General features: G+C 48.3%; 1 protein-coding gene, 1 non-coding gene and 2 pseudogenes across 7 annotated transcripts; 3 read left to right on the forward strand and 1 right to left on the reverse strand.

Moving 5' to 3' along the window:
• Positions 1-528: 528 nt before the first annotated feature.
• Positions 529-15,871, reverse strand: ZNF596 (zinc finger protein 596). 6 transcript variants are annotated; one of them, XM_075997307.1, is made up of 8 exons: positions 15,790-15,870; positions 12,924-13,035; positions 6,142-6,225; positions 4,356-4,482; positions 3,568-3,666; positions 2,638-2,717; positions 2,064-2,177; positions 1,290-1,428 (listed from the first exon to the last, which is right to left on the reverse strand). In XM_075997307.1, exons 3-8 carry the CDS (start codon positions 6,151-6,153, stop codon positions 1,420-1,422), a joined length of 441 nt encoding a protein of 146 aa, XP_075853422.1. In that variant the 5' UTR covers positions 6,154-6,225; positions 12,924-13,035; positions 15,790-15,870; the 3' UTR covers positions 1,290-1,419. The 6 variants fall into 6 exon arrangements, with proteins under 6 accessions (XP_075853420.1, XP_075853421.1, XP_075853417.1 ...); XM_075997305.1 differs by having other exon boundaries at positions 529-2,177; positions 3,568-3,663; positions 15,790-15,871; XM_075997306.1 differs by having other exon boundaries at positions 529-2,174; positions 15,790-15,871.
• Positions 15,872-28,756: 12,885 nt separating this feature from the next.
• On the forward strand, positions 28,757-28,875 carry LOC142864217 (uncharacterized; annotated as a pseudogene).
• A 7,254-nt stretch (positions 28,876-36,129) lies between these two features.
• On the forward strand, positions 36,130-36,248 carry LOC142864218 (uncharacterized; annotated as a pseudogene).
• Positions 36,249-38,366: 2,118 nt separating this feature from the next.
• Positions 38,367-38,485, forward strand: LOC142864158 (5S ribosomal RNA). Its single transcript, XR_012914743.1, has one exon. It is a non-coding gene; the product is annotated as a 5S ribosomal RNA (ribosomal RNA).
• The last annotated feature ends 32,869 nt before the right edge of the window (positions 38,486-71,354 follow it).

Below are 71,354 nucleotides of genomic sequence, written 5' to 3' on the forward strand. Positions count from 1 at the left end.
ACACTACTTCCATTTTTGCCAGTAATAATCAAATTTAATCTCATTTCTTATTACTTCTTAGTTAGTTCTGCATTCAATATTCCTAGGTCACTTCAGAATTGTACATTTTATCCTACATATTTTCAATAACAAGTCTGTCCAAAATTCTGAATTTTTTGCTTAAGCATATGCTCAATGGCTTTTTTAGAATTTTCTTCCCAGTCTGACTTTTCAGACATGAAATCTGTCTGAAGCTTTTTCCATTTTCCTGTAAAGATTGTTTTCTCCTCAGTGGAAAAATTTTGGTATTGACTAAGGAATGAGTAACTAACTAATGGCTTTCCCTCACTCATGACATTTACAGTGTTTTATACCATGTGAATCCTGACCTATCCTACAAGTGTTGCTCTATTAGTAAAAACAAAGTTCTCATGATTTTTCACTGGGTAACTTCTCCATTATGAATATCTGACTTGTTCAAGACACCTTATCCACCTAGGATAGTATATTTTCACTTATTTCCTATTTTATTATTTATATTATGCTGACTTCTTTTGCACACCAAAAGTGGTGATTAGCTAAATGAGAATGCATAGAAATTACAGACACAGGGTTTATCTCCTGTGGATTTTACTCACTTGTTTAAAGCATAAATTATAAATTAAGGGATTTTCACATTGATAACATGCATAGAATCTCTCTTGTGTGATTTCTCCCTTTTGTTTAACAGTTAGGACTGTGGATTAAGATTGTTCCATATTCAATTGATTTATACTTTGATTCTCTCATGTTGTATATGGGTAGTTCAGTGTCTAAAGTTTGTGCCATATAGACAAATACATATGGATTCTCACCATTTTGAATTAATTCAGGTTGAGTGTAGTAATGATAAATAAAAGTTTTTCCACACTGATTATAAACATAATGTTTCTTCAATGTGTTAGTCCTCTGGTGTATTTAGGGGTTGAAGCTATGAATGATAAATCTTACACATTTATTACAATTTTAGTGTGAATTCTCTCATGTTGTCTAAGGTTAAAACATTTACTAAAAGCTTTCCCACAAATAGGACATACATATGGCTTCTCTCCAGTGTGAACCCTCTTATGAAGCCTAAAGTTATAACTTCTATTGAAGGCTTTACCACATATATTGCATTCATATGGTTTCTCTCCAGTGTGAGTTCTTTCATGTCGTCTAAGGACAGAAGAGTGATTGAAGGCTTTTCGACATAAATGGCATTCATATGGTTTCTCTCCAGTGTGAGTTCTCTCATGTCGTCTAAGGTCAGAAGATTCAGTGAACGCTTTCCCACATACATGACATTCATATGGTTTCTCTCCAGTGTGAGTTCTCTCATGTCGTTTAAGCACAGAAGATTCAGTGAAGGCTTTCCCACATAGATGACATCCATGTGGTTTCTCTCCATTGTGAGTTCTCTCATGTTGTCTAAGGTGAGAACAATGAGAGAAAGCTTTTCCACATAGATGACATTCATATGGCTTCTCCCCATTGTGAATTCTCTCATGTTGTCTAAGGTAAGAACCTTTACTAAAGGCCTTCCCACATAGATGACATCCATAGGGTTTCTCTCCAAAGTGAGTTCTCTCATGTTTTCTAAGATCAGAGCAATAAGTAAAGGCTTTCCCACATAGATGACATCCATGTGCTTTCTCTCTAGTATGAATTATCTCATGTCGCCTAAGGTTAGAACTTTTACTAAAGGCTTTCCCACATAAATGACATCCATATGGTTTCTCTCCAGTGTGTGTTCTCTCATGTTTTCTAAGGTCAGAGCAATGAGTAAAGGCTTTTCCACACAGATGACACCCATGTGGTTTCTCTCCAGTGTGAATCATCTCATGTCGTCTAAGATTAGAACTTTTACTGAAGGTTTTACCACACACATCACATTCAAATGTTATGTCTCCAGTGTGAGTCTTACTGTGTTGTCTAAGGGAAGAGCTCTGATTAAAGGCATAACCACATAGATGACTTTCATAGGATTTATATCTAGTGTGAATTTCCTTATATTGATTAAAGGATAACCAGTCACTGAAGGATTTCCCAAATTTTTTCCTTACACAGTGTTTCTTTCCCATGTGACTTATCATATTTTGAGTCAATGCTAGACGATCAATGAAATCTTCTCTCAGATTATTACATTCAAAAGGATCTTCTTGAGTATGAAGTCCCTGCTTTTGGGAAGCAAATGAAAGATATTAGAGGATTGTCCACATTCTTTCCTTACTTCCTTGATTTCTCTACATGTTAATTCTAGAGTAATCATTCAGTAGTAGACTCCAGTTACAACTGTTCTTGTATAGTTACATAAATATAGTATATTACCTAATTGCATGCATAGAGATTTTCTCTTTTGTAGCATCCCAGCTGAAGAGCCATCTCACAGATTTTTAAGACTTTATTATGTTTCAAAGTATAGGCACATAGTCATGTTTATATAATTTTCCTGTTATAAGACCTCATATTATGGTTTTATATCAAGTTAATTCCTTCCCTAAATTCAAACGAACCAAAACCTTCTGCTGGGACAGCCCTTGATCCCAACTTTAACTACAGTAAACTATACCAAATTCCACCCTTATCCCATTTCTAGGTTTCTATTTTTAAGAACAGATTCACACCAATACAGCTTACCATTTTGCTGATGGTGGATGTGTCCTTCTGATAGATATGTTGTATGGATGTCCTTTCTTGTTTAAAGTCACCTTCTCTACCTGAAATAATTGAAAAAAACAATTGCCAGATTGGCATTTAGGGGAATGAATATGTTAAAGAGTCCCCAAACCCATCTGAGTATATTTCAAATACTGACAAACAGGGAAAGAATGTTAAATAAAGGATATTCTAAAGAGTAAAGTAAGGGCGGGCGCGGTGGCTCACGCCTGTAATCCTAGCTCTCTGGGAGGCCGATGCGGGCGGATTGCTCAAGGTCAGGAGTTCGAAACCAGCCTGAGCAAGAGCGAGACCCCGTCTCTACTATAAATAGAAAGAAATTAATTGGCCTATATATATATATAAAATTAGCCGGGCATGGTGGCGCATGCCTGTAGTACCAGCTACTTGGGAGGCTGAGGCAGAAGGATTGCTTGAGCCCAGGAGTTTGAGGTTGCTGTGAGCTAGGCTGACGTCACGGCACTCACTCTAGCCTGGGCAACAAGCGAGACTCTGTCTCAAAAAAAAAAAAAAAAAAGAGTAAAGTATAGGACATTGACAACTGACATTTTCAGGATATGAAAAAATAAACTAAAGATGGTAAGTTGGGGAAGCAAGGAAAATTTTCAAAGAAGAGGACCATGACAAGGGTCATTATGTGAAAGCTTAACTCCAATAAGTACACAGAAATCCCCTTTACTAAAGCCAAAGACAATGACAGAGAGACACTTGAATAGAAACTGATGCCTGCAAGGCACAATAACATCTCATTAATTTTTCCTTTACACCTTTGCCTACATTTCAGAAAATATCACTAATTTAAGAAATCTTCACTTGATAACTCTTAGGGCCTACTCACTCACTGACCATGCTCCTCTTCCTTCTACTGAAGCACTGCTTCTTGGCGCTCACCTGGATTCTGGCCTTGCAGAACATTTATTCCTTCTCTTGAAAGTTCCTCTCCTGGCTCCAAATGGGAAAGCACACCTGATGTGCAGAACTGTTTGCCTGCTTGTGGGGAAAAGATGCATGGATTTTAAGTTCTATGTTGATAACCATGTATGGTGATCAAGTACAGGGCATAATATGGAGGAAGGCTAAGGTAGCCATTGAAGGTCAGCCCAGGAAGAGTACCTTGAAGACACTGACAGTCCTTCATGAGCAAAGGGATAGCTCTTGAACTTGTTCCCAAAGATGTTGAAGACCTATAATTGCTAACGGTCACGACTACAAAGATAGGTTGCAGGGTCCTCAGTATTTTCAATCAGTTGGAAATTACAAGTTTTCGTGGTATTTGAATATTATATCCAGAAAGAATCCAGTAAACATAAGCTCTATCAGAACAACCTAGGTTCTGTGTGAAATAGTCTCTACAACAGAATAGTTATTTTTAAAATAAATACATTTATTTATCCATTCAAAGACAGCGAATTGCCACCACTGTTCTGAGTTTTGGGGATTGAACAGCAAGAATAACATGGAATTGTGGTCAAAAAGGTTACATTCCAGTTGAGATGATAAAATAAGTGAAAAGTAAAAAAATAAATTGCTGGCAGGTAGTTGTGAGAGTTATGAAGGGATAAAAGCAGAGGTTGAAGAGATAGGTGGGAAAGCTGTTCTAGATACTTGTGGAATTAATTAATCAATGAAAGAATGAATGAATGTAAACATACATACATCATAAATATTAAAAGACTCACCAATAGAGACCAGATGACTAATATTTTCTAACATCACGTCTCTGTACAGCTTCCTCTGGGATATGTCCAGCAAGGTCCACTCTTCCTGTGTGAAGTCTACAACCACATCCTCGAAGGTCATGGATTCCTAAAACATTATGAACACTCTGCTCCAAAAAGGGCTATCTCTGCCAATGTTCAGTAGCGCACAGTTGAAGTGACAGTACTAAGAAGTGGGGGTGATATGAATAGAAAGTGCAAATAGTGTTTGGGGTTCCAGTCACATTGTTCTCAATCTGACCTGGGAATCTGGCTTTCAGATATGTTCATACATGAAATTTCATATAAAGAAATATCACATGAAGTGTGACATAATATAACCTGGAGATTTCCCAATAAATTTGTAATTATAATTACCAGATACTAATCATAAAATTTGTACCTTGAAACTCATAACTAAAATTGTCCTCACCATCAACTTCACCAAAATCTATAGACTCATCACAAGGCAAGCAGTATCCACAATCTGTCACATTTTAATCATGACTATAATTAGATATTCCCCTACAGGACCTCAATTTCCTCATCAGTGAAATGAAGACCTGTTATGGGTTCTGAAGGATCCAAAGAGCTAATGTGTAAAGTGCTTCACATGTGTCAAACAATTTTTGGATATAAGTCACGGGTATGTTATTCATTAAATGACTGAGTTCACTGAAGGATTCTGTAGACTGTCCAACTTTTACACAGAAGGTAGAATCAGTAGATGCAGCCTCTCATCTCTACACAACTCTGGTGTTCACAGATAAGGATAAATGGTTCAGCAGCACAAGCCAGGAGCTCTAAGACCTCTGTCCTGAAGTACAGTCTCATCTAACCCTTCCCCTGGTCTCAGGACTCCTTTCTCAATTTCTTCTGTGACCAACAAACACCAGCTATCATCCTCTCTTTTGTTTCTTCATCTTGTCTCTATGTTCAGGGGTAAAAATAAAAAAATATTTTAAAAAGCCTCTGTTGTTCTGGTCTCTCCACTTCAGAAATTTCCCCAGATCCTTAAATTTACTCCATTTCCTATACTCCTACACCTACATGCACAGCCAAAATGAAGGAAACAATACTCCCTATATACTGCTTCCAGTTATTAAATTTGAACAAAGGCTAATTTGGGGACAAAAGTAATAGGAAGAATTAGTTTTCTTTTTTTAGAAGTTTTCCAATAAGTGTAAATATTCTACCCAACCTTTAAAGATTTTTAAAATAGGGAATATAAGTGAATGATCTTCTCTGGCCTAAACCTATCTGCTTTCACTTCAATGCTATAGAGCCCTCCTTCAGTGCCTGACAACTGGATTGACTGACCTCACCTGGGAAAACATCTGCCTTTCTGCGGACTGTAACCTTTTGCTCTCATTCATCTTCATCACAGCACTCATCACACTCCTAAGCCCATTCCTGCCAATAACATGGTTAACGAGTGAATTCTTTCCCCAACAAGGCCTTAGGCTGGATGAGAGAAACAAAACCTCTCACATCTCTTCTGTAACATATAGCCTTAGTAGAGCCTGGAACACAGTGTAATGTTGAAGGAGATTACTTCTTCATGAGACTTTGAGCCAGTATGACAATTCCAGAGACCTAAGGAGTCTTTTTTTTTTTTTTTTTTTTTTGAGACCTGAGGAATCTTAAGTGGAGCTCAGATCCTTGAATTGTTCTGAGTGCACTTAAAACATCCATACTAATAGGAGAAAACTGTCTATAGGCTAGCAACAGCGGTACAATTTCAGTAGAAAAAGGGATTCCCACTCACCTGGGACTGCATTGTACTAGCTCAGCCAACAAGTGTCTTCCCCTGGGTTTTCACTCACGCACTCCAAGTACTCACGAGGAAAATCTGAGGAAGGTGAAAGAAACCAATGACACTCCAGTTTTGTCCAGTCTCCAGACTTACCTGTCCCCAAACCCCAATTTGTCACTTAAAAGCAGCCCCAGTCCAATCAACAGGGACATACAGTGTGCTCTAAGAGAAACAGGGGCTGCCTCTCCTCTTTCTTCCAGGGTCAGAAGACTATGATTATTGTTGCTAATAAAGAAGATATAAATACCTTGATTTTAGAGATAAGAATGTGAAAATCATTGAGTTTTATATGAGTCTTAATAAGCCCATGGAATTGTGAAGTTTTAAATTCCCTCCACAATTCCAAGTCACAAGGACCTGGATTAACTTAGACTTCAGTCTGTCCCCATGTCATTGGCTATAACAGAATGTATTCATGGTGCTCTTTTGCCACATGCTGCACATAAACGGTGGTCTCCACCTCCAGGAAACACTGTAGAATTTGAGAATTATTTCTGGTTTGTACACTTGCAGTCTTTCTCTAGCATCCATCCCAGCCCTCTGGAGCCTCACTCCATACCCCCTCTTCCCTGCCCCTGGCCCTCTGGATACACTTTTTCTGAATCATTCTGTCTCCTCCAGATGGGGTTTCTAGCAATATCACTCCCTCAACCCTGACTTATAGATTTGTTCTGCAAGAATTTATCAACTAAACAACTTCAGATTCCATCTTAAAAGAAATGCTAAAGGTAGTTCTTCAAGTTGAAATGAAAGGATACTAACTATAAATTAATTTTAGATCAGAAGATAATTATTTGACTTATGGGATTTGGGGACAGGCCATCTCAGAGTAGGTTAGATTATTGCAAACATGCAATCTCTCTGGATTTATAATTCAATACTAATGGTTAAAGAGAAACTTGCCTTATCATAGCACTCAGGGGTTAGTGTAATTAGTAATTACACTAGTGTAAAAAAAACTAGTGTAATTTATTTTTTGCAATTACACCAGTGAGGAAAATAGGCAAAAAACAAACAAACAAACAAACAAACAAACCATTTATAATGATAAAATACAGGGATGACATCAAGAGACTGCAGAGTTACAATTAAGGAAACAAGGAAGGGAAAGGGAGGCTAACATGTATTGGGGATCACCAAAGAGCTCTATGAAGAACATTTAAACTGATGCTGACGGAAGTCTGTAGGGAGAAGTTACATATGTGGGTGGGGTAGAAATGAAGGACGATGATATTAGTCACTGTAGAGGTAACAGCAAGGATTGTGATTCTGAGAGGGCATGCAAAACTTTTTGGTCTATGTATTGTTGTTACTTTCTGGTCTGAGAGATTTTAAAGACTAGATTTAGAGGATGGGGACCACTTATCCTTCCAACATGGAATAAATTATTTAATTGATCACCTCATTATAAAACAAATTCTTAAGTTGTTTGGTTAACAGCTAATAACATGAGGACAGAGGTAAAGTCAGAGTTTAACTAAAGTCAGAGTTAAGGAAATGGTATTGCTTGAAACCCCATGTGCTGAAGCCAAGATGTTTGAGGACAATACTATCACCTACAAATGCAAGGAATGTGTACCTCTACTGACAGCAGAGAAACCACACTAGAGAGAAACTATGACTGTAATAAATACAAAGTAGCTTTCAGGGAATATACACACTGCAGAGAAATAATACAAATGTCTCCAATGTGGGAAAGGAGTTATTGTTCTAACCTTAGACAATATGAGAGAATGTACACTGGAGATAAACCCTATGTGGGCAAGAACTCAGTGATGATTTATTCTTTAAATGACATGAGCAAATTTACAGTGGAGAGAAACTATATGAATGTCAAATATATGGGAAAGCCTTTGTTCAAAACTTAACTTAGACATCACGAGAGAACTCAAAATGAAGAGAAACCATTTGGATATCATATATGTGGGAATGCCTATACTAACTGCCCTAACCTTAAACACCACAAGAAGATTCACACGGGAGAGAAGCAACATGAATGTCATCTATGTGTGAAAGCCTTTGTTCAAAGTGCTCCTGTTAATGTGAGATAATTTACACTGAAATCTACCTATCAGCTCCACGAACATAGAATGTCCCATTTCCTGAAGATCGTTATGGAGCTTTCCCCAATATAAGCACGCATAGCCAGCCCAAGCCTCCTCAGAATTTTGTACATCAGTTCAGGAGCCTGGGACCACCACTTCCAACAACTGAGGCTTGAGTAGGGCTTTCTAGGCCTGCCTGAACATCTGGAAATGTTCAACATCCACTCAGTTGCCCAGGACAAGCTGGTGCAACCTGACACAGCAACTGCAGCATTTTGTCCTCCAGGGAGCCTGGCAACCGCTCAATCAGGTCCACGAGCCCAGTGCTGGTCTGGGAACACTGGGGATGACTTCCTTCAACAGCTCTGTGGTGACAAGTATGAACCAAAGTGTCTGCATCTCCAGAAATCTTGGCAGGACAGCAGAAGGGAAGCCAGGTGGTGAGGACTGTCTCAGTCCTCGGGGTTCTATGTATGTTGTAGGTGGGGCTTTTGGGCGCTGGATGTGGATCTGGAGGCTTGCCTTTCTTTCAAGGATTTCCTATAAGTCAGCCAGGTGGCCAAAGTCATGAATTTGGGGGGTTTTGTGCACAGGGGAGTCCCTACAACAGGTTCCCTTCTCCTCTACCTCACAGGTCTCTCTTTGGTGAGCTGGCAAAGGACATTCTAAGTTAGCCCATGCCCTCCTGCAGGTTGGTCTTCTTTTCTCTCCTGCTGCTTGTGTTTGCCTTACGAGTATGTTTCATTGTGCAAATCTAAGACTCCAACTCCACAGTACTCCATGAGGCCCAGTATCAGTCACCATGTTACTCATCTGGAAAAGTCTGTCCTCTAATCTCCCATCTCCTTAGGTGTATTATTGTTCTTATTAGCAACAATACTAATATCATTATGATAATATTGATACTATGCTATTATTTAATATCATTTTAGGTATTACATTTACTATTAAGGATGATTTTTGTGGTTGCTCTGTACACAGAGATTATCCAATTTACTGAAGGTCACTACGGAGGGTTCCCCAACATACATACACATACTCTCCCAGACTCCTGCTATACTGTGTAATATCCTTCAGTTGTATGGGCCTTCTGAATAATTCCAAGGCCTTCTTCAGAGTCAAACACCCACCAGGCAGGCATTACAACCTCAGAGATGATACCCTGGCTTGCCTGAACCTCCCCCAAAACAATCCACATGTCCCATTAAATTTCTATCAACTTCTGGCACTAGTCTTTGCAGAGTAGGCTTCCTTGGCCCAACAGGACCACTACAAAATTTTTTCTAAGTCTACTCAAAGGCCCACAAACTACTCTTACCTTCCCAGAAATGCTGGATAAGGTGTCCCCAGCCATGCCAGCCTCCTCAGAATTCTCTACCTTGGTTCAGCAGTGTGGGAATCACCACTGCAGACAATGGAGGTGTAACAAGGGCATCCAAGGCCCCTGTGATCCCCTAATTATGTTTAAATCACTATAGGTGCCAAGAAAGATGGATGTGGATCTAGAGGCCTACAGGTTGTTTTTCTTTTCCATGCAGAGGGTGTCCCACCTTCATGAGCAATCTCAGAATTTTCTAAGTCTTCCAAGGAGCCCAGAAATAGCTTGTGCTGGCCTGGGTCACCCCTGCCAATAGGAGATACTAAGCATGAGATTCACCAACAGCCACAGCTGAGTTATGCCAACTGAGATGTCCACATCTCAAGGAGCTAAGGAGTGCAAATGGCAGAGGCCAGCCAGGCCATGGGGGTTACAATAGTGCTGGGACTTAATGTACATTTTCAGTGAGTCTGCTACATGCTGGGTTTGGATCTGGAGTCAAGTCTATAGCCTAGCAAAAATTAAATACCAAAATATGATATTCACAAATATGTACATAGCTAATAATATATGTTGGAAATACACATAATTAGAAATACAGGAATTCAAAGAGAAAGTGCTAATTCCTTAAATTTGATGGGGGGGATTTAATAACAATGTGCTCTAAGATCATTATATCTGTAATGCAATAACAAGAGTAGGCATACTAAGGACTTATTATATATAACTAGTAAATATAAATTGAACCTTTATCCAAATTATAAAGACTCTTTTTTCCACTTTAGAATACCAGTGGGTATATGTCAAATATGACTGTGTAGTTGACCCAGAGAAAGTATCAGCTGATTTCCAAAAATAGCACATAAAATAGGTCACAGGTACTTTTGATTTCATCGCATATTAAAATCAAAATGAAAATATGCAATAATCTTGTAGTCCAAACAAATCAAACAAACTGACAAAGACATTTTAACACTGACTGCCACATTAGAAAAAAAATGTTTTTCCTTGGGGCCATGGTGTTTTATTATGAAAATAGAATAGAAACTTTGAAAACAATAGTATCCTTTCTAATTTAATGAAAATTTTGTTTCTTTTTTATTATTTTCTGTGCATGGGTTATATGTAACTTGAAAAATAGTTCTTGTGGTTCCCAAGATGAAGAGATGTGTGAGTTACATATACTTTACAAGGCCCCGGGCTCAAAACTAGAGTGAGTTAAATACAAGTCACATGGCAGTTAATGTGTTTAACAATAGGGTCCAGTAAAATCAAAAAGGTGTTCCAATTAGAGTCATGATAACCATGAAGATCGAAGGTAGTCAAAACCATGGAATTATGGCTACAACTGTATTCTTGAAGAAATGTAAAACTTTAAAAAAGGAAAAGGGAACAGGAGTTATTTGACTTTTCAAATTGTTACAAATTAAGTAGATATTTATAAAAGTTGAAAAAATAAAAGGATTAAATGAACAAAGAATGAAATAAACAAATGGATTTGACAGAAATGAAAAGTTTTGAGAATAAAATTATGAAAAAAACCCACTGGCAATAAAAACAGACCATCTACTTATTTCAAAGCAATGATTTAAAATGTAAGAAATGGGAAGAATCCTATTCTCATTAATTTCAATATGCAGGATAAGGTAACTTCCAAGAAAATGTAAACTGGAAATAAACATTCATTCCTGAATAAGGAGAACAATCTGATTAGCCTATTTTAGCATATAAATTAAATATCAGAGTCTATCTCTAAAAGGGATTTGTGAGATTTCTTCAACATGTTAAATCACTTGCAGTTCCTCTGTAATGTAAATTCTTCTAGATGAGAAAAATAAGCCTGTCCTCATGAGTTTCAACAATCTTCATTTAGTATATCGGCAAAAATTATTAATATAATTTTAGCCAGTTAGCTATTTATTTTGGTCACTTGGCCATCACACGTACGGTTAAATAATAACAGAACATTGTAAAGTGGAGTTTACTGCAATAATGAAAGGATGATTCAATACTAAAAAACCTATTACTTTCATTTAGTAATTTTACAGATTAAAAAAAAGTAGATCACATCAATAGATCCTTGAAACAATGTTTTTAAATAATTTAAGTCTTTAAAAATAATTTAAAATCTTTAAAAATCATGTCGAATGGGGGATGGATAATTCTTGTTAATCAAGAAAATTCCAATAAACAAATTTTGCGGTAAACAACAGATGTATTTCCACTAAAGGTAAGGATGAAAAAAAGGGGCTAGCTAGGGCTGCTGCCATTCACCACCACACAGAATGCCTGAGTCCAGACCAAGACAAGAGAAAAAATGAGAGAATACAAAAAATGGAGTCAAAGAGTTGAAACTTTATTCTCAGATGATATGACTGAAAACTCAAAAGAGTAGGAGAATCTATTCTGATTATTAATACTAATAAGAATATTTTAAAAGTGGGAAAAAGTATTCCGAATTTACTAAAATCAGTATCTCCTGCTTAGTGGCAATAATTCATAAACTAATCAAACACACGAAAATCAGTCTTTATTCACAACAGCAAGACATTATGACTCTCATTTGAAATAAAGTTGCAGTCCCATGTAAAGAAACTTAGAAACTTATTGGGCACATAAAAATGACATGAAGAAAGCCTGACAAACCAAATCTTAGATTGGAGGACACAGTGACATCAAACTTCAGTGACTGCTGACATTCAATGTGACCTAAACTTAAAAGTCACATGTGATACTTCACTTAAAAAAATGAGAAGTAGTCTAAAAGACAATGTTGTATTTTAATTTTGGGTTAGGATACAACCAAAATGAAAAAGATGGAGACACGATAAATTTCATTTAAACCTATATGATTTGAAAATTTAAAATAAGTCAAATATTCAAAACACAATATTAAACATATAATATCAGGACTGAGTGAAACACATCATTTTGTCATATAAAATAGGTCATGCCTTCCTAAGGAAAATAAAAAATCAAAGGGCATGAAGGAAGGAGTTTGTTTTCAATGCAAAAACATACCAAAGTGTGTGTGTATGCAAGTGTGTGTATGATTAAACTACAATATAAAATGTGTCTAAAATACATCAAAAGTAGAAAAATTCAATTTGCATATTTATATCTATAAAAAATAAACTTTATTCAGTCTCACAAGTAATTTGTGAAATGGAAATAAATACAATGAGTTGTCATTGTCATCCAAATCTACCAAAAATATACATATAGTACTAAGTCCTGGTTAAAGGAGTAGGGAACTTCACATGTTGGTGGTAGATAAGGATATCTATGCAGCTTTGGGGGTACATCTTGCTAGAATATATTACAATATGAAATGTGCTACTCCTTGACCCAGCAATCAAAATTCAACTTACCCAAAGTTGATGAACCCTCAGACATCTGCAGGGCAGTCAGTGTGCTAAGAGACAGCCAATGCAACATTCTTTACAAATCCATGAACATCAAGGTCTCCTTGGAATGAATGTGCTATGAACAATTCACAAAACTTTCTACTGTTAGACATTTAGGTTGATTCCATTTTTTAAAAAGCAATTATGGAATAAAACACACTCTATAATGTAGATGAAATACCACCTTAATCTGCTATGGCTATCAGTTTCTAAATGTTCCTTCTATCTCAAATCAATACTTTGAGGCCAGATCCACACTGATTCACTTTGTTAAGCTTGAAATGCATCATATCATCAGGTAGAACAAATTTCCCCTCATCAACCTTCTTTTCCAGGAGTTGTTATATTATTTAATAACTCACTACTGATGTGTGTGGTTTCTTTAATCCTGGTCCACAACTATCTGGCAGTGCACTCAGATGTAGCCCCTAAATAATCCCTACTGTCCAACCTCACCGACACAATGGGGCCCACTCCTCATGTCTAATCCATGTTGGGGTGTGAAGCCCTTCTCATACAACCGTACAAATGGAACTTCACCAATTCTATGTCACTGGTTCACAGTACGATGGTATTGGCATGAAAATGGAAGGGGGTTAAGGGAAGGCTATGGGTGAATTAGGAAATGTGTTAGGCAGGATACTTGAGAGTGAGAGATTAGCACATTCTACAAACACCATTCTAGGAAGAACAGAACAGATCAATGAATAATGACTTTTTCCAGTGAAAATGCCATTCCGGTGTCTCATTTTCCTTGTCTGATCTTGTTTCTTAGTCTTAAGAAGTCATTCCTGAGTATTAGGAATACACCTTTCAGGGCTGCCAATCAACATGCCCTCTGCCATAACCAGTCACACACATGGACAGAATGCAACATGTGAAAAAGTCTTCTGCTTTCCACAGAACCATCAGGGATTCCAGACAATAAACTCCTGTACCTTTTCTCATAATGCCTTCTCACCCTAGTGAAGCCCACATTCTACTCAGCAGCTGCATATATATGACCTGGGCTGACCCTTGCAGTCAGAGCCCACAGTCTGCTAGTACCTGCTAAACACAAGGTTACCAGATAAGAATGGGCAAGGCTTTTCCTTTCTCCATTCCCTGAGCTCCCCGGGTTCTCTCCTGTCCCTGGATCCTGAATACCAAAATTGCATCCCCCTTCCTTCTCCAAGCTCCCTTCCCAGAAGGCAGCGCCACCTCCTCAGTGGAGAGGTACTTTTATTCTATGCTTAAACTTAAAAGAATCTTGCTCTCCTCCCTACGGAACTGCCTTGTATCAGTATATGTGTGTTTTGGGTCAGGTGGAAAGGTGAAATGGAAAAGCTAGCAGAGAGTAGCCAGCACTGGCCTCACAGGAATGAAAAGCCTGCATGAAAGCGGCAGAGTTTGCCCTATCATCCCTGCACCTAAAGATACCAGATCGTATGCCATACACCTGAACAAAAGCAACTTGTCTTTCATGGTTTTAATCATATTCATGAAAAGCATTTAGTTTCTCTTTTCCAGAACATTACATTAAGCCAACAAAAATATGAATATTTAAAGACCTAATTGTTGGCACTGGAAAACATAAAGAAAGCTCAGCTTTGGTAATATTTCTGAGCAATTTATTCATTATGAATATATGGGATCTGCTAGAACTAAGTTCCAGGACAATCCAGCCCATCCTTTAATATTTGCAGAAAACAAAACCAAAAAAAACTTGAAGAGATCATATACGTAGTTGGAAACTTTAGCCTACAGCCTATCTAATTAAAAGATCAGATAAGGGAAGAAAGGAAGCTATTGAATATTAGACTTTTTAAACTTCGTTTTGACTGTTAAGATAAAAATATCATCAATACCCTTACCAAATACACACTAAGTTAGTATAAAAGTATTTACTAAACAACAAAAAATATTTTCAATGTATAATTAAGACTAGAGCAGTGTTGAGGCTTCATGATCTGAACTTAACACAATAAATCTAAAAAGTAAAATAAATTTGGGAATTAGAAAATCACCTAATGAATTTGGGAATTACCCTTCTGTTGCCCTCTGCTACTGGTAGTCAAGACCTCCTCTTCCTCCACCTCTCTGCTGATCTCTCATTTTTCTCTATTTTCATTTATCCCACCGCTTCTTATCCAGGTTACTCTCCTTAACTCTATTTTTCCACATTCCTCACACCCACCCACTTCCCTTCTTCTAAACTACCCTCCCTTTTCCTTCCTCGCTAGCTGGCTCTTTTTCTCCTCACCCCTCCCCACCTTGACATCCACAGGAATGCAACTGGGACCGTAAACAGAGCCCCTGGGAGGGGACTGTGAGGGACACGGGGTGTCACAGGACAGAGCCAGTCCTCCCTCAGCCTGGGGCTCAGGGGCTTCCCTGAGGCGGTGACCGGGAAGGGGAGGTCTTGGGAGCCGCAGAATCCAGCCCAAGGGGCCAGGGACGGGAACGGGACTCAGGGGAGGACTGGCGTCTGCAGAAACCCAGGACTGGACTGAGGGACCGCGGGGGGAGGCTGGGGGCGAAGGGCGACAGTCCGCGTCCCGAGAGGGGACCAGACGCAGCGCGGGACGCGACGGGGGACGGTAAAGAGTGAGGGCGTGGAGTCTGTGTGAGGACGACCCCCGGGCGTCTTAACAGTAACCGGAATGGGACACAGACGCGGCCACAGAGGCGGGCAAAAGGCCTAGGAATGTCTCGGGCGCCGCCGGAATCTCAGCCGGCGACAGGGTGGGTACGGGCCTGAGACGTCCGCAGGCGATCCGACACCAAGTGTGGGGGACCGGGCGGGGAAGGGCCGCATTACTCTCTGACAGCGAGAGCAGAGCGCACTCACCGAAGTGGACCTCGCCCCGGGGAATCCTTCCGAGTCAACCGGAAACTAAGTGCGGAGGGGGCCGGAACTTCGGCCAAAGGGGGTGGGGCCGGTACGGGATGGGGCCTCGGCGTGGGGCGGGGCCTCGGACCGAGAGGTGGGGCCGCCGCGGGGCGGACACTCAGGCAAAGTGGTGAGGCCGCCGCGGGGCGGGGCCTCGGGCATAGTCGGAGTGGCAGTCGGCGTGGGGCGGGGCCTCGACCTGAGTGGTGGGGCCGCCGTGGGGCGGGGCCTGGGGCAGACAGAGGCGGGGCCAGGAGGGGTGGGAGGGGCGTCCCGCAGAGCGGAGCAGCGCGGCGGGCCCGGCAGGGCCCCTAGCAGAGGGGCGGGGCGGGGCGGGAACTCTGTGGTCACCCGTGAGGACGTGTAGGGATGGGTGGGGAGGGGCCTCGGGCGGAGCTGCGAGGCGGACCGGAAGGGGCCTGGGGAGCCCTGGTGAGGACTCAGGGGGGGCGGGGTGAGGCCAGGCAGCCAGAGTGGAAGGCTAGGCGGTGCCTCAGACACTGTGGCGGGGTCGTGCGGGGCAGGGCGGGAAGGGGCGGGGAGGCGGGGAGGGGTGGGGGGTGTGGTCAAAGTGGCTGGTGTACATTCTGTTGACAAATGTGTAATGACATGTGTCTACCATTATAGTATCATACAGAGCATTTTCAGTGCCCTGATAAGCTTGTCATTTGCCCATTTTAAAAATTGAATTGCTTATCTTTTTATTATTAAGTTGTAAGAGTTCTTTATGTATTCTGGATACTAGATTGTTATCAGATATATGAAATGCATAAATTTTCTCTCATACTTTGGATCTTTTCCCTTTTTTCATGATGTCCTTTCAAGCACAAAATTTTTTTAATTTTGATGATTTCCAGTTTATTTTTTCTCATTTTTATATTTTTGGTGTCCTATTTAGGAAACCAACGCTTAATCAAGGTCACAAGTTTTTACATCTATGTTTTCTTTAAAAAGTTATATAGTTTTAGTTCTTTCATCTACGTCTTTGATCCATTTTAAGTTTTTTTTATACAGTGTGAAGCTTGACTTCACTGTTTTGCACATGACTGTCCAGTTGTTTCAGTACTATTTGTTGAAAAGGCTATTCCTTCCCTATTTAATTGTTTTGGCACCTGTTTTAAGAAAATCCTGGAACAGTACAGAAAAACTGCCCCCAATCCCCCAAACTGAGATGTAGCTGAGAGACCAAAAAATGGCTCAAACAAGTCCAGTTTGGCGAGTTGGATAAGTTTATTAGAGCTTACTTAGACAAGGCGCTCACTCTTTGCGCGGGAGTTCTCTGGTTACTCACTCTTGGGCAGCACAAGAGTTCTTCAGAGAGTAAAACTACCCCTGGTGTCCCCTTAAATCTCCCAGTGAGTGATGCAGGGCTCTTACATTGTGTCATTGCATGTTCACATTGAAACAAATCAAGCATGTGCAGTACAATCATCAGGAGTCTTCATACAACCATTATGTTAATGATATTATAATTCTCCACTAGGCGGAGATTTTAGTATTACAATTAGCTAAAGGGTATTACAGATCAGCTAAAGCAGTTTTAAAGCAGTCAGGGCTTATACCAGTTGCCTCTGCCTCAGGAAAGTGCTAAGGCGTGTCCCTTGGGCCTCATTAACTATCTTTTGGCATTTGGTTAATCTATTTGTAACAGTTTTGTTGAGCACCCCAAGCTATCAGGGCGCAGTGTTCCTCTTTGGTGGAGAACTTGCATTTTCCCCTCAGCACCCTTGTCAAAGTCAATTGACCATAAATGTGAGGATTTATTTCTGGACTCTCAATTCTATTCCATTGATCTATATGTTTATACTTATGCCGGTACTACATTGTCTTAATTCCTGCAGCCTGGTTTTAAGTTTTGAAACTGGGAAGCATGAGTCCTCCAATGTTGTTTTCAAGATTGAGGATTCTGGGTATATAAGGAGTGATAATGCAATCCACTTAGATATCTCCTTAATTTCTGTGCATATGTTTTTCACTTAGTGATATGTCTTGAAGATCTTTCCAGACCAGTTTACATAGATTAGTTAACATTTAAACAAATTGTTACATAATATTACATTGGGTGGAAATAAAAAAATATATAAGCTAAAAGCTCAGCTTTGGTTAAAATAGAGTAAAAAGAATCATAGTTTCCAAATCTCAATGGTATTTAATACAAAATCTTGAGGGATAAAATAGAGGATGAAGCTATTTATCAGGTTTAATTTCCAAAAGGAAGGAAAATAAGGAGATAAAGTATTTCTTACATTTGGTAATACCAAGAATGTAATAGACAAGACTTGCAACCTTGCAATTGTATAATATTTGTTCAGGAGATTAAAAATTTTCACCAACCTTGTGATAATTAATCCATTAATATGATCTCACTCATCTCCTTACAATTAACACATTGAAATATACGTTTTGTGAATTCTTTTGCCAGGCAATGGAAAATAATCTAGATTCAGAATTGTGGATAGCCTTTCCTCCTTGCTGGTTGACCAAATTTTTAAAATTTGTGTCTCTACAAGATTTATTTTCCAAACAAAATACAAAATTTTATTCTTTAATACTAATGTAGAAGTACTATCATCTACTTAATCACTCTTATACTGATGAGCATTTAGGTTGATTTCTACATTTAATTATTACAACATCCTGCAACAAATATCTTTGTATGCATTTTTTTTTAAAGACCAAGTCTCACTATGTTGCTCAGGCTGGAGTGCAGTGGTGCGATCGTACCTCACTGCAGCCTTAAACTCCTGGACTCAAGCAATTCTCCTGCCTCAGCCTCCTGAGTAGCTAGAAACCACCATGTTCTCCTAATTTTTTATTTTTTTGTAGAAATGGGGTGTTGCAATGTTACCCAGGCTTGTCTCAAAATCCTGGCCTCAAGTGATCCTCCTGCCTCAGCCTCCCAAAAGTGCTGGGATTACAGGCATGAGCCACCATGCCTGGACTTATACACATTTTTATACCTATGTGCAGGTATGTGCAAATAGAGATGTCTAGAACTGGAATTTCTATGTCAAAGTATATGTACATTTTACATTTTGAAAGAGAAATTGCCTTCTTAAAAGGCTGTATATAGCCCAGGCAAGAGAGTGAGATGCTGTCTCAAAAAACAAAAAACAAAAACAAAAACAAAAAGGCTGTATATTTTGGTAGGTATATATATGAGAACTCTTTTATCCAGTAAAATCACCAATACTGCATTAAATATTACAGCTTTATTAACATATAATTCACATACCATCAAATCACCCATTTAAAGTGTAAAATTCCATGAGTTTTATTAATAGTTTATTCACAAAGATGTGCAGCCATTGTCAAAATCTAATTTTAGAACACTTTCTTCACTTCAAAGGAAACCTTGTACCCATTAGCAGGCAGTCATGCCACCTTACCTGGAATTCCCAGTCTCCTAGCATTAAGTAGTCACTAATCTACTTTCTGTCTCTGTAGGTTTGCCTATTCTGGACATTTCACATAAGCAGAATCATACAGCATATGGTTCCTTTGTGCCTGGCTTCTTTCACTTAGCATACGTTTTCAAGGTTCATTTACAATCTAGCTTGTATCAGTATTTCACTCCTTTTTATGGTTGAATAATGTTCCATTGAATGGCTATATCACCTTGTTTATCTATATATCTATTAATAGATGGACATTTGGGTTGTTTCCACTTTTCAACTGTTGTGAATAATGCTGCTATTGTATTTGTGGACAAGCATTGTGTGGACATATGTTTCTGTTTCTCTAGGAGTGGAATTTCTGGGTCACATGGTAACTCTATGTTTAACATTTTCAGAAACTGCCAAACTGTTTTCTGCAGTGGCTGCACCATTTTATCTTCCCACCAGCAAAGTATGAGTGTTTCAATTTCTCCATATCATTACCATCACATGCCTGTCGTTTTGATACCAGCCATCCTAGTGGGTGTGAGATGGTATCTCAATGTGATTTTGGTTTGCATTTCCCTAATGACTAATGATGGTGAGCATCTTTTCACCATGTACTAATAAGCCATTTGCATATCTTCTTTGGAGAAAGTATATTCTTTACCTACTTTTAAATTGAGCATTCTTTTTACTATTGTGTTAGTTCTTTCTATATTCTGGTTGCAAGTCCAGTATCAGATATATGGTTTGCAAATATTTTCTCCCATTATGTATGTGGTATTTTCACTCCCATTGCATTTCTATCAATCTTTTAATTATTGTCAATCTGATAGGCAGAAAGGGCTTCCCAAAGGTAGAATGTAGCGGCATTATAGCTCACTGCAACCTCAAATACTTGGGCTCAAGTGATCCTCCTGCCTTAGCCTCCTGAGTAGCTGGGATTACAGGCATGTACCACTATACCCAGGTAATTTTTGTATTTTTTGTAGAAATCGGGTCTTGCTATGTTGCTCGGGCTGGTCTTGAACTCCTGGCTTTAAAGGATCCTGCCACCTCAGCCTCCCAAAGTGCTAGGATTACAGGTGTGAGCTACTACACCTGGCTAGGGAATTTTATTTTTGAAAATATGAAATATATAAAATATCTTGATTTCTAGGGGCTTTCTGTGGAAATAAAAAATGTAGTCTGCAGTTTTCAAAACCAATTCATCATGATATTGAAGGTTGCAAATCTAAATGATGATCAATGTTAGCCCCATAGTGACCAAACAAACACAAAACAAAAAACTCAAAACACCAACCAAAACAAAACCAAAGCAAAAAACTAAATAAACAAAGAAAAAATCCAATAACAAATAAGCAAACAAAATCCAGGCAGAAAGTAGATGGCTTGTTAAGACCAAACTATAGTAACCCAAAAATCTTTGTGTAAGTGAAATAAATCCTGCACAAGGAGTTAGGATACTTGGACTTGGATTCTGGCTCTTACTAGGAGAGTGGTCCAAGGCCTACCTATTTACCTAAAGGTCTTTGAGGTGTCCTGTGTACAACGAGGTTTCCTGTCTTCCTTAAGAGCATTGTGTAAGGAGCAACAGAAGATGTTTATTTAAAAGCACTTTGAAAAGTATAAAGAACCAGTACCTATCTCATGGGTTTGTCGTGAAGATTAAATGAATTAACATTTACCTGATACCTAACATATACGAATTGCTCAATTTGTGTTAATTATTACAGTTATCCTGCATTTCACCTTTAAACCTGTAGTCATATTTTATACATCATCAAATGACATTTCACCTTGGAAAAATTAGAAGATATATACATATGAACATTAAATTCTACTTTACAAGAGCATAAATTAAAAACCATTTGACATTTGAAGTCACTTTCCTTCTATGGCATTTATCTTATACTTTGACATAAAGTAATACTATATGCAGAAGGTGTAAACATTTAGCATGGATTCTTATTAAAAGAGAAGCCTCTGTATGCATGGGAAATACTCATTTTCCTCATGAAAATGAGGAAATCTTCAAGAGGTGGCTTTGAGTTCAGTTTACATACTATCTTCATGCACAACAAAGAAAGAATGGGTGTTGTGGGGGGTCAGTAGTGGGGAGATAACCAGGAAAAGCAAGGTAAACGAGATTAAGATTTGTCCAGAATTAAGTGGTGCCTTGTCCATTGAAAAGACTCTCTCGTGACTTAGTCATCCTTCTTTTCTTGATATGAGAGGGAAATGTCTTTACAAATGGAGATAGGTTTCCTTTATAGATGGAAATTTCCCTTACAAAAAGGTAACTTTTATTGTTTTGAGAGCTTCTCTTGTGTCTGTAGTTTCTTAAAATAATCAGCTCAAAATAATCCTTATGCTGGGTTGGGCATGGTGGCTCATGCCTGAAATCCCAACACTTTGGGAGGCCAAGGCAGTAGGCTCACTTGAGGCCAGGCGTTCAAGACTAGCCTGGGCAAGAACCTGTCAGTACCAAAAAAAAAATTAGTTGGATGTTGTGGTGCATACCTGTAGTCCCAGCTACTTGGGAGGCTGAGGATTGCTCCAGCCTGGGAGTTCAAGGTGGCAGTGTGTTGTGATCGTGCCACTGCACCCCAGCCTTGGTGACTGTACAAGACCTTATCTCAGAAAAAGAGGTATATTTTGGGGTGGTCTATTGTGGTATTCTACAGTCATATTTTGGGGTGGCATATCCTGGTCTCCTACATTGTCTTCCAAAGGGACTGTACCATTATGCATTCTACCAGCAATGAATGAGAGTTTCTGTGTTTTCCTCCAGCAATGGATTGACATGTTTTTATAGTTAACAATTTTAAAAGGTGTACTGTGCTCATTGTTCTTGTAATGTGCTGTTTCTTAATGATATAGGATGTTGAACATCCTATGTTGTATGATCATTTGCCATCTGTGTATCTATGTTGAGGTATCTGTTCAGAGCTTTGCTCCTTTTTAATTGGTTTATTTGGCTTCTTATTGATTTTTAAATGTTCTTAGCATATTTTTAATGTAAATGCTTCTCTCGAATGTATTTACCAAATATTTCATATAAGCCTTATGCTTGTGTTTTTATTCTCTGAACATGGTCTTTCATAGAGTATGGAGTTTTAATATTATAACATCCATGGAATTAATTATTTTTTACTATGGATCAGCTTGTGATGTGTTAAAAGTCATCACCAAATCCAAGGTCGCCTAGGATTTTTTCTGGAATCTTTATAGTTTTGCATTTTATGTCAGAGGACTATTTTGAGTGATTTTTTTTGTGGAAGCTGTAAAGTTTATGTCTACATATATTTCACTACATATATTTTCCACTTAATTCTTCTCTCCCTCGCCCTTTTTATAAAAGACATAGGGTGGCAAGTCCCATCTCACTTTGAATTTCCAGACCCTGGCACTGAATACTCTCATCTAGGAATCTAACGGTTCTTCAGCATGGCCACGAGGGGGCGCTGGCCGCTGCCTGTGAGCACCGAGGGCTAAGGCTCTGCATCAGAGGTAAGGCCCCGCACTGTAAGTAAGACAGGGCGGGGCCGCGGGCAGCGTGGACATGGGCGGGGTCCAGGCGTCCCTGCATGAGGCGGGGTGCCTCCCGGCACAAGCACAAAAAGGCGTGGAACCACCACGCATGCCCGAGAAGTGGCGGTAAGGCTGCGAATGCAGAGAAGGTGGCGGGAAGGAAAGGGCTGGGTCACTGCGCACAGGTGAGGGCGCCAATGCATCCGCTCCTGAGAAAGGGTGGCAGCGCCGTATCCCCGTATGAGAAAGGGCGCCATGGCCGTGTCCCTACATGAGAAAGGGAGCAGCCACCCTGCATACGTGAAAATGGCTGCCAATGCTGTGCATGCACGGAAGTGGTCACCGCCGACAAGCATACGCAAAATGGCTGCAGCTATTGTCAGATATCCGGGGAAACGGCAGCCACCACATTGCCTGTGCCAAAATGGCTGTAGCCGCAGGTGTGGATGCAAGAAAATGACCACTGCCATAGGTAGGCATGAGTAAAAATGGCAGCCGGGGAGGCCCATGCACGAAAACGGGCACTGCCATCTTGAAGGATGCATAAAAATGGCAACCAGACAGGCTCATGCAAAAATATCTCCGCCATCACTGCCGTGCATTCGTTAAGATGGGCACCAGCATCTTCAGGCATGGGCAAAGAAGGCATCCACCACCACGCATGCCAGAAAATGGCAGCTGACAATAACGCACGCATGCAAAATGGCCTCTGCGAACTGCGCACATGTGCAAAACAGGCAGTGATGCACATGTGTAAATCTGGCTGCCACCATAGTGGCCCAAGCATAAACATGGCTGCCGCCATCTTCAGGCATGCGTGCAAAAGGCATCCGCCACAGTGCATGGCATAAAATGGCCACCACAAATTCTGCGCATGCGCAAAATGTCCGCTGAGAAATATGCACATGAGCAAACATGACAGGCAGTGATGCACATGCATAAATATGGCCGCCACCAAAGTGGCACAAGCGTAAACACGGCTGCCACCATCTTCAGGCATGCGTGCAAAAGGCATCCACCACCGCTCATGCCACAAAATGGCGAACACCAATACGTGCGTGTGCAAAATGGCCGCCCGACCTAAACACGTGCAAAAACGACAGACAGTGACACGCATGTGCCAATATGGCTGCCACCAGAGTCGCACAGGCAAAAACACAGCTGCCTCCATCTTCATTCATAGCTAAAACAAGCACCCCAACACCGCGCATGCTTGAAAATGGCAACCATCAATTCTGCGCATGCACAAAATGGCCGATGCGACTTACGCACATGCGGAAAATAACAGGCAGTGATCCCATGCACCAATATAGCTGCCACCACACTTACATTATCGTAAACATGACCTCCGCCATCTTCACGCATGCGTGAAAATGGCATCCACCAACGCACATGACCAAAATGGCTGCTGCGAACTACGCACATGTGCAAAAATGACAGACAGTGACACGCATGTACCAATATGGACCCCCCCAATGCCACACATGCACCAAAATGGCTGCTGCAACTGCCAAGATGACTGCCACAGCTATGAAAATGACACCCACAGACACCCATTTGTGTAAATGGCCGCTGCAGATGTGAAAATGGATGTCGTTGCAGAGCATGTGCCAAAATGGCCACCAAAACCAACAAAATGACGTTTGCAACCACAAAAACAACCCTGGATGACACGCATGCACCAAAATGGCAGCTGCAGCTAGTGTATTGGCGTCTGGACACGTGAATATGAACCCCACCGCTGCCCATGCACCAACATGGCTGCCACAGCCACCAAAATGGCCACCGCAACCAAGAAAATTACCTTCCCCTCTGTGCATTCAGCAGAATGGCCACCACAGGTGCCAAAATGGCCACTGCAGACACGAACATTGCCAGGGCCACTGCATGTGTGCCAAAATCACCACGGAAACCATGAAAAGGGACACTGCATCTCTAAAAAGAGCCCCCTATTGTGGCCCATTTATAGGACAGAGGATGAACACAAAACATAAAACACAAACGCAGAACACAAAGAACAATGCAGACACACGACAGATGGTTGACTCGAGTAATAATACACTGGGTCAGTTTTATTTTTATACTCTAAAAGATTAAAGTTAGTTCCTTGTATGTAAACACCCAGGTGTGGCAGCCATAGCAGTAAACTCCAGAAAGCGTTGCCTTAGCGAAGCAGATGTCCCCGACTCAGAATTTCGAGGTGGTTGCTCTAGGAACTAGGCATAGATAAAGGACAGAGATTAGCAAGGATGGGCAAGGTGAGCCACAGGGGGCATTTCTCATCCCCAGCTTCTCTTAGGGTGACCCACTAAGATCTTCAGCTGAACCCCGGTGACTGTGCCTGGCTTAGGTTGCCCCTCCCTTGAGGGGTGTTACCCGTCATTGACTAACCAGCCATCTTATGGGGTGTATGCAGCAATCACAGGAACAATATGTTTATCGTGTGGCCTCAAGACCCCCAATGCTGTGGGGTGGGGCTGCTCTTGCTACTCGCAGCTCAGGTCCTTTGTTATGCCTCTAGGCAACACCTTTGTTTATCACAGGGAGCCTGTCCAGAACAGATTACTTTCAATCGCTCTGGGCAGAACACGTACATTACTCACTAACGCTAATTCTTAAACCGGGAAAATATGTGTCAGTCCCCTACAGCCCCCGCCACTGTGCATGCACCAAAATGGCCAGCACACCGAGAAAAGTGGCACCCGCAGTCAAGAAAGCACAAAAATGGCCACGGCAATGATGAAACACCTCCTACCGCCCCACGTGTTCGAGAATGGCCACTGCTGCCAAGAAAATATCCACCACCACCACCACACATGTGGAAAAATGGTCGGTTAGGGATAGGTTTAGAGGTTGGGGCTAGGATTAGGGTTAGGGTTGGGGTTGGGGTTAGGGATAGGTTTGGGGCTAGGGCTGGTGCTGGTGCTGGGTTAGGGTTAGGGTTATGGTTGGGTTAAGGTTACGGGTTGGGGGTGGGGTGGGGTAGTGTAGGGTTAGGGTTAAGGTTAGCGTTGGTTTATGGCTAGGGTTAGGGGTAGGGGTTAAATATTAGGGGTTGAGGTTAGGGTCAGTGTTATGGTTAGGGGTAGGGGTTAGGGTTATGGTTAGGGTTACGGGTTAGGGGTTAGGGTTAAGGGTTATGGGTAGTTGTTAGATTTAAAATTTGGTTAGTGGTTAGGGTTATGGTTAGGGTTAGGTTTTTGGTTGGGGGTTGGGTTGTGGTTTGTGTAGGGTTAGGGTTCTTTTTCGGGTGGGCGTTGTGTTAGTGTTAGCCTTATGGTTAGGGCTTGGGGTTAGTGTTAGTGTCAGGGAGTCAGGATAAATAATGTTAAATTAGCGTTTCGTTCCGGGCTAGATTATTGGTATGGTTTTTAGCTGGGTTAGGCATTGTGTTAGGTAGCATTCAGAACTTCTTTACTGAAACATTATTCTTTTGTATGAATCTGACTAGAACATTTAAAGAGTGGTTCATTTCTCAGACAAAATTATGTTAATAATCATCCCACTTTCACACTTCTTTGGGTAGGTAACTGTAAATATATATCTTTCGAATATATTTATGATATAATTTATTGCAACTTATGGGTGTTTTCTAAGAAATGTTAGACACTGCTTCAGTTCTTAGAGAAAACAAGTGTGTAATTAAGGTACATTGTTGCTTGTTTGTTTAAGTCACTGTAAATAGTTAACTTTGGAAATTATTCATGAAATAACTTATCAGACCTTTTGCATGTTTCTCGGAAAGTCTACACACTGCTTCATTTCTCAGAGAAAACCAACTGTGATATCAATGCAATTTCTCACCTCTTTGTGTGAGTCCCTCTAAATGTTTGCATTTGGAACTGCTTTATGAAATATATATGATTACTTATGTGCAATCAAAGGAAACTAGAAACACGTTAACTTTAGAAAAAACAAGAGTATATTCAATGTACTTTTACGATAATGTTTGGCTTTTTTATGGTTTCGGCTCAGAGTTAGGGTTTCGTTCTAAGGTTAGGGTTAGTATTAGGCCTAGGATTCGGGTTTCCCCTTAGGCCTAGGGTTAAGGTTGGCGATGGGTATGGGGTCAGGGATCAGGTTTCGTTCAGAGGTTGGTTAAGCTTCGGGCTTTGGGATTGTGTTAAGGTTAGTGTTAATGTTGCATATGGAAATTCTTTTGAAAGAACATTATGTTTTTGTACGAATGTGACCTCAAAATATTAAAAATACTTCCGTTTTCTGAGAATGACAAGTTTGTAATGAACACACTTTGTGTAGGTAAATGTTAATATGTATCTTTGGTACATCTTTATGATATAACTTATAGGAACTTATAGATGTTGTCCTGTAAACTGTCCACACTGCTTCAGTTATAAGAGAAAAGCAAGTGTGTAATTATTGCACATTGTCACTTCTTTGTGTAAGTGCTTGTAAATATTTACCATTTTACTTATTTATTTAATAACATATAATACCATATGCAATTTTTCTAGGAAACTACACATTGCTTCCTTTCTCAGAGTAATGCAATTGTGTTATCATTGCAATTTCTCACTTCTTTGTTTAAATCACTCTGAACGTATATTTTAGAACTTCTTTGTTAAACTTTATAGTGTTACTTATGTACAAGTCACTGGAAACTAAAAACACTGATTCTCTTTTAGAGAAATGCATGCGTATTTTCCATGTACTTCTAGTATAGTGTTAGGGTTAGGTTTGGGTTTCTGGATAGGTATAGGGTTACGGTTAGGCTTTTCTCCTTAGGATTTGGTTTAGGGTTAGCGTTTCGTGATAGGGATTTGTTTATGGTTAGGATTTGGGGCAGGGCTACGGTTACAGTTAGGGTTTTGTGATAGGGTTAGGGTTTCATTTGGAACTTCTTTATAGAAAGTATTATGTTTGTTGTAGGAATATGAGCGGAAACCATAAACACTGCTTCATTTCTCAGAGAAAGGCAAGTTTGTAATCAATGTACTCTGTTACTTCTTTGTGTATGTAACTATAAATATGTAACTTTGAAATATCTTTATCATACCACTTATTCCATTTTATTGGTGTTTTCCAGAAAACTACATACTCTTCCGCTCTCGGAGCAAAGCAATTGTGTATTTAATGCACATTGTCACTTCTTTGTGTAAGTCACTGTGGATATTCACTTTTGTGAGTTATTTATGAAATAACTTATTGTACCTCATGAGTGTTTTCTAGGATACTCTACACACTACTTCATTCCTCAGAGAAAAGCCACTGTGTTAATGTCATTACTCACTTATTTGTGTATGTACTCTAAATGTTGGCATTTGGATCTTCTTTATGAAAGTATATGTACTGTTATTTATGTGCGACTCACAGGAAACTAGAAACACTATTTTACTTTGAGAGAAAAGCAAGCATAAATTCAATGTACTTCTAGGAGAGTGTTACCGTTAGGGTTAGGGTTTCCGCTTAGGTTTAAGGTTACCGCTTTGCCCCTCAGGTGAGGGTTAGTGTTTTGTGTTAGGAGGAGGATTAGTGTTAGGGTTTAGAGACACCCGAAGATTCGCTCCCCGCCCCTATGCGCTGTGCCTAAGCCTTGGTCCAGGGCGGATAGGCGACAGCCCACACACAGGGCGGGGGCACAGCTGAAAGGGGTTGTGCAGGACGGCGGCCCCTGGGGCCAAAGGCGACCGCCCGCGCATGCGCAGTCAGCAGCGGCGCACTGGGGTTGGGGGCGGGTAGGTGAGGGAGGCGAGGCCAGGAGAGGAGGGCGGCTGGAGGTCTCCACCTTAGCGGGTCCAGCCGTGGAGGCGCATCTGGTGTATGTCAGTGTGTGTGTTGTCTGTGTGTGTGTGAAGACAGCCCCCCACACCGCCGAGCCCACCACGCCCCGCACCCCAGTCCAGTGGAGACCTCGGGACCCGGCCAGCGAACTCAACAAGCCCAGCCCGGCTCCGAGTGGGTCAGCGCGGGCGCGCGGCCTGAGGCGGGAGGAGGCGCGGGGAAGCGCAGAGAGGCTCGGCTTCTTGAGCCGGGCTGGGGCGCCCTCTGCCATCTACGGCCACACCACCCTGAACGCGCCTGATCTCGTCTGATCTCGGAAGCTAAGCAGGGTCGGGCCTCGTTAGTACTTGGATGGGAGACCGCCTGGGAATACCCGGTGCCCTAAGCTTTTTTTTTTTTTTTTTTTTGCCTCGTGTTCTGTCCCCATTCGGAGAGCGCGGCGGCAGTGGGGCGGGGGGACCCCCACCCTCAGCGCCCGCCACGGTGCCTGGTGCCCCAGCCCGCTCCGTGGGGCCTCCTCTTGCCCCAAGCCGCAGCACCGCCGCCACCCGGCAGCAGGCGTGGCATCTGGACTGTCGGGTCTCAGACCGAGGATCTGCTCTGTGGGAGGCGACACGCTGGAGGAAACCTTGAGAGTCTGAGAGGGGAGGGAGTTGCAGAAGAAGGCCAGGATGTCATTTTGAGGGAGTTGTGACCAGAACTCGTCCCGTTGATTTTGGTGTTCTATGGGCTACACGTAGGAATCTTTGGTGGTGGCACCGGATGTTGGGGGATGCACAGTCACACCCAGACGTGCTCGACAGGCCTCCTTTTCCTTTTCTTTTCGGAGTCATTTTTTTAAAAAAAAAAAAATGCCTCTTGGCCGGGCGTGCTGGCTCACGCCTGTAATCCTAGCACGCTGGGAGGCCGAGGTGGGCGGATTGCTCGAGGTCAGGAGTTCGAAACCAGCCTGAGCAAGAGGGAGACCCCATCTCTACTATAAATAGAAAGAAATTAATTGGCCAACTAATATATATATATATATATATATATATATATATATATATATATATACAAAACAAAAATTAGCCGGGCATGGTGGCGCATGCCTGTAGTCCCAGCTACTTGGGAGGTTGAGGCAGCAGGATTGCTTGAGCCCAGGAGATTGAGGTTGCTGTGAGCTAGGCTGACGCCATGGCACTCACTCTAGCCAGGACAACAAAGGGAGACTCTGTCTCCAAAAAAAAAAAAAAAAAATGCCTCTTACCTCCATTATTGCATTTTTTTTCTCTCTCTTTTCAAGCAGATTATGGGAGTACAAGTATTAAGGTTCCATGTATTGCCCGTGCCCCCTCCCTCCTGTTGTCTTAGCAGCGTATGGTGGCGGTACCAATGTTAAGGTCAGGTACATTGCCCTCTCCCCGCCTCCCCCCTCTGGTCAGAGCTTCAAGTGCGCCCATCCCCCAGTCGGTGCGCACCCACCCCATTCCTAAAGGGTGTGTATGCCCATCACCTCCCCCCACCCGATGGAGGTGATTCCTCTACGTCCACTTAGGTGTCCATGGGTTCCTACCAATTTGCCGGTGAGCACGCGCACGTGGTGCTCCTGTGTCCATTCTTGGGATACTTGGCTTAATGGAACGGGTTCCAGCTCTGGCCAGGAGAACCACGAGAGGTGCCCCCTCACCGCTGCTCCTCACAGCCGAATAGCACTCCGTGGTGTCCACGCGCCACCTTTTATTCACGCCCTCGTGGGTCGATGGGCACTCGGGTCCCTTCCAGGTCTTTGCGATTGTGACTTGTGCCCTGACTCTAACCCTAATCCTTACCCAGCCCGTCTCCTCCGCGGCCCCTGCCTGACTGACTCCTTCCCGCCCGGCCTGTCACCTGTCACCTGTCACCGTCCTCGGCCCCTGCCTGACAGGGCTCCTCCATCGCCTGGGCCTTCCAAGGGCTTGGTGTGGACGCTGGTTCCAGGACGCCCTCCCAGGAACCCGGTAGCAGGGCGGCTGCAGCGTCTCGCGCAACCCAACCGTCCGCCTGCCGCCCTGGCTAAGGGGCCTGCGGGGGACGTGTTCCCGCTGTGCCGTGGGGGCCCAGCCTGGTGTCTTCTCTGAGGCCCCGGGGCTGCCACTCCCCGCAAGGGGAGAGCCGCGGAGGTGGGGACCGCCTCCTCACGGGGACGTACACCCAGCTCTCCAAGTCGGATTCCGGGGCCCCCTTCCTGCCAGAAGGCCCAGCTGGCCTGCGGGTCCTTAGAGTGGCAAAAACATCCGAAAACTGAGATTGAGGGTCCGGTGGGTGTCTGCACTTTTGTGCTGGGCACCCCAGGGTGGCCCGGGGGCTGGCTGGACAACGTGGTCTGTTGGGCGGGGGGTTTGGAGGAGCAACTAATGCCCTTTGCACTTTGGGTAGCAAGTGTCTGAGGTGTCTCTCTCTGATCCCTGCACCATGTGGGGGAGGAGGAGGAGGAGGAGGAGGAGCGGGGGGCCGTGGCCTGCAGTCGTGTTCCTGGGGTGCCACGGCATGTGGCTTCTTCCACGGGCTGCTTGGCCTGGGCTCCCTGCACCTGGGCCTTTGGAGGACTGGCCCTGTGCTTGCCAAGGCTTCCTGCAGGGACCCAGAGCTGGGAGGTTGCATCTCTCAGCCCTGGGTGGGGCAGAGCCCCAGCGGGCCATGCCCACAACCTCTCTCAGCACGGGTCCCCCAGAAGGCTCCTTTGGGACCAGGATTCTCTTGCGGGTGACTCTTTAAGGTCTGGCCCCTGGATGGAGGGGCACCAGGAGTAGAGGAGCAGGAAGGGGAAGGGGGTGGCCATGGGAGGGGACACTTTCAGGCCAAGTCCCAGCTTCAGCCTGATCCTCCTGGGAACCCCGGTGTGGACATCACACCTCCTGGTTGTCCCGCTCTGAGACAAGGAGCCGGGCTTCGCATTCCTACAGCAGCCAGTCGTGGGCTGGGGACACCTGGGGCATTGGGAACTCCCTGGCTTCTCCTTGGTTTAACATCTGGAGCTGCTTGTGAATTGTGCCGCCACACACACCCGAGTGTAGGTGTCTTCTGCACAGACTGCGGGCCTCGCTCTTCTGAATGCCGCTAGCTCGCCACCCACCCACGGGTGAACCTGGTCAGGGTACTTTCTCTCAGGGGCAGACTCTCATCCGGGCGGGCTACCGGTGGGTGTCTCTGTTTGCTCCTTTCTTTCTTCCATTTCGGGAAAGGCTTCCTTACTGGGTGTGGAAATCTCCTATGCTTTCCTTGCCTATTCTGTCAGATTTAAAATTCTCTTTCCGTTGCCACCCTTACAGATGGATTAGGAAACTCTTTCCGGTGCACTCATTAGTGAAATGACCTGAATGAAGCTGGAATCCAATATCTAATCGCCGATTTTTAGCGAGTCCACACGCCAGGGTGGTCGGGGTCCAATGCAGCCCCGGCCAGGCCCAGGTTCCTTGGACTGGGCCACAGGAGGACACAGAGGAGGGTCCCGGCCCCCACGGTAGCGGTGCCGGCAGTTCTCCAAGGGCTTGGGCGTTTTCCAGAGGTAGGAGTTGGAGGGGACTGATTTCTTCAGCGCCCCACAGAGTAAGCCACCCCACCCCACCCATGGGAAACATCCTGAGAGAGAGAGAGACCCCCCATACACTCGCTCCCCTCCCCCATGCGCTGTGCCCCAGCCCTGACCCGGGGGAATAGGCGGCCGCCCACCCACAGGGCGGGGGGCACAGCTGAAAGGGGTTGTGGGGGAGGGAGGCCCCTGGCTGGGGTCAAAGGGCGAGCGCCTCGTGCGTGCGCAGTCATTGGCGGCGGCGGCGGCGTTGACGCGCTGGGGATGGGGGGCGGGGAGGTGAAGGAGGCCAGGCCCGGAGAGGAGGGGGGCTGGAAGGTCTCCACCTTGGCGGGTCCAGCGGTGGAGGCGCATCTTGTGTGAGTGTGAGTGAGTGAGTGTGAGTGTGTGTGTGTGTGTGTGTGTGGTCTGTGTGTCTGTGTGTCTGTGTGTGTAGAGAGACAGCCCCCCACCCCGGCCCGCCTCTCCCTGCCCGCCCCGCCCCGCCCGTCACCCCCGTCCCTTCCAGCCCGCCGGACCGGGCCGGCAAACTCAACAGGCCCGGCCCGGCCCGGCCCCTGCGGGGCCTGGGGCGGGAGGAGGCGGCGGGGAAGCGCAGAGAGGCTCGGCTTCTTGAGCGGGGCAGGGGCGCCCTCCGCGGTTTAAGGCCACACCACCCCCGAACGCGCCCGATCTCCTCTGATCTCGGAAGCTAAGCAGGGTCGGGCCTGGGAATACCGGGTGCCATAGGCTTCTTCTTTTTTTTTTGGCCTCTTGTTCTGTCCCCTTTCTGGGAGCGCCGGGGAGGCCCGGGCTGGGGGTCACCCCCACCCTCAGCGCCCGCCGCGGTGCCTGGCGCCCCAGCTCGCACCGTGGGGCCTCCTCTTGTCCCGAGCCGCGACACCGCCCCACGCGGCAGCATGCGTGGCATCTGGACTGTCAGGTCTCAGACCAAAAGTCTGCTCTGTGGGAACCGACACGCTGGAGGAAACCTTGAGAGTCTGAGAGGGGAGGGAGTTGCAGAAGAAGGCCAGGATGTCATTTTGAGGGAGTATGTGACCAGAACTCGTCCCGTTGCTTTTGGGGTTCTATGGGCTACACGTGGGAATCTTTGGTGGTGGCACCGTATGTTGGGGGATCCGGAGTCACACCCAGACCTGCTCCACAGGCCTCCTTTTACTTTTCTCTTCGGATTCATTATTTTTAAAAAGTGTCTCTTACCTCTATGATTGCATTTTCTTTTCTCTCTCTTTTCAAGCAGATGATGGGAGTCCAAGTATTAAGGTGACATGTGTTGCCCGTGCCCCCCTTTCCCCTGTGTTCTTATTCATTTACCTCTCATGTTGTTCCAGCGTATTGTGGGGGCACCAATGTTAAGGTCGGGTGCGTTGCCCTCTCCCAGCCTCCCCCCTCGGGTCAGAGCTTCAAGTGCGCCCATCCCCCAGTCGGTGCGCACCCACCCTATTCCTAATGGATGTGTATGCCCATCCTCTCCCCACGCCCGCCCGACACCCACCCGATGAAGGTGATTCCTCTGTGTCCACTTAGGTGTCCATCGGTTCGTACCCATTTGCTGGTGAGCGCGACCACGTGGTGCTCGTGTGTCCATTCTTGGGATACTTGGCTTACTGGAACGGGTTCCAGCTCTGGCCAGGAGAACCACGAGAGGTGCCCTCTCACCGCTGTTCCTCATAGCCGAATGGCACTCCGTGGTGTCCACGCGCCACATTTTATTCACGCACTCGTGGGTCGATGGGCACTCGGGTCGCTTCCAGGTCTTTGCGATTGTGACTTGTGCCCTGACTCTAACCCTAACCCTTACCCAGCCCGTCTCCTCCGCGGCCCCTGCCTGACTGACTCCTTCCCGCCCAGCCTGTCTCCTGTCACCTGTCACCGTCCTCGGCCCCTGCCTGACGGGGCTCCTCCGTCGCCTGGGCCTTCCAAGGGCTTGGTGTGGACGCTGGTTCCAGGACGCCCTCCCAGGAACCCGGTAGCAGGGCGGCCGCAGCGTCTCGCGCAACCCAACCGTCCGCCTGCCACACTCGCTAAGTGGCCTGCGGGAGACGTGCTCCCGCTGTGCCGCGGGGGCCCAGCCTGGTGTCTTCTCTGCCACTCCCCACAAGGGGAGAGCCGCGGAGGTGGGGACCGCCTCCTCACGGGGACGTACACCCAGCTCTCCTCCTCGGATTCCGGGGCTCTCTGTCCTGCCAGAAGGCCCAGCTGGCCTGCGGGTCCTTAGAGTGGCAAAAACATCCGAAAACTGAGATTGAGGGTCTTGGGTGTCTGCACTTTTGTGCTGGGCACCCCAGGGAGGCCCGGGGGCTGGCTGGACAACGCGGTCTGCTGGTCGGGGGTTTGGAGGAGCAACTGATGCCCTTTGCACTTTGGGTAGCAAGTGTCTGAGGTGTCTCTCTCTGATCCCTGCACCATGTGGGGGAGGAGGAGGAAGAGGAGGAGGAGGAGGAGGAGGAGGAGCGGGGGGCCGTGGCCTGCAGTCGTGTTCCTGGGGTGCCACGGCATGTGGCTTCTTCCACGGGCTGCTTGGCCTGGGCTCCCTGCACCTGGGCCTTTGGAGGACCGGCCCTGTGCTTGCCAAGGCTTCCTGCAGGGACCCAGAGCTGGGAGGTTGCATCTCTCAGCCCTGGGTCGGGCAGAGCCCCAGCGGGCCATGCCCACAACCTCTCTCAGCACAGGTCCCCCAGAAGGCTCCTTTGGGACCAGTATTCTCTTGCGGGTGACTCTTTAAGGTCTGGCCCCTGGATGGAGGGGCACCAGGAGTAGAGGAGCAGGAAGGGGAAGGGGGTGGCCATGGGAGGGGACACTTTCAGGCCAAGTCCCAGCTTCAGCCTGATCCGCCTGGGAACCCCGGGGTGGACATCACACCTCCTGGCTGTCCCGCTCTGAGACAAGGAGCCGGGCTTCGCATTCCCACAGCAGCCAGTCGTGGGCTGAGGACACCTAGGGCGTTGGGAACTCCCTGGCTTCTCCTTGGATTAACATCTGGAGCTGCTTGTGAATTGTGCCGCCACACACACCCGAGTGCAGGTGTCTTCTGCACAGACTGTGGGCCTCGCTCTTCTGAATGCCACTGGCTCGCCACCCACCCACGGGTGAACCTGGTCAGGGTACTTTCTCTCAGGGGCAGACTCTGATCCGGGCGGGCTACCGGTGTTTCTGTTTGCTCGTTTCTTTCTTCCATTTCGGGAAAGGCTTCATTACTGGGTGTGGAAATCTCCTATGCTTTTCCTTGCCTATTCTGTCAGCTTTCAAATTCTCTTTCCGTTGCCACCCTCACAGATGGATTAGGAAACTCTTTTCGGTGCACTCATTAGTGAAATGACCTCAAGGAAGCTGGAATCCAATATCTAATCGCCGATTTTTGGCGAGTCCACACGCCAGGGTGGTCGGGGTCCAATGCAGCCCCGGCCAGGCCCAGGCCCCTTGGACTGGGCCACAGGAGGACACAGAGTAGGGTCCCGCCCCCCACGGTAGCGGTGCGGGCAGTTCTCCAAGGGCTTGGGCGTTTTCCAGAGGTAGGAGATGGAGGGGACTGATTTCTTCAGCGCCCCACAAACCACGCCACCCCACCCCACCCCACCCATGGGACACATCCCGAGAGAGAGAGAGAGAGAGAGAGAGAGAGAGAGAGAGAGAGAGAGAGAGAGAGAGAGAGAGAGAGACACGCCCCATACACTCACTCCCCTTCCCCATGGGCTGTGTTGCAGCCCAGGCCCGGGGGAATAGGCGGCAGCCCACCCACAGGGCGGGGGGAGGGGGGCACAGCTGAAAGGGGTTGTGGGGGAGTGCGGCCCCTAGCTGGGGGCAAAGGGCGAGCGCCCCGCCTGCGTTTGCATAGTGAGCAGTGGCGTTGCCCTGGGGGTGGGGGCATGTAGGTGAAGGAGGCCAAGCGAGGAGAGGAGGGGGGCTGAAAGGTCTCTACCTTGGCGGGTCCAGCCGTGGAGGCGCATCGTGTGTGAGTGTGAGTGAGTGTGTGTGTGTGTGTGTGTGTGTGTGTGTGTGTGTGTAGAGACTGCCCCCCACCCCGGCCGGCCTCTTCATGCCTGCCCCGCCCCTCCCGTCACCCCCATTCCATGGAGGCGGTGGTGTGTGTCCGTTGTCTATGGCCACACCACCCTGCACTCGCGTGATCTCGTCTGATCTTGGAAGCTAAGCAGGGTCGGGCCTCGTTAGTACTTGGATGGGAGACCGCCCGGGAATCACGGGTGCCATAGGCCTTTTTTTTTTTTTTCTTGCTTCTTGTTCTGTCCCCTTTCTGGGAGCGCCGCGGAGGCCCGGGCTGGGGGTCACCCCCACCCTCAGCGCCCGCTGAGGTGCCTAGCACCCCAGCCCGCACCGTGGGGCCTCCTCTTGTCCCAAGCCGCGACACCGCCGCCACGCGGCAGCATGCGTGGCATCTGGACTGTCAGGTCTCAGACCAAAATGTCTGGTCTCTGGGAACCAACAAGCTGGAGGAAACCTTGAGAGTCTGAGAGGGGAGGGAGTTCCAGAAGAAGGCCAGGATGTCATTTTGAGAGAGTATGTGACTAGAACTCGTCCCGTTGCTTTTGGGGTTCTATGGGCTACACGCGGGAATCTTTGGTGGTGGCACCGTATGTTGGGGGATCCGGAGTCACACCCAGACCTGCTCCACAGGCCTCCTTTTACTTTTCTCTTCGGATTCATTTTTTTTAAAAAAGTGTCTCTTATCTCTATTATTGCATTTTCTTTTTTCTGTCTTTTCAAGCAGATGATGGGAGTACAAGTATTCAGGTGACATGTGTTGCCCGTGCCCCCCTCCCCCTTTGACTTCTTATTCATTTACCTCTCATGTTGTTCCAGCGTATTGTGGCGGTACCAATGTTAAGGTTGGGTACGTTGCCCTCTCCCAGCCTCCCCCCTCAGGTCAGAGCTTCAAGTTCGCCCATCCCCCAGTTGGTGTGCACCCACCCTATTCCTAATGGATGTGTATGCCCCTCCCCTCCCCCCACCCGCCCGACACCCACCGGATGAAGGTGATTCCTCTCTGTCCACTTAGGTGTCCACCAGTTCGTGCCAATTTTCTGGTGAGCGCGCGCACGTGGTGTTCGTGTGTCCATTCTTGGGATACTTACTTGGCTTACTGGGATGGGTTCCAGCTCTGGCCAGGAGAACATGAGAGGTGCCCTGTCACCGCTGTCCCTTATAGCTGAAAAGCACTCCATGGTGTCCATGTGCCACATTTTATTAATCCACTCATGGATCGATGGGCACCCGGGTCGCTTCCACAACTTTGCAATTGTGAATTGTGCAGCCACAGACACCCGATCGCAGGTGTCTTTTGCATAGACTGCAGGCCTCGCTCTTCTGAATGCCGCTTGGGACCCACGGGTGAACCTCGTCAGTGTAGTTTCTCTAGCAAGCAGACTCTGAACCGGGCGGTGCGCCGTTGTGTTTGTTTGCTACTTTCTTCCTTCCGTTTCGGGAAAGTCTTCTTTACTGGGTTTGGGAATTTCCTCTTCCTTTCCTCGCCTATTCTGCCAGCTTTAAAATTCTCTCTCAGTTGCCACCCTCACAAATGGATTAGGAAAGTCTTTATGGTGCATTCATTAGTGAAATGACCTAAATGAACCTCGAATCCAATATCTAATCGCCCATTTTTAGCAAGTCCACACCCCAGGGTGGTTGGGGTCCAATCCACCCCTGGCCAGGCCCAGGCCCCTTGGACTGGGCCACAGGAGGACACAGAGTAGGGTCCGGGTCCCCACGGTAGCGGTGCCGGTAGTTCTCCAAGGGCTTGGTGGTTTTCCAGAGGTGGGAGACGGAGGGGACTGCTTTCTTGGGTGCCCCCGAAACCACCCCACCCATGGCACACGTCCCCAGAGACGCCCCTACACTCGCTCCCCTCCCCCATGCGCTGTGCCCCAGCCCTGTCCCAGGCGGATATGCGACAGCCCACACTCAGGGCGGGGGCGCAGCTGGAAGGGATTGTGTGGGAGAGCGGCCCCTGCGAAAAAGGCGAGCGCCCGCGTGTGCGCAGTCAGCAGCGGCGCGCTGGGGGTGGGGGCGGGTAGGTGAAGGAGGCGAGGTGAGGAGAGGAAGGGGGCTGGAAGGTCTCCACCTTGGGGGGTCCACCCGTGGAGACACATCTTTTGTGTGTGTGTGTGTGTGTGTGTGTGTGTGTGTGTGTGGACAGGCCCCCACCCCGCTCCACACGGCACTACCATCCCGGGGAGCCCGTGGGACCCCGCCGGCCAAAGAACTCAACAGTCCCGGCCCGGCGCAGATCAGCGCCGGCGCGGGGCCTGAGGCGGGAGGAGGCGCGGGGAAGCGCAGAGAGGCTCGGCTTCTTGAGCGGGGCAGGGGCGCCCTCCGCCGTCTAGGGCCACACCACCCTGAACGCCCCCGATCTCGTCTGGTCTCGGAAGCTAAGCAGCGTCGGGCCTGGTTAGTACTTGGATGGGAGACCGCCTGGGAATACCGGGTGCCGTAGGCTTTTTTTTTTTTTTCTGCCTCTTGTTCTGTCCCCTTTCTGGGAGCGCGGCGGGGCGGCGGGCCGGTGATTCACCCCCACCCTCAGCGCCCGCCGCGGTGCCTGGCACCCCAGCCCGCACCGTGGGGCCTCCTCTTGTCCCAAGCCGGGACACCGCCGCCACGCGGCAGCACGCGTGCCATCTGGACTCTCAGGTCTCAGACCAAAGGTCTGCTCTGTGGGAACGGACACGCTGGAGGAAGTGCGGGCTAGGGATTCTGCTAAGAACCCAACAGACAGGATTCCTGCCCTCCTTCCGGTAACAACATCCGGGGTTCCAGAGGTGGTGGCCAGGGGAAGGGCTCACTGAGGAGGTGACAATGGAGTAGAGACCTGGATGGAGCCTTCTTGGAGGATCGTGCAGACCCGAATCTGTTGCAGGAAGCTGCAGTGTCACCATGTCCTGGGCGCGGGTTAGAAATGCAAAGTCCAAGCCCTGACCCTGGAGCGACTGGATCAGAACCTGATCTTTAAGGAGATCCCCAGCTGATTTGTGTACCCTTGAAAGATCGAGAGGCCCCGAGTTAAATCGCGTTTCCCCCCTCTGGGGCTTCCTACATGGGAGGAGAGATCCCCAAGCTCCCTCGAAGTCTTGTAGATTTCATGGGGATTTCATGGGGATTTCACCATCCGCGCCCCCCAGTTTGGTTGTCACCCACACCTTTAGCCCTTTGCACCCGCTTGCCTTCTTCTCGATTCCTTTATTCTACTCGGGATTTAATTTTTTTAAACACCCCAGTTTTTTACAAAGCACGGCAGTAGAGTAAAAACTGGAGTTTCTTTTCATACGAACTTATTTATTTGGGATTTTTTTTAATATTTCAAATTATTGATACATTCAAAGAGTCATTTTAATCTCTATAAATTTTTCATGATGGGATGTTTGTTGAAGCATTCACCCACACGAAGACCTGGTTTACATGCACATGTTTTGCAAATATAGATCGTCTCTCTTCTTCCTCCTTTGATTTTTCTGTTAGAACAAATGACACAAGCTTTGTGTTTCTTTTTGTTAGGGTTATGTGAGATTGTATGGAGCTTTCCATCTACACGTTGCTCTAACTTAGTGGATAATAATCCACCGCTGGGAGTTAGCGGACCATCTCTGAATTCTCCTACAAGTACATGTACTAGTTTCCTAATACATTTCACACGCGTTATCGGTTTTTCATTTTTTCTTTTTTTGGCGTTCTTTGTACGATATATAGGAATTTACAACACTGGCCTCAAGCCCCCAGAAAAACAACGTACACCACCATTTCAGAGTCTTCCTCATAAAACATTGCAGTGATCAGCTATCTCAACACCCCCCATACGCTTTGTATAGTTGGTCATGACCTTGGGTTTGAGAACTATGTGGCCCGACGTACGAACTGCCCCCCATGCTAACCGTGTCGAGTCACACTCAACATCTGAGTGCAAAGGGTTAGGTGGAAAATCTGGGGGGTGGGTGGGGGGGGTTTCAGGGTTTCTAGAACAAGTGACAATGAATAGGCATGCATGTGTCTTGGAGAAGAGGGAGCTCACAATTGCCAGCACAAGGTCCCGCCTCCACCCCACGTGGGGCAGGGGTGGAGCGGCCGTGGTCCCGGCTCCCAACAGGTGGCTGAGCCTGGGAGAAGCATCCTCTCACGGTGGCCTCCAGGAATCCCACAGGGCTGGGGCTGTGGAGGGAATTTTCATTAAGAGGAGGATTAAGGCATCTTCGTGGACCATGGCCGGAACAACCTCATGAGTAACTGAGCACTTAGTGTGCTCCGAGACAAGGTAGCTTTCAGAGCGAGGTTAATTAGCCTTGCCTTTTTGCAACCAGTTTGTTCAGGGGAGACAAAAATGGCCACGTGTGCGGTGACAATTTGCTTTCTACGTGCCCAGGAACTGATGCACAATAACAGTAATCCCAAAACAACAGCGGCAATAGCCAGTGCTCACTCTGGTCGGGTGCCACGCTTCCGTTGTTTAGACCAGGCGTCCTCAAACTTTTTAAACAGGGGGCCAGTCCACTGTCCCTCAGACCGTTGGAGGGCCGGACTATAGTTTAAAAAAAACAAACTATGAACAAATTCCTATGCACACTGCACATGTCTTATTTCGAAGTAAAAAAACAAACGGGCAAAAACACCCACGTGTGGCCCTCGGGCCGTAGTTTGAGGCCGCCTGGTTTAGAGCCATATTTATTTAATTCTCACCAGGTGTTACAAGGTAGATGTGATTATTTTTCTGGTGCTGAGGGTTGTTAAATAAATTATCTTAGATTGCCCGGGTAGGGAGAACTGCTGGAATTGGGCTGCAAAATCGAATTTAGCTCATTTTCTTGTGATTCACTGTCTCTTACTACTTATTCTAAGGCAGTGGTCACAAAGCTTTGAGTCAAATCCAGGTTTTGGTTGATCTGCGCAGCTTATTAAAAAAGGAGGCTTTTTTCTAGCAATACAATCCAGGTTTCCAGCTGTGAGGGGTCGAGACATTGCACACCTGCAAGGCCCACACCCCAGTGAAGCCGGAACTAACATCCGGCTTCTGGAAACTGTTGCTTGCTTGCCATGGAAACCGTTGCTTGCTTGCTTGATTGCGCCAACTTTGCATTGTTCGGACCCCTGTATAGTGGGGCTGCCAGCCAGCCAATCATGTTAAAGGTCAATGCATGACCACGCGTGATCAGCCACTGCATAGCGTATGCACCATAGGGATAAAAGGCACGCTGCAACCCCAGTCGGGGTCCTTGCCTGCAAGAGTGACCACTGCATTGGTGCTCTGGGGCTTGGACCCTGGCTAGCCAGAAAATAAACCTCCTCTTGTGTAATTACATCCTCGATGTCTCTGCTTTTCTGTCCGGTGGGGCTGTGGAAGGTCGGTCCCTAACACAGCTTCTCTTGAAAAATCTGAAGATGGGGTCACTTCGGGGCCACTTTTCTTACATGACAGTAACTGGCAGGACATGAGTAGTCTCTGTTTAGAGGGGCGTGACCTTGGTTTCTCTCTTGTCTCCAACATTCAGGGACCTCTCCAAATATTTAGGCTACCTGCCAGGTACCGGAAATGATTGGAGTTTGTAGATCCTGAACGAGCCATCCTCATCTCTCCAAAAAAGGTTTCTAAAAATAGTTAAGCTTCTCCGGTAGTTACCGTTCTAAAAGCATGGAGGATGCCAGGCAAATGTTTGACATCCTTTGTACCTTATCATTTGTTACAGCCCTGGGCGAGGGGTGCAGTTATTGACACCCATTATAATAGGTAAGGAAACTGAGTCTCAGAGAGGGTCAACTATCTGCCTGAGGTTGCACAGCCAACTAGTCAATGGTATTCTGACTTCAAAAGTCTGTGTTCTGGCCCAGGACTTCAAACATCACTTGCATGTGAATTACCAGGAGATCTTGTTCAAATTCAGATTCCAATTTTGTATGTTTGAGGTGGGGCCTGAGATTTTGTCTTTCTTTCTTTTTCTTTCTTTCTTTCTTTCTTTCTTTCTTTCTTTCTTTCTTTCTTTCTTTCTTTCTTTCTTTCTTTCTTTCTTTCTTCTTTCTTTCTTTCTTTCTTTCTTTCTTTCTTTCTTTCTTTCTTTCTTTCTTTCTTTCTTTCTTCTTTCTTTTTTCCTTCCTTCCTTCCTTCCTTCCGTCTTTTCTTTTCTTTCTCTCTCTCTCTCTGTTTTTTTTTCCTCCCTCCCTCCCTCCCTTCCTTCTTTCCTTCCTTTTTTATAGAGAAAGACTAGAGTGCAGTGGCACGATCCTGGCTCACTATAACCTCAAACTCCCAGCCTCAATCCATCCTCCCATTTCAGCCTCCCAAGTACCGGAAGATGCCACAAAACCCGGCTAATTCTTTTACGTTTTTTCTAGAGGTGGGATCTCACTATGTTGCCCAGGCTGGCATCAAATTCCCGGCCTCAAGCAATCCTCCCCCCTCGGCCTCTCAAAAGATTTTGCATTTCTAACAAGCTTGAAGACTGGTCTATGGACCATATGTTGAATAGTGAGGGTCTAGGTCATGGTCAGTAAACTGGGCCAGCTGGTCAAACTTGACCCTTCACCTGTTTTGTGTGGTTCACAAGGTGCATTTTTAAGTGGTTGGGGGAAAAAATCGAAAGAAGAATAATATTTGATGATGCATGAAAATTATACAACATGCAGATTTTGGTGCCCATAAATGAGGTATTATCTGAACAAAGTCACACCTGTTTGTTTACATCTTATTTATGGGCTGTTTTGTGCTGCAATGGTGCAGCTGGTAGCTGGAGCTGAGATTGTATGGCTCGGAAACCCTAAAACATGAAGTATCTGGCTCGTTGCAAAAAATGTTTGCTGACCCCTGGTCTATACCACTATCTAGGGCAGGGGTCCTCAAGCTTTGTAAACAGGGGGCCAGTTCACTGTCCCTCGGGCCATTGGAGAGTGTGCACTATGGGCCTGGGACCAGTCGGCTGCTAAGCAGGACAGGCAGTGGCAGCAAAAACACCTGGTGGCTGCATAAATGTGCTAAGTGGCCTGCATGTGGCCCTCGGGCCGTTTGATGACGCCTGCTCTAGGGCAATATGCAAGCAGCTTCTCTGGGTTTAGAGTAAGAGTCTGAGAATCTTCTGGAATCGGGGCTGGAGGACACATCCCCTCCAACCTGGATGTGAGCTCTGGTCAAATCAAAGGCAGCCAAAGAACCAGGGTGTGGATCAAAGTGATCTCTTACAGGGCACAAGCAGAAGAGGCTCGCAAGACTGGATCAATGAACCTCCCGTGGCTTCTAAGCCCCCTTGTAATCCCTTTAACGTTTCGGCTTTGCAGATAAATGTAGATCGGACTGGAGCATTAAAAGGCGGGCTCTCCAATCCAGCTTCCTGGAGTCCCAGTTTGATGGGCAGCTGACAAGGGAAGCCCAGAGCAGGGGGGAGCGTTGCGAGTGTGCTGTGATTATGCAGAGCGGTTGGTCTCCAGACGACGGGACACTTTTGGTCATGGTGCAGTCGCTCGCTGCAGAGGCAGGACTGGCTGGGGCAGCCAAGGCTGCTCCCTGAAAAGCATCTTTCCTCAGTTGCCCTGGCGATTGTGTTGATGCACAACTGAGGCAGTAATTCAGGGTGACCCTGGCCCGGCTTCCTTCAGCAGGTTGTAATTTGGCCAAAGAAGTGGGTTCCCACCGATTATTTTGCTTAGGCTGGAAAACACTCTGTCTAAATCAACTGACTTGCCAAGAAAAGGGAAAACAAGAGAAAGAGAAAAAGAAAGAGAGGGAAAGATTTATGCCTAGAATATTTAAGGCAGGGAGAAAGACGCTTAGCCAGCTATGAAGGTCCCTGATCATGGCATTTAATAATATACTTGATAGAAGATACAATATCTCATAGGGTTTTCCTCTAGACCAGGGGTCCTCAAACTTTGTAAACAGGGGGGACCAGGTTACTGTCCCTCAGACTGTTGGAGATTGCGCACTGTGGGCCCGGGACGAGTCGGCTGCTAAGCAGGACAGGCAGCGGCGGCAAAGACACTGGGCGGGCCGAATAAATGTTCTTGGCCGCCATAGTTTGAGGACGCCTGCTCTAGAGGAAATATATCAGTTTATCCAAATATATCAATATTAATCTCTCTGTTTTTTTTAAAAAAAAATAGACACAGCTATTATAGAAGATACAAAATCTCTCTCTCGCACACATCCGCATATAAAACATACATATCACAGAGAGGAAAATGCTTCTTAGCTGTACCTTCTAGACTGGGAGTCGGCAAACCAGCTGGTGGGCCCAAAATTAGCTTGCTACCTGTTTTGTATAGCATGCTGGCTAAAAATGGTTTTCACATTTTTAAATGGTTGAAGCAAAATCAGAAGAAGAGTCACATTTTGTGGCATGTGAAAACTGCACAAAACCTCAGTTTCAAAGTCCATAAAGTTGCATGGGAACGCAGCCATGCTCATTCATGTGGTGGCATCTGAGGCTGCTCTGGCAATGGCTGCGTGGTGGAGACAGGACTTATGTCCCACAAAACTGAAGCATTTGCTACCTGGCTCTATAGGAAAGCAGTTTGCTGACCCCTAAGCTGGAGCCATGTGTTTCCTTAGATTCAATCAAATTATTTCTTAATATTACTTTCCAGGCCGGGCGCGGTGGCTCACGCCTGTCATCCTAGCACTCTGGGAGGCCGAGGTGGGAGGATCGCTCAAGGTCAGGAGTTCGAAACCAGCCTGAGCAAGAGCGAGACACCGTCTCTACTAAAAATAGAAAGAAATTAATTGGCCAGCTAAAAATATATAGAAAACATTAGCCGGGCATGGTGGCGCATGCCTGTAGTCCCAGCTACTCGGGAGGCTGAGGCAGGAGGATCGCTTGAGCCCAGGAGTTTGAGGTTGCTGTGAGCGAGGCTGACGCCACGGCACTCTAGCCCAGGCAACAGAGTGAGACTCTGTCCCACCCCTCAAAAAAAAAAAATTACAGAAAATGTGCATTCTACATACTGTCTTTTACAGCTTACTTTTTTCATACTTAGAAATACTTTGGAGATATCCTTCCATGTCAATCTATAAAGGGCTAAAAGGTCTAATACATTTCTTAGCTTTTAGAATCCATTGTGTGGATTCTCACTGAGTCAAAAATTTCTCCATTCATGGCCACTTTGGTGATTTTCCATTGTTCCCGATTATATACTATAGGACACTAGCTTTTCTTACGCTACAACATGCCTGTGTGCATTTACCCAATTTTATGTTTCTGTGGGGTAGTTGCAATTGCTAGATCAGAGGATAGTCACATTTAAAATTTTAAGAGCTCTTGCCAAATTGGCCTCCAAAATAATGGTGCCCGTTTCTAGCCCCCTTCTTTTAAAAATTGAGCGTATCTGTGTGCTCTTTGGGCTGAAGCTTGGAAATATCTCAGCTTATACAGCAACCTGGTAATTAATTCTTATTGAATTACCCCGAGTGACAATTTATGCCTTACAAATAGTGAGAAAACAACAGAGTATCAATGTCAGTCATTTTTTTTTTCAAAATAAATGTTACTTGTTTTTAATCATAAAAAATGATGCCCACACACACTCTGTTGGAAGGTTGCCATTCATCCTAATGCTTTTGTAGTTTAAGGTTTGTGAGATGAGGGAGAACCTAATAAATTTGTTATTTTGTGGTCTCTTGGTTCAAAAAGCTCAAGGGTTTCCCTTTAACCCTGTGATTAATGAGTATCCCAGAGGGATTTCTCTACGGAGAGAAGGAGGATTCCCTAATGGGAATGATTCCCAGATCTTGAGATTTTCAAGATCAAAGAGATTCTACCGTGGGGATGATCTCTGGGGAGAAATGTGTATTTCCAGCCAGTGTTGTAGAAATTTCTATGAAGCTTGTAGAGGCTTATATGGGAGCATTATAAATGAGAAGTTAAAAAGACAGGTTTTGAAGACAGATTGCTGGGATTGTGGTTTTTTGTTCTGTCTTTTACTAGCCAAATGGCCTTGGGCAAGTGACTTAACTCCAGCCTCGGTTTTCCTATCCGAGAAATGGGGATGCCATTACTTGTCTTGTGAGGTTGTTTTGGGGCAACGCATGTCATGTTCCCCCCCCCCACTGTGCATGGCTGATAGCTGGCCTTGATGTTATTAATAGTAGTTGCTTGTGCTTTCAAGAGGAGTTTAATAGAAACAGGACGTGATAAAGGAGTAAGAAGATCTGAATTCAAGACCCTGGAAATTGTAGGTCATGTCATGGATAATAAGTCACTTCCTTATCATGGGCCAAAGCCCTTCATTAGTTAAATGGGAGTGATGATTCTTGTCTCACGGACTAAAGCAGAAGAGATAGAATGGAGCCCCTCCTTATGTGGGACTTCAGGTTCTAAAGGAATGAAACTCCTGGCAGAATAGTACATTCATATTGCATGTCACACGCTCACCTAGTGGCTCATGCGCTTAAGGTGACTAGCGTTTGGTAGAATCGGACCCTAAACCCTCACGATCTCTTTGCCTAAGCGAAATATGCACATGATGTTTATAAAAACGGTTTGCAAGCTATAAGGGGAAGGTAACTTTCAAATTCTGCCCCTGGGATCAGTGTATGAAAAGGGGCTTCTGGCTGGGCAAGGCAGCTCACGCCTGTCATCCTAGCACTCTGGGAGGCCGAGGCGGGAGGATCACTCAAGGTCAGGAGTTTGAAACCAGCCTGAGCAAGAGCGAGCCCCGTCTCTACTAAAAATAGAAACAAATCAATTGGCCAACTAAAAATATATAGAGAAAATCAGCTGGGCATGGAGGCGCATACCTGTAGTCCCAGCTACTCGGGAGGCTGAGGCAGGATCGCTTGAGCTCAGGAGTTGGAGGTTGCTGTGAGCGAGGCTAATGCCTCGGCACTCTAGCCTGGGTGACAGAGTGAAACTCTGTCTCAAAAAAAAAGGGGGGGCTTCTTTTGGATTCTGTGTCTCACCGATTAGACAGTGAGAAATTCACATCCAAGTTGAGAATCACACAGCATTAAGGAAATTCTTCATCAGTGTCACCCTCACCTGCTTAATAAGTATGAGTTTTTGTGGCCATGCTAAACAAATGTAAATGCATTTAAAGATCACAAGTGCTTAAGGAGAAGCTCACTCTTCTGAGGCCTGAGAAATAAAGATCTTTGTGCAATATTCGAACCTGAGATCACACCCTGGAAACTCCTGAGATTAGATCTGGCCTGTAGGTGTATTTTGTTAGCATTGCACAGGATCTTACATTTTAAATTACCATGTTTCCCTGAAAATAAGACAGGATCTTATATTTAGTTTTCCTCAAGAAGTCATCTTCCTCAAGAAGATGTGTTTTTTTTTTTTTTTAAGTATGGTACAACCATCTACATTGATTCAAATAGAGTGAAGTCATCTTCTTCTGGAACATCATCCTCACTCTCCAAACCCCAGATTCCATCCTGAATGTCTTGCGACTCTATTTCTTTTAGAACCATTGGCCCCAATCTCTCATGTGGAGCCATAGAGCTCTCACGGGGTAGATGAGAACGGCTGCTCCTGTTCTTTCCCACTCTGCAACGACATGCATGGGTTGTGCAGATGCACTGCGTAGCCACGCCCGTCACTAGGGCTTATTTTCATAGCCACGCCCAGCACCAGGGCTTATTTCCATAGCCACGCCCAGCACCAGGGCTTATTTCCATAGCCACGCCCATCACTAGAGCTTATATTCATAGCCACGCCCATCTCTAGAGCTTATTTTCATAGCCACGCCTACCACTAGGGCTTATTTCCATAGCCACGCCCAGCACTAGGGCTTATTTTCATAGCCACGCCCAGCACCAGGGCTTATTTTCGGGGTGGGGCTTCTATTGTGCACATGCTTAGACATCCTGCTGGGGCTTATTTTATGGGTAGGTCTTATTTTCGGGGAAACACGGTCGTTCCCAGCCTTTATGATTTTGTATTAAAAAATTCAGATCTGGGCTTCCCCTGGGAAAATGAAAAGCCTATCTTTGTTGACTCTGGTCTTGCATTTCTTCTTTCCTTTCGGAAAGAATGTGTGTCCATCATTGTCACTGTCCCCACCATTCCCCGTTCCCTACCTTGCCCTGGCCGGGATCACCATCAGAGTTGGTGGCTATGGAAGGGCAGTGAGCGATCGATCTCACGTGGCCTGCAGGATGGTGGGAGTGGCAGCTTGGCAAGCAGTGGCCCAGCTCGGGGACGGCCCTGCCGGGCGAGCCATCCAAGCGAGCAGCCAAGTCCTCCCTGCCTTGGCCACACTCCTGGGAGGAGCTCCCGTTGTTTCATTTATGTATTTTTATTTCCCAGTTTTATTGGGGGCCATCTGGGAAGGGGGGCCTCCTCCCTGCCAACAGCGGTGCTCACAGTTTCTTCGGCCTCTGCAAGCTGGGGCCCTGGGGGTGGCTGGGCTCACCGGGCACGTGGGTGGCTGTAGGGTGCAGCCTGGCAGGTCACAATGACATAGCTGGTGTAGGGTCAGGGGTCCTCAAACTTTGTAAACAGGGGGCCAGTCCACTGTCCCCCAGACCGTTGGAGAGTGCGCACTGTGGGCCCGGGACGAGCCAGCTGCTAAGCAGGACAGGCAGCGGTGGCAAAAACACCCAGTGGCAGTCCGGATAAATGTGCTAGGCGGTCCGCATGTCGCCTGAGGGCCGTAGTTTGAGGACCCCTGGTGCAGGGGCCGAGGGGAGGGGGCAGAATTATAATGAGGTCCCCGGTGAAGGACGTGACCAGCACTGGCTCCTTGGTGCAGGCGTTCTTGAGGACGGCAGGGGTGTCACCGCCCTCCCGACCTGGTGGCAGTGGTGGCAGCCAGGAGCTGACGTGATCAGGCACCAGCTGCGTGCGTAGCTTTGCTCATGTGTTTCTCTCCATGTCCTGCTGAAAGCACCCTCCTTCCTGGGGCTCCTCTTTTATCCTCCACTTTTCTAGTTTTTATTTTATTTTATTTTTTGAGACAGAGTCTCACTCTGTCACCTGGGCTAGAGTGAGTGCCATGGCATCAGCCTAGCTCACAGCAACCTCAATCTCCTGGGCTCAAGCGATCCTCCTGCCTCAGCCTCCCGAGTGGCTGGGACTACAGGCATGTGCCACCATGCCTGGCTCATTTTTGTGCTTTATATTTTTAGTTGGCCAATTAATTTCTATGTATTTTTTTAGTAGAGACGGGGTCTCGCTCTTGCTCAGGCTGGTCTCGAACTCCTGAACTGGAGCTATCCTCCCGCCTCGGCCTCCCAGAGTGCTAGGATGACAGGTGCGAGCCACCACGCCTGGCCTGTCCTCCACTTTTTTAAAGACAAGGAAACAGGGAAGTTAGATAACATGCCCTGGTCCACACAGGACTAAATAGTGGAGTCAAGGCATGAAATCGGGTTTTTGGGGGTTCAAGATGACAAGTTCTTGATTCTCGGTTGCGACAGAGATCTGGCTTTTTTTTTTTTTGACTCTCCTGGGTGTAAATAGAAAGCTGTAGCTTGGGGGAAACATAGTCTTGCATTCTGTATGGCTTGGGCATGAGATTGGACCAGTGTCTGCCAGGAACAGGGTGTCTGAAGACCCCTGGGCTAGTTGGTTTATTTGAGGCTGGGGTCTTAAGAGTGAAATGCCTGTCTCTCAAATCAGAGTACGTGGTGTCCAGCTTACCGAGGTATCAGAAAGATGCAGCATAGTGAGAAAGCGAATCAAATGCAACTCGATTTCCGGTTACTCAGGAGGCCACTTGCAGTTTTCTAATCAGATCTTCCAAATCCTCTGTTCACCATGCAAAAAAATGTGGCGTTAAATTGGGCCGAATGGGACAGATCGTGAAAGGAGCTGCTGCTTTTTTTTTTTGAGACAGAGTCTCACTCTGTCACCCAGGTGTGAGTGAGTGCCGTGGCGTCAGCCTCGCTCACAGCAACCTACAAATCCTGAGCTCAAGCCATCCTCCTGCCTCAGCCTCCCGAGTAGCTGGGACTACAGGCATGTGCCACCATGCCCGGCTAATTTTCTCTATGTATTTGTAGTTGGCCAATTAATTTCTTTCTATTTTTAGTAGAGATGGGGTCTCGCTCTTGCTCAGGCTGGTTTTGAATTCCTGACCTTGAGCGATCCTCCCGCCTCGGCCTCCCAGAGTGCTAGGATGACAGGTGTCAGCCACTATGACCGGCTGATTTTTTCTATATATTTTTAGTTGGCCAATTAATTTCTTTCTATTTATAGTAGAGATGGGGTCTTGCTCTTGCTCAGGCTGGTTTGAACTCCTGACCTTGAGCGATCCTCCCACCTTGGCCTCCCAGAGTGCCCGGATGACAGGCATGAGCCACTGTGCCCAACTGGGGGCTGCTTCTTTGGAAATGCCATTCGCCTAACGTTCCCTAGAAGAAAACGCCCCAAAAGGGATCAGTGGAGGGATGGAGTTTGCAGTTCATCCAACCACGGCCAACTGCACATCAACAAGCATAAAAACAAACAAGAAGGTCATCATCCGGACTTTGGACCCAAGCGTTTGAACATGCGACCCCCAATGCTTTAGGGTTATTGCTGCCACCCACGTTGGCAAAAGAGACTCGAGCAAAAGCACTTTTGGCCATTGGAAGGCATTTAACGAGGGCGTTTTTTGATTTTATGTTTGGTAAACCTCTTGGTGATGCGGAAATTGCTTTCACAGTTCTTAAAACATTGGCTCGTTATGTGATTGTGCGTGTGCATGTGACACCCAGAGTGGCCCCTCCAACTTTGAGTTTGAATTGGGCCTCCGGGGGACCTATTAGAAGAATGCAGGGGTTTTCTTTCTTCAAGGATGCTACGAAATTACCCTGATGACACAATTTCTCTGGTGTTTGTCCCACAGTCAGGTGCCCAGGAGTGATCCTGGTATTGTCATCCCCGACCACTGGGCCGTTGGACCTTCTCCACCCATTTATTCAATTGTTGGGAGATCCCAACGACAGACTGCTCTTATCTTCTTGAAGTCCCAAATCTGGAGACAGTAGGGCACGTGTCTGTCATCTCGGGCCTGGAATATCTGTAGCCACCGGGAAGGGGACAGACATACGTTTTCCTGGGTTCCGAGAAGGTGGAATGACCTCATAGATGTGTCCCACTGCTTGGCATTGCAGATTTTTAAAACAGAGTTTCAACATCTTGGTGATAACAGCCGTTTTATTTGTTTATTTATCTTTTATTTTTGTTCATGTAGAATGGGTGAACTTTTTTTTTCTTTTTCTTTTTTCTTTTTTTTTTGATAACAGCATTTTTAACCCTTTGCACTCGCTTGCTTTTTTCTCATTTTCCACTCGACATTATCCACACTCGACATCCGAGTGCAAAGGGGTAAGGCAGGTTTACTTCTTATTTTATTTTATTTTTGAGACAGAGTCTCGCTTTGTTGCCCAGGCTAGAGTGAGTGCCGTGGCGTCAGCCTCGCTCACAGCAACCTCCAACTCCTGGGCTCAAGCGATCCTCCTGCCTCAGCCTCCGGAGTAGCTGGGACTACAGGCATACGCCACCACGCCCAGCTAATTTTTTCTATATATATTTGTTGGCCAATTAATTTCTTTCTATTTATAATAGAGATGGGGTCTCGCTCTTGCTCAGGCTGGTTTCGAACTCCTGACCTTGAGCGATCTGCCCGCCTCGGCCTCCCAGAGTGCTAGGGTTACAGGCGTGAGCCACCACGCCCGGCCCACTTCTTATTTTAAATTAATTTTGATGCACTTGTTGGATAATAAATGTCCAGCTTAGACAATTTGGAAAATGCGGCAAGCTCAAGTGATTTCTGGAAAAAAAAATAGCATAATTCCATCATCTAGTAATGAATACTCTTAGCGTTAGGTTGTGATTTCCTTCTAGTCTGTTTTTCTTGCCGTGGAGTTTTACACGGTTGTGTTGGTTTCCTAGAATTGCTGGAACAAATTACTGTCAACTGGGTGACTTAAAATGACAGAAGCTTATTTTTCTCACATTTCTGGTGGCTTGAGGCCGCAAATCAAGGTGTCTGCAGGATCGATTCCTGCCTGAGGCTCCAAGGGCAATCTTTTCTGTGTCGCCGTCCTAGTTTCTTGTGGCTGCTGGCATCTTTGGTGTTCTGGGCCGTGGACACGTCACTCCTGTCTCTGGCTCTGTCATCACTTGGCGTGTTCTTTGTGTCTCTCTGCTTCCCTTCCTGTCTCTTATAAGGACTTACTGAATTTAGACCCACCCTAATCCAGCCTGCTCTCATCTCAAGATCCTTAACCTCATTACATCTGCAAAGACTTTTTTCCAAATGAGGTCACATTTGGAGGTGACATGTCTTTTGGGGAGACCACTATTTAATCCATTGTAATAGTTATGACAATAAAGCATAAAGCACATGCGGGTTTCTTTTTTCTTCTTCTTCTTTGAGACAGGGTCTTGCTCTGTGGCCCGGGCTGGAGTGCAGTGGCATCAGCATAGCTCACTGCAGCCTCTAACCCCTGGGCTCAGGTGATCCTCCTGCCTCAGCCTCCTGAGTACCTGAGACTACAGGCACATGCCGCTGCACCTGGCTAATTCTTTTTTTTTTTTTTTTTTTTGAGACAGAGTCTCACTCTGTCACCCAGACTAGAGTACCATGTGGTCAGCCTCGCTCACAGCAACCTCAGACTCCTGGGCTCATGCGATCCTCCTGTCTCAGCCTCCCGAGTAGCTGGGACTACAGGCATGCACCACCATGCCCGGCTAATTTTTTCTATGTTTTCAGTTGGCCAACTAATTTCTTTCTATTTTTAGTAGAGATGGGGTCTTGCTCTTGCTCAGGCTGGTCTTGAAGTCCTGGCCTCAAGAGAGCCTCCCGCCTCGGCCTCCCAGAGTGCTAGGATTACAGGTGTGAGCCACTCAGCCCAACCCAAACACAGTTTTATATTCTAAAGCAGTGTGCACAAGCAGGACTTCCTGCATATATTACCTGTGAAAGGTGGTGGCACTGGTTAAGTTAAGGGCCGGGCCTTAACCTTGGGGCAGCCACGTGAGGAATATGCTTTGCATGCTTACAACAGGAAGCGATTGCACAAGCTGCTGCAAATGCATGGAATTCCGTGATGGAATTTGCTGCCCCCTGTATTGATGAGGTCAGCTCTCTGAATCAGCTGAGCCCAGGCCACTCTCCTGAGTCCATTCATCTTCTCTTTGCTTTTGTTGAACCTTGCCAGGGCGATGGATAAGAAATGAACTGGTAGTGTGTGCACGGTTATTTGGAGGAAGAGCTTTCGGCCCTGGGGCCTTTCAGTTAATGTCTGGGTAATAAATCCACTTTCAAAGGAAAAGAACAGGCTTCCTCAGAAAAGGAAATGCTTAGTAATTTTAGAAATGGGTCCCATCCCCATAAAATCCTGCCAAAGCTGGCTCATTCCACCTCCCACTTCTCTGTAAATACAACCAGAAAAAAATGTATATCATTAATTGTACTTTCTACTCTCTGATTTCTTTAAATCCAGTGGGAAAGGATATAGGTTTATCAGAATATAAATGATCTGAAGTAATAACAGATCATGATTTTTTTTCTTATTTAAGACAGAGTCTTGCTTTTTTGTCCAGGCTAGAGTGAGTGCCATGACGTCAGCCTCGCTCACAGCAACCTCAAACTCCTGGGCTCAAGCAATCCTGCTGCCTCAGCCTCCCGAGTAGCTGGGACTACAGGCATGCGCCACCACACCCGGCTAATTTTTTCTATATATATTAGTTGGCCAATGAATTTCTTTCCATTTATAGTAGAGACGGGGTCTTGCTCTTGCTCAGGCTGGTTTTGAACTCCTGACCTCGAGCAATCCGCCTGCCTCAGCCACCCAGAGTGCTAGGATGACAGCCGTGAGCCACCCGGGCTGGGCCCAGATTATGAATTTTATCATCATCCTATTAGCTATCTTTAATTGAACATTTACAATATGCCAGGGATATCATAGTCTAAGCACGTTCTTGCATTTTCGTATTAAATTCTTAAAGCCATTTATGAGATAGACATCATTATTCACACGAGGAAACTGGAGTTGCTGCAAATGTTTAAGTGACAGGCAGACTTCAGAGACACTGCAGGGTCACTTCTAGACCACTGATATAAAGTGAATGTTGCAATAAAAGCAAGTCACACAAAGTTTTTGGTCTTCCAGTGCAGATATAAAAGTTATGTTTATATTATACTGTAGTCTATTAAGTATGCAATAGCATCTTGTCAGAAAAAATAATGTACATACCTTGATTTAAAAATACTTTATTGGCCGGGTGCAGTGGCTCACACCTGTCATCCTAGCACTCTGGGAGGCCGAGGCAGGCAGATTGCTTGAGGTCAGGAGTTCGAAACCAGCCTGAGCAAGAGCGAGACCCCGTCTCTACTATAAATAGAAAGAAATTAATTGGCCAACTAAAAATACATAGAAAAAATCATCCGGGCATGGTGTCGCATGCTTATAGTCCCAGCTACTTGGGAGGCTGGGGCAGGAGGATCGCTTGAACCCAGGAGTTGGAGGTTGCTGTGAGTGAGGCTGACCACATGGTACTCTAGTCTGGGCGACAGAGTGAGACTCTGTCTCAAAAAAAAAATTAAAAAATTAAAAATATAACTAAATAAAAATACTTTATTGCTAAAAAGTGGTAATGACCATCTCAGCCTTCCGTTGAGTCTTAATGTTTTTTTTTTTTTTGCTGATCAAAGGTCTTGCCTGCATATTGGTGGCTACTGATTGATTAGGGCGGTGGTCACTGGAGGTTAAGGTAGCTGTGGCAATTGCTTAAGATAAGAGACCTGTGCGGGTTGCCTCTTCGATGGACGCTTCCTTCGGCAAAAGGTTTCTCTTGAGCACGTGATACTATTTGATCAGCCACAGGACAACTCCTTTCGACATTGGAGTCAGTCTTTTCCAAGGCTGCAGCCGCTTTACTCACTAAGTTGCTGGAATGTTCTAAATCCTTGGTAGCCATTTCAGCAATACTCACAGCATCTTCACCAGGAGTAAATTCCATCTCAAGAAACCACTTTCTTTGGTCACCCATAAGAAGCAACTCCTCCTCTGTTCAAGTTCCATCATGAGATTGGATCGAGTTTAGTCGCATCTTCGAGCTCCACTTCTAGCTCTCTTGTTATTTCCACCTTTGTGGTCATTCCCTCTGCTGAAGCCTGAAGTCCCCAAAGTCATCCACGAGGGTTGGAATCCACTGATTGCAAGCTCCTGTTCACCTGGCTATTTTGACCTCCTCCCATGAGTCACAGGGGTTCTTAATGGCATCTAGAATGCCGAATCCTTTCCAGAGGGTTTTCAGTCGACGTTGCCCAAATCTATCAGAGGATTCGCTATCTATGGCAGCTGTAGCCTTACAAATTATACTTATTAAATAATAAGACTTGAAAGTCAGAGTTACAACTTGATCCATGGGTTGCAGAATGGAGCATGAAAGTAACATTCATCTGTGTGTATATCTCCATTAGAGCTCTTGAGTGACCAGGTACCTTGTCAACAAGCTGTAATAAATTTCATATATATATATATATATATATATATATATATTTAGACAGAGTCTTGCTCTGTCACCTGGGCTAGAGTGCTGTGGCATCAGCCTAGCTCACAGCAACCTCAAATTCCTGGGCTCAAGCGATCCTCCTACCTCAGCCTCCCGATTAGCTGGGACTACAGGCATGCGCCACCATGCCCGGCTCATTTTTTCTATATATTTTTAGTTGGCCAATTAATTTCTTTCTATTTTTAGTAGAGAAAGGGTCTTTCTCTTTCTCAGGCTGGTTTCGAACTCCTGACCTCAAGTGATCCTCCTGCCTTAGCTTCCCGAGTTCTGGGACTATGGGCATGTGCCATCATGCCTGGCTAATTTTTTTTCTATATATTTTTAGTTGGCCAATTAATTTCTTTCTATTTTTAGTAGAGACGGGGATCTCGCTCTTGCTCAGGCTGGTTTTGAACTCCTGACCTTGAGCAATCCTCCCGCCTCGGCCTCCCTGAGTGCTAGGATTAACAAGCTGTTCATATTTGAAAGAAATCTTTCTTCTGAGCAGCAGGTCTCAGCAGTGGCTGAAGATATTTGGTAAACCATTCTGGAAACACACACGCTGTCATCCAGGCTTTGTTTAGCCGTTTATAGAGCACAGGCAGAATAGAGATTTAGCAAGATTCTTTGAAGGGCCCCAGGTTTTCCAGAATGGTCAGTGAGCATTGGCTGAGAGTTATCGGCTGCATCGGCCCCTAACGAGAGTCAGCCTGTCCTTTGAACCTTCAAATTCAGGCATTGACTTTTCCTCTCTCTTACGTCTCTTTGCAACTAGCAAGAGCAGATTCTAATAAAGAGCTTTGGAATCGGGGCAGCTGTAGCTTCTGTAAAAGGGGAAAACCAGGAAATATTTTTTTAAAAAAAGAACTTATCCACTGTCATGGCATGAAATATTTTTTTTAATGGTGGTACAATATTTATACCATAAACTTTGGCCCCTTACCCATTTATAAGTGTGTCGGTTAGTGGCACTGAGCACATGCACAGTGTGGTGCAGCCATGATGGCTGAGTTCTCAGGAATCACCCGTCTGGCATCTTCAAGGCCACCTTGAGAAGACTGTGCTGCATGGAAGTGAGGGCGAGCTTTGGAATCAGCTCTGGGTCAGACGTCTCCTCTCTCCTCGAAGCCACTAGCTGTGTGGCTTTCGGCCAGTCAGCAACCTCTCTGAGCTGCAGTGTTACTTCCCTGTAAAATGGTGAGAAGCCTGCTCCTTCAACAGACTGTTCTCCAAGACCGAACTGAGCCGAGAGCCTTCTCTAAATGCCGTGCGCAGTGCTGGCGAGTAGCCCATAAAATGTTGGGTCCCTCTCTTCTTTCTTCTCCTTTTTCAGTGTGATTTTTTTCTTGGTGCAAATGCTAGAGCAATTCAACTCTCCCCATCCCCATCTTCACAGCCTAGAAATTTGTCCGGGAGTCCCAGGAATAAATCTGGGAGTCAGGAAAAAGAAGAAAGCAAGCCCATGATCATGCATTTTGCCAGTTGGCCTGCCTCTTCCTTTTCCAGTTAGAGTCTTAAGTAGCGAAGTGGTTATTTCTTTTTCTTACCCGTGCACGCGCGCGCACGTGTGTGTGTGTGTGTGTGTGTGTGTGTGTGTGTAGGATAGTGTTTGGCACGCATTGTTGTGTGCATGTGTGTGGGTGTGCCAAAATATAGAGAAAAATGACAGAAAGAGGCCCACTTGAGACGTCACTTCTCTGTGCTGCAAGCCATAGCTGACGAGGAAACCCCCTCTGAAGACCCCAGTGGATTTGGGGAGCATCTTGGATTGGAGAGAGGCACCAACAGTCCAGGACGCCATTCTTGTCCCATGAGAAAAGTATTTGAGGCTCAGTGAAAACACAGGAGGCTACGCTGTCAAACGGGAGCGGTTGGTTATTTTCAGCTCCGTAGAAAATCATATTGTGACAATATTGTGACAATGTGACGTTGTGAAAATCATATAGTGACAATATTATGAGATATTGTGACATGTTTTGAAAATCATATTGTGACAATATTGTGACAATATTGTGACATGTAAAAATCATGTGACAATATTGTGACATGTTGTGAAAATCATGTGACAATATTGTGAGAAACAAGTGACAATATTGTGATAATATTGTGACAAACGTGACAATATTGTGACAAACATGTGACAATATTGTGGCAATATTGTGTGACAATATTGTGACAATATTGTCACATGTGAAAATCATATTGTGACAATATTGTGACATGTTGTGAAAATGATGTGACAATATTATGACATGTTGTGAAAATCATGTAACAATATTGTGACAAATATGTGACAAATGTGACAATATTGTGACAAACGTGACAATATTGTGACAAACATGTGACAAAATTGTGACAAACGTGACAAACATGAGACAATATTGTGACAAACATGTGACAAACATGTGACAAATATGTGACAAAATTGTGACAATATTGTAACAAACATGTGACAGTATTGTGACATGTGACAATTTGGTGAGAATATATTGACAACATGTGACAATTTGGTGACAATAATGTGACAAAATGTGACAATATGGTGACAAAATTCTGACAAACATGTGAAAATATGGTGACAACAGAGACAATATGGTGACAAACATGTGACAATATTGTGACAACATGTGACAATTTGGTGACAATAATGTGAAAACATGTGACAATTTCGTGAAAATGTGAAAACGTGACAATTTGGTGACAATATGGTGACAACAGGTGACAATATGGTGACATGTGACAATTTGGTGACAACAGGTGACAATATGTGACAATTTGGTGACAACAGGTGACAATTTGGTGACAACATGTGACAACTTGGTGACAATATGGTGACAACAGGTGACAACATGTGACAATTTGGGGACAATATGGAGACATGTGACATTTTGGTGACAACATGGTGACATATGACAATTTGGTGACAATTTGGTGAAAACATGGTGACTACATATGACAATTTGGTGACAATTTGGTTACAACAGGTGACAACAGGTGACAACATGGTGACATGTGACAATTTGGTGACAACAGGTGACAACAGGTGACAATTTGGTGACAATATGGAGACAACATGTGACATTTTGGTGACAACATGGTGACATGTGACAATTTGGTGACAATTTGGTGACAACATGGTGACAAAATGTGACAACTTGGTGACAATATGGTGACAACATGTGACAATTTGGTGACAATATGGAGACAACATGTTACATTTTGTTGACATGGTGACAACATGTGACAATTTGGTGACAATATGGAGACAACATGTGACAACATGGTGACAACATGCGACAATTTTGTGACATTTTTGTGACAAAAGGTGACAACAGTTGACAATATGGTGACAACAGGTGACAATTTCGTGACAATATGGTGACAACTGTTGTCATTGTCACTTGTCATTGTCACTGTTGTCACTGCCGATGTCATTGTCACTGTTGTCATTGTCACTGTCGATGTCATTGTCATTGTCAATGTCGATGTCATTGTCATTGTCACTGTCGATGTCATTGTCACTGTTGTCATTGTCATTGTCACTGTTGATGTTATTGTCACTGCCGATGTCATTGTCACTGTCATTGTCACTGTTGTCATTGTCACTGTCGATGTCATTGTCACTGTTGATGTCATTGTCAATGTCATTGTGATTGTCACTGTTGATGTTATTGTCACTGTCGATGTCATTGTAACTGTCACTGTCATTGTCACTGTCATTGTCACTGTTGATGTCATTGTCATTTTCACTGTTGATGTCATTGTCACTGTCACTGTAGATGCCATTGTCACTGTTGATATCAATGTCACTGTCCACGTCATTGTCATTGTCACTGTTGATATCATTGTCACTGTCGATGTCATTGTAACTGTCGATGTCACAGTCATTTTCACTGTTGATGTCATTGTCACTGTCGATGTCATTGTCACTGTTGATGTCATTGTCACTGTCATTGTCACTGTTGATGTCATTGTTACTGTCGATGTCATTGTCACTGTTCTCATTATCACTGTCGATGTCACTGCTGATGACATTGTCACTGTTGTCATTGTCACTGTCGATGTCATTGTCACCGTCAATGCCATTTTCGATGTCATTGTCACTGTCATTGTCATTGTCGATGTCATTGTCACTGTTGATGTCACTGTCCATGTCATTGTCATTGTCACTGTCGATCACATTGTCATTGTCAATGTCACTGTCACTGTCATTGTCACTGTTGATATTATTGTCACTGTCTATGTCATTGTCACAGTCGATGTCATTGTCACTGCAGATGTCATTGTAACTGTTGTCATTGTCACTGCCGATGTCATTGTCACTGTTGTCATTGTCACTGTTGATGTCACTGCCAATGTCATTGTCACTGTTGTCATTGTCACTGTCGATGTCATTGTCACTGTCATTGTCACTGTCGATGTCATTGTCATTGTCAATGTCGATGTCATTGTCATTGTCACTGTCGATGTCATTGTAACTGTCGATGTCATTGTCATTGTCACTGTTGATGTCATTGTCACTGTAGATGTCATTGTCACTGTTGTCATTGTCACTGTCGATGTCATGGTCACAGTCCATGTCATTGTCAATGTAATTGTCACCGTGCATGTCATTGGCACTGTCATTGTCACTGTCGATGTCATTGTCACTGTCATTGTCACTATTGATGTCACTGTTGGTGTCATTGTCACTGTCATTGTGATTGTCACTGTCGATGTTATTGTCACTGCCGGGGCCATTGTCACTGCCGGGGCCATTGTCACTGTCATTGTCATTGTCAATGTTGCTGTCATTGTCACTGTTGATGTAATTGTCACTGTCGATGTCATTTGTTCTGTCACCATTCAGAGAGCGCGGCGGGGGTCCAGGGGGGTGACCCCAATGCTCAGCACCCGCCACCGTGCCTGGCACCCCAGCCCACTCTGTGGGGCCTCCTCTTGCCCAAAGCTGCAGCACCGCAGCCAAGTGACAACAGGCATGGCATCGGGACTGTCGGGACTCAGACCAAGGGTCTGTCTGTGGGAACCAACAGGCTGCAGGAAACCTTGAGAGTCTGAGAGGGGAGGGACTTGCAGAAGGCCAGGATGTCATTTTGAGGGAGTATGTGACCAGAGCTCGTCCCATTGATTTTGGCGTTCTATGGACTACACGTAGGAATCTGGTGGTGGCACCGGATGTTGGGGGATGCACAGTCACACACAGACATGCTCGACAGGCCTACTTTTACTTATCATTTTGGAGTCATTTTTTTAAAAAAAAATGCCTCTTGGCCGTGCGTGGTGGCTAACGCCTATAATCCTAGCACACTGGGAGGCCGAGGTGGGTGGATTGTTCGAGGTCAGGAGTTCGAAACAAGCATGAGCAAGAGGGGGACCCCATCTCTACTATAAATAGAAAGAAATTAATTGGCCAACTAATATATATATATATACAAAAAAAAATATCAGCCGGGCATGGTGGCGCATGCCTGTAGTCCCAGCTACTTGGGAGGCTGAGGCAGCAGGATTGCTTCAGTCCAGGAGATTGAGGTTGCTGTGAGCTAGGCTGACGCCTTGGCACTCACTCTTGCCAGGCCAACAAAGCAAGACTCAGTCTCTAAAAAAAAAAAAATGCATCTAACCTCCATTATAGCATTTTCTTTTCTCTCTCTTTTCAAGCAGATTATGGGAGTACAAATATTCAGGTTCCAGGTATTGCCCGTGCCCCCCTACCCCTGTTGTGTTATTCATTATCTCTCATGCTTTAGCAGCGTATTGTGGGGGTACCAATGTTAAGGTCGGGTACATTGCCCTCTCCCGGCCTACCCACTCTGGTCAGAGCTTCAAGTGCGCCCATCCGCCAGTTGGTACGCACCCACCCCGTTCCTAATGGGTGTGTATGCACATCCCCTCCCCCCACCCGCCCGACACCCACCGGATGAAGGTGATTCCTCTACGTCCACTTAGGTGTCCATGGGTTCCTCCCATTTTGCCAGTGAGCACGCAGGTGGTGCTCCTGTGTCCATTCTTGGGATACTTGGCTTACTGGAACGGGTTCCAGCTCTGGCCAGGAGAACACGAGAGGCGCCCTCTCACCGCTGCTCCTCACAGCCGAGTAGCACTCCGTAGTGTCCATGCGCCACATGTTATTAATGCACTCCTGGATAGATGGGCACTCGGGTCGTTGCGACATCTTTGCGATTGTGAATTGTGCGCTGTCACCTACCCCTTACCCAGCCCGTCTCCTCTGCCCCTGCCTGACACACTCCTTCCCGCCCCGACCCGCGTCATGTCACCGTCAACGTCCTCTTCCCCTGCCTGACAGGCTCCTCCCCGCCCGACCCACCACGCGGGCCACTGCCTGACTGGCATCTCCCTTGCCAGGCCTGTCACTGTCCTGGGCCCCTGCCTGACCGGCTCCGTCCCGCGCGGCCTGTCACCGTCCTCAGCCCCTGCCTGACACGCTCCTCGCCACCCGTCACCATCCTCGGCCCCTGCCTGACCGGCTCCTCCGTCGCCTGGGCCTTCCAGGGGCTTGGTGTGGATGCTGATTCCAGGAAGCCCTCCAGGAACCCGGCAGCAGGGCGGCCGCAGCAGTCTGGCACAGGCATCGCTAAGTCGCCTGCCAGGGACATGCCCCGCTGTGCCGCGGGGGCCCAGCCTGGTGTCTTCCCTGAGGCCCTGGGGCTGCCGCTCCCCGCAAGGGGAGAGCCGCGGAGGTGGGGACCGCCTCCTGATGGGGACGTCCACGCAGCTCTCCACGTCGGATTCCGGGGCTCTCTGTCCTGCCTGAAGGCCCAGCTGGCCTGCGGGTCCTTAGAGTGGCAGAAACATCCTCCAACTGATATTGCGAGTCCGGTGGTTGTCTGCACTTTTGTGCTGGGCACCCCAGGGAGGCCCAGGGGCTGGCTGGACAACGCGGTCTGCTCGGGGGCTTTGGAGGAGCAACCGATGCCCTTTGGATTTTGGTAGCAGCGTCCGAGGTGTCTCTGAGCCCTGCGCCATGTCGGGGAGGAGGTGGGAGGGGCCGCGAGACCTGCAGTCGTGTTCCCGGGGTGGCACGGCATGTGGCTTCTTCCACAGGCTGCCTGGCCTGGGCTCCCCGCACCTGGGCCTTTGGAGGACTGGCCCTGTTCTTGCCAAGGCTTCCTGCAGGGACCCGGAGCTGGGAGGTTGCGTCTCCCAGCCCTGGGTCGGGCAGAGCCCCAGCGGGCCATGCCCACAACCTCTCTCAGCACGGGTCCCCCAGAAGGCTCCTTTGGGACCAGGATTCTCCTGCGGGTGACTTCTTAAAGTCTGGCCCCTGGATGGAGGGGCACCAGGAGTAGAGGAGCCGGAAGCGGAAGGGGGTGCCCATGCGAGGGGACATTTTCAGGCCAAGTCCCAGCTTCAGCCGGATCCTCCTGGGAACCCCGGGGTGTACATCACACCCCCTGGTTGTCCCGCTCTGAGACAAGGAGCCGCCGGGCTTCGCATTCCCACTGCAGCCAGTCGTGGGCTGAGGACACCTGGGGCGTTGGGAACTCCCTGGCTTCTCTTTGGATTACCATTTGGAGCTGCTTGGGAATTGTGCCGCCACACACACCCGAGTGCAGGTGTCTTCTGCACAGACTGCGGGCCTCGCTCTTCTGAATGCCACTGGCTCGCCACCCACCCACGGGTGAACCTGGTCAGGGTACTTTCTCTAAGGAGCAGACTCTGATCCGGGCGGGCTACCCGTGTTTCTGTTTGCTCGTTTCTTTCTTCCATTTCGGGAAAGGCTTCCTTGCTGGGTGTGGAAATCTCCTATGCCTTCCCTCGCCTATTCTGTCAGCTTCCAAATTCTCTTTCAGTTGCCACCCTCACAGATGGATTAGGAAACTCTTTTCGGTGCATTCATTAGTGAAATGACCTCAAGGAAGCTCGAATCGAATGTCTAATCGCCGACTTTTAGCAAGCCCACACCCGAGGGTGGTTGGGGTCCAATCCAGCCCCGGGCCAGGCCCAGGCCCCTTGGACTGGGCCACAGGAGGACACAGAGCAGGGTCCCGGCAACCACGGTAGCGGTGCCGGCAGTTCTCCAAGGGCTTGGGGGTTTTCCAGAGGTGGGAGATGGAGGGGACTGATCTCTTCAGCGCCCCCCAAACCACCTCGCCCCACCGCAGCCATGGGACACATCCCGAGAGACGCCCCTACACTCGCTCCCCTCCCCCATGCGCTGTGCCCCAGCCCTGGCCCTGGGGAATAGGCGGCAGCCCGCCCACCCACAGGGCGGGGGGCGCAGCTGAAAGGGGTTGTGCGGGAGGGCGGCCCCTGGCTGGGGTCAAAGGGTGAGCGCGCGTGCGCAGTCAGCAGCGGCGCCCTGGGGGTGGGGGCGGGTAGGTGAAGGAGGCGAGGTGAGGAGAGGAGGGGGGCTGGAAGGTTTCCACCTTGGCAGGTCCAGCCGTGGAGGCGCATCGTGTGTGTGCGTGTGTGTGTGTGTGTGTGTGTGTGTGTGTGTGTGGACAGCCCCCCACCCCATCCCACCCCACCCCGCCCCGTCCCTCACCTCAGTCGGGTCAGCGCTATCGCTATCGCGGGGAAGCGCGGTGAGGCTGGCTTCTTGAGCGGGGCAGGGGCGCCCTCCGCCGTCTAGGGCCACACCACCCCGAACGCGCCCCGTCTCGTCTGATCTCCGAAGCTAAGCAGCGTCGGGCCTGGCTAGTACTTGGATGGGAGACCGCCTGGGCATCCCGGGGGGTGCCGTAGGCTTTATCACCCCCACCCTCAGCGCCCGCCGCGGTGCCTGCCTGCCGCCCCAGCCCGCACCGTTGGGCCTCCTTCTTGTCCCAAGCTGCGACACCGCCGCCACGCGGCAGCATGCGTGGCATCTGGCAGCATGCGTGGCATCTGGACTGTCAGGTCTCAGACCAAAGGTCTGGTCTGTGGGAACCGACACGCTGGAGGAAAACTCGAGAGTCTGAGAGGGGAGGGAGCTCCGGAAGGATTCCAGGATGTCATTTTGAGCGAGTATGTCAGCAGAACTCGTCCCGTTGCTTTTGGGGTTCTGTGGGCTACACGTAGGAATCTCTGGTGGTGGCACTGGAGGTTGGGGGATCCGGAGTCACACCCAGACCTGCTCGACAGGCCTCCTTTTACTTTTCTTTTCGGATTCATTTTCTTAGAAAGTGTCTCTTATCTCTATATTGCATTTTCTTCTCTCTCTCTTTTCAAGCAGATGATGGGAGTACAAGTATTGAGGTGACATGTGTTGCCCGTGCCCCCCTCCCCCCTGTTTCCTTATTTATTTCTCATTTTCTCCCAGCGGATTGTGGGGGTACCAATGTTCAGGTCGGGTGCATTGCTCTTTCCCCGCCTCCCCCCTCGGGGCAGAGCTTCAAGTGCGCCCATCCCCCAGTCGGTGCGCACCCACCCCCTCCCTAATGGATGTGTATGCCCACCCCCTCCCCACGCCCGCCCGACACCCACCCGATGAAGGTGATTCCTCTGTGTCCACTTAGGTGTCCATCCGTTCCTACCAATTTGCCGGTGAGCGTGCGCACGCGGTGCTCCTGTGTCCATGCTTGGGATACCTGGCCTACTGGAACGGGTTCCAGCTCTGGGCAGGAGAGCACGAGAGGCGCCCTCTCACCGCTGCTCCTCACAGCCGAGTAGCACTCCGTGGTGTCCACGCGCCACATGTTATTAATGCACTCCTGGATGGATGGGCACTCGGGTCGCTTCCACATCTTTGCGATTGTGAATTGTGCCCTAACTGTCACCCTACCCCTTACCCAGCCCGACTCCTCTGCCCCTGCCTGACGCGCTCCTCCCCCGCCAGGCCCGTCACTGTCCTCGGCCCCTGCCCCTGCCTGACCGGCTCCTTCCCGCCCGGCCCACCACCCGGGCCACTGCCTGACTCAGCTCCTCCCCGGCCAGGCCCGTCGCTGTCCTGGGCCCCTGCCTGACCGGCTCCTTCCCGCCCGGCCTGTCACCGTCCTCGGCCCCTGCCTGACACGCTCCTCCCCGCCCGTCACCGTCCTCGGCCCCTGCCTGACCGGCCCCTCCGTCGCCTGGGCCTTCCAGGGGCTTGGTGTGGACGCTGATTCCAGGAAGCCCTCCAGGAACCCGGCAGCAGGGCGGCCGCAGCAGTCTGGCACAGGCATGGCTAAGTCGCCTGCCGGGGACGTGCCCCCGCTGTGCCGCGGGGGCCCAGCCTGGTGTCTTCCCTGAGGCCCTGGGGCTGCCGCTCCCCGCAAGGGGAGAGCCGCGGAGGTGGGGACCGCCTCCTGATGGGGACGTCCACGCAGCTCTCCACGTCGGATTCCGGGGCTCTCTGTCCTGCCTGAAGGCCCAGCTGGCCTGCGGGTCCTTAGAGTGGCAGAAACATCCTCCAACTGATATTGCGAGTCCGGTGGTTGTCTGCACTTTTGTGTTGGGCACCCCAGGGAGGCCCAGGGGCTGGCTGGACAACGCGGTCTGCTCGGGGGCTTTGGAGGAGCAACCGATGCCCTTTGGATTTTGGTAGCAGCGTCCGAGGTGTCTCTGAGCCCTGCGCCATGTCGGGGAGGAGGTGGGAGGGGCCGCGAGACCTGCAGTCGTGTTCCCGGGGTGGCACGGCATGTGGCTTCTTCCACAGGCTGCCTGGCCTGGGCTCCCCGCACCTGGGCCTTTGGAGGACTGGCCCTGTTCTTGCCAAGGCTTCCTGCAGGGACCCGGAGCTGGGAGGTTGCGTCTCCCAGCCCTGGGTCGGGCAGAGCCCCAGCGGGCCATGCCCACAACCTCTCTCAGCACGGGTCCCCCAGAAGGCTCCTTTGGGACCAGGATTCTCCTGCGGGTGACTTCTTAAAGTCTGGCCCCTGGATGGAGGGGCACCAGGAGTAGAGGAGCCGGAAGCGGAAGGGGGTGCCCATGCGAGGGGACATTTTCAGGCCAAGTCCCAGCTTCAGCCGGATCCTCCTGGGAACCCCGGGGTGTACATCACACCCCCTGGTTGTCCCGCTCTGAGACAAGGAGCCGCCGGGCTTCGCATTCCCACTGCAGCCAGTCGTGGGCTGAGGACACCTGGGGCGTTGGGAACTCCCTGGCTTCTCTTTGGATTACCATTTGGAGCTGCTTGGGAATTGTGCCGCCACACACACCCGAGTGCAGGTGTCTTCTGCACAGACTGCGGGCCTCGCTCTTCCGAATGCCACTGGCTCGCCACCCACCCACGGGTGAACCTGGTCAGGGTACTTTCTCTAAGGAGCAGACTCTGATCCGGGCGGGCTACCCGTGTTTCTGTTTGCTCGTTTCTTTCTTCCATTTCGGGAAAGGCTTCCTTGCTGGGTGTGGAAATCTCCTATGCCTTTCCTCGCCTATTCTGTCAGCTTCCAAATTCTCTTTCAGTTGCCACCCTCACAGATGGATTAGGAAACTCTTTTCGGTGCATTCATTAGTGAAATGACCTCAAGGAAGCTCGAATCGAATGTCTAATCGCCGACTTTTAGCAAGCCCACACCCGAGGGTGGTTGGGGTCCAATCCAGCCCCGGGCCAGGCCCAGGCCCCTTGGACTGGGCCACAGGAGGACACAGAGCAGGGTCCCGGCAACCACGGTAGCGGTGCCGGCAGTTCTCCAAGGGCTTGGGGGTTTTCCAGAGGTGGGAGATGGAGGGGACTGATCTCTTCAGCGCCCCCCAAACCACCTCGCCCCACCGCAGCCATGGGACACATCCCGAGAGACGCCCCTACACTCGCTCCCCTCCCCCATGCGCTGTGCCCCAGCCCTGGCCCTGGGGAATAGGCGGCAGCCCGCCCACCCACAGGGCGGGGGGCGCAGCTGAAAGGGGTTGTGCGGGAGGGCGGCCCCTGGCTGGGGTCAAAGGGTGAGCGCGCGTGCGCAGTCAGCAGCGGCGCCCTGGGGGTGGGGGCGGGTAGGTGAAGGAGGCGAGGTGAGGAGAGGAGGGGGGCTGGAAGGTTTCCACCTTGGCAGGTCCAGCCGTGGAGGCGCATCGTGTGTGTGCGTGTGTGTGTGTGTGTGTGTGTGTGTGTGTGTGTGTGGACAGCCCCCCACCCCATCCCACCCCACCCCGCCCCGTCCCTCACCTCAGTCGGGTCAGCGCTATCGCGGGGAAGCGCGGTGAGGCTGGCTTCTTGAGCGGGGCAGGGGCGCCCTCCGCCGTCTAGGGCCACACCACCCCGAACGCGCCCCGTCTCGTCTGATCTCCGAAGCTAAGCAGCGTCGGGCCTGGCTAGTACTTGGATGGGAGACCGCCTGGGCATCCCGGGGGGTGCCGTAGGCTTTATCACCCCCACCCTCAGCGCCCGCCGCGGTGCCTGCCTGCCGCCCCAGCCCGCACCGTTGGGCCTCCTTCTTGTCCCAAGCTGCGACACCGCCGCCACGCGGCAGCATGCGTGGCATCTGGCAGCATGCGTGGCATCTGGACTGTCAGGTCTCAGACCAAAGGTCTGGTCTGTGGGAACCGACACGCTGGAGGAAAACTCGAGAGTCTGAGAGGGGAGGGAGCTCCGGAAGGATTCCAGGATGTCATTTTGAGCGAGTATGTCAGCAGAACTCGTCCCGTTGCTTTTGGGGTTCTGTGGGCTACACGTAGGAATCTCTGGTGGTGGCACTGGAGGTTGGGGGATCCGGAGTCACACCCAGACCTGCTCGACAGGCCTCCTTTTACTTTTCTTTTCGGATTCATTTTCTTAGAAAGTGTCTCTTATCTCTATATTGCATTTTCTTCTCTCTCTCTTTTCAAGCAGATGATGGGAGTACAAGTATTGAGGTGACATGTGTTGCCCGTGCCCCCCTCCCCCCTGTTTCCTTATTTATTTCTCATTTTCTCCCAGCGGATTGTGGGGGTACCAATGTTCAGGTCGGGTGCATTGCTCTTTCCCCGCCTCCCCCCTCGGGGCAGAGCTTCAAGTGCGCCCATCCCCCAGTCGGTGCGCACCCACCCCCTCCCTAATGGATGTGTATGCCCACCCCCTCCCCACGCCCGCCCGACACCCACCCGATGAAGGTGATTCCTCTGTGTCCACTTAGGTGTCCATCCGTTCCTACCAATTTGCCGGTGAGCGTGCGCACGCGGTGCTCCTGTGTCCATGCTTGGGATACCTGGCCTACTGGAACGGGTTCCAGCTCTGGGCAGGAGAGCACGAGAGGCGCCCTCTCACCGCTGCTCCTCACAGCCGAGTAGCACTCCGTGGTGTCCACGCGCCACATGTTATTAATGCACTCCTGGATGGATGGGCACTCGGGTCGCTTCCACATCTTTGCGATTGTGAATTGTGCCCTAACTGTCACCCTACCCCTTACCCAGCCCGACTCCTCTGCCCCTGCCTGACGCGCTCCTCCCCCGCCAGGCCCGTCACTGTCCTCGGCCCCTGCCCCTGCCTGACCGGCTCCTTCCCGCCCGGCCCACCACCCGGGCCACTGCCTGACTCAGCTCCTCCCCGGCCAGGCCCGTCGCTGTCCTGGGCCCCTGCCTGACCGGCTCCTTCCCGCCCGGCCTGTCACCGTCCTCGGCCCCTGCCTGACACGCTCCTCCCCGCCCGTCACCGTCCTCGGCCCCTGCCTGACCGGCCCCTCCGTCGCCTGGGCCTTCCAGGGGCTTGGTGTGGACGCTGATTCCAGGAAGCCCTCCAGGAACCCGGCAGCAGGGCGGCCGCAGCAGTCTGGCACAGGCATGGCTAAGTCGCCTGCCGGGGACGTGCCCCCGCTGTGCCGCGGGGGCCCAGCCTGGTGTCTTCCCTGAGGCCCTGGGGCTGCCGCTCCCCGCAAGGGGAGAGCCGCGGAGGTGGGGACCGCCTCCTGATGGGGACGTCCACGCAGCTCTCCACGTCGGATTCCGGGGCTCTCTGTCCTGCCTGAAGGCCCAGCTGGCCTGCGGGTCCTTAGAGTGGCAGAAACATCCTCCAACTGATATTGCGAGTCCGGTGGTTGTCTGCACTTTTGTGTTGGGCACCCCAGGGAGGCCCAGGGGCTGGCTGGACAACGCGGTCTGCTCGGGGGCTTTGGAGGAGCAACCGATGCCCTTTGGATTTTGGTAGCAGCGTCCGAGGTGTCTCTGAGCCCTGCGCCATGTCGGGGAGGAGGTGGGAGGGGCCGCGAGACCTGCAGTCGTGTTCCCGGGGTGGCACGGCATGTGGCTTCTTCCACAGGCTGCCTGGCCTGGGCTCCCCGCACCTGGGCCTTTGGAGGACTGGCCCTGTTCTTGCCAAGGCTTCCTGCAGGGACCCGGAGCTGGGAGGTTGCGTCTCCCAGCCCTGGGTCGGGCAGAGCCCCAGCGGGCCATGCCCACAACCTCTCTCAGCACGGGTCCCCCAGAAGGCTCCTTTGGGACCAGGATTCTCCTGCGGGTGACTTCTTAAAGTCTGGCCCCTGGATGGAGGGGCACCAGGAGTAGAGGAGCCGGAAGCGGAAGGGGGTGCCCATGCGAGGGGACATTTTCAGGCCAAGTCCCAGCTTCAGCCGGATCCTCCTGGGAACCCCGGGGTGTACATCACACCCCCTGGTTGTCCCGCTCTGAGACAAGGAGCCGCCGGGCTTCGCATTCCCACTGCAGCCAGTCGTGGGCTGAGGACACCTGGGGCGTTGGGAACTCCCTGGCTTCTCTTTGGATTACCATTTGGAGCTGCTTGGGAATTGTGCCGCCACACACACCCGAGTGCAGGTGTCTTCTGCACAGACTGCGGGCCTCGCTCTTCCGAATGCCACTGGCTCGCCACCCACCCACGGGTGAACCTGGTCAGGGTACTTTCTCTAAGGAGCAGACTCTGATCCGGGCGGGCTACCCGTGTTTCTGTTTGCTCGTTTCTTTCTTCCATTTCGGGAAAGGCTTCCTTGCTGGGTGTGGAAATCTCCTATGCCTTTCCTCGCCTATTCTGTCAGCTTCCAAATTCTCTTTCAGTTGCCACCCTCACAGATGGATTAGGAAACTCTTTTCGGTGCATTCATTAGTGAAATGACCTCAAGGAAGCTCGAATCGAATGTCTAATCGCCGACTTTTAGCAAGCCCACACCCGAGGGTGGTTGGGGTCCAATCCAGCCCCGGGCCAGGCCCAGGCCCCTTGGACTGGGCCACAGGAGGACACAGAGCAGGGTCCCGGCAACCACGGTAGCGGTGCCGGCAGTTCTCCAAGGGCTTGGGGGTTTTCCAGAGGTGGGAGATGGAGGGGACTGATCTCTTCAGCGCCCCCCAAACCACCTCGCCCCACCGCAGCCATGGGACACATCCCGAGAGACGCCCCTACACTCGCTCCCCTCCCCCATGCGCTGTGCCCCAGCCCTGGCCCTGGGGAATAGGCGGCAGCCCGCCCACCCACAGGGCGGGGGGCGCAGCTGAAAGGGGTTGTGCGGGAGGGCGGCCCCTGGCTGGGGTCAAAGGGTGAGCGCGCGTGCGCAGTCAGCAGCGGCGCCCTGGGGGTGGGGGCGGGTAGGTGAAGGAGGCGAGGTGAGGAGAGGAGGGGGGCTGGAAGGTTTCCACCTTGGCAGGTCCAGCCGTGGAGGCGCATCGTGTGTGTGCGTGTGTGTGTGTGTGTGTGTGTGTGTGTGTGTGTGTGGACAGCCCCCCACCCCATCCCACCCCACCCCGCCCCGTCCCTCACCTCAGTCGGGTCAGCGCTATCGCGGGGAAGCGCGGTGAGGCTGGCTTCTTGAGCGGGGCAGGGGCGCCCTCCGCCGTCTAGGGCCACACCACCCCGAACGCGCCCCGTCTCGTCTGATCTCCGAAGCTAAGCAGCGTCGGGCCTGGCTAGTACTTGGATGGGAGACCGCCTGGGCATCCCGGGGGGTGCCGTAGGCTTTATCACCCCCACCCTCAGCGCCCGCCGCGGTGCCTGCCGCCCCAGCCCGCACCGTTGGGCCTCCTTCTTGTCCCAAGCTGCGACACCGCCGCCACGCGGCAGCATGCGTGGCATCTGGCAGCATGCGTGGCATCTGGACTGTCAGGTCTCAGACCAAAGGTCTGGTCTGTGGGAACCGA

Source organism: Microcebus murinus, chromosome 24 (genome assembly GCF_040939455.1).
Source record: "Microcebus murinus isolate Inina chromosome 24, M.murinus_Inina_mat1.0, whole genome shotgun sequence".
Classification (NCBI taxonomy): Eukaryota; Metazoa; Chordata; class Mammalia; order Primates; family Cheirogaleidae; genus Microcebus; species Microcebus murinus.

Coding starts and splice junctions, on each gene's coding strand:
- ZNF596 (XM_075997302.1), bottom strand. Junction 2,718..3,567: donor TCTGCAAGGCCAGAATCCAG/GTGAGCGCCAAG, acceptor CAATTATTTCAG/GTAGAGAAGGTGACTTTAAA. Junction 2,178..2,637: donor CATCCACCATCAGCAAAATG/GTAAGCTGTATT, acceptor GCTTCCCAAAAG/CAGGGACTTCATACTCAAGA.